This window comes from Aulostomus chinensis, chromosome 3 (assembly GCF_037954235.1).
Source record: "Aulostomus chinensis isolate RoL2024-O1b breed Wild chromosome 3, RoL_Achi_v1.0, whole genome shotgun sequence".
Lineage (NCBI taxonomy): Eukaryota > Metazoa > Chordata > Actinopteri > Syngnathiformes > Aulostomidae > Aulostomus > Aulostomus chinensis.
The window spans coordinates 30,817,430-30,888,786 of NC_141322.1; the positions used below are offsets into that span (position 1 = coordinate 30,817,430).

At 47.2% G+C, this 71,357-nt stretch overlaps 2 protein-coding genes and 1 long non-coding RNA gene across 11 annotated transcripts; 1 reads left to right on the top strand and 2 right to left on the bottom strand.

Moving 5' to 3' along the window:
• Positions 1 to 10,460: 10,460 nt before the first annotated feature.
• On the bottom strand, positions 10,461 to 31,539 carry asip1 (agouti signaling protein 1). Its single transcript, XM_086200897.1, has 4 exons — positions 30,534 to 31,539; positions 14,201 to 14,371; positions 12,705 to 12,754; positions 10,461 to 10,760 (listed from the first exon to the last, which is right to left on the bottom strand). Exons 2-4 carry the CDS (start codon positions 14,364 to 14,366, stop codon positions 10,596 to 10,598), a joined length of 381 nt encoding a protein of 126 aa, XP_086057023.1. The 5' UTR covers positions 14,367 to 14,371; positions 30,534 to 31,539; the 3' UTR covers positions 10,461 to 10,595.
• A 3,314-nt stretch (positions 31,540 to 34,853) lies between these two features.
• LOC147268608 (uncharacterized) lies at positions 34,854 to 51,570 on the bottom strand. 9 transcript variants are annotated; one of them, XR_015112197.1, is made up of 7 exons: positions 51,428 to 51,570; positions 44,202 to 44,401; positions 43,487 to 43,589; positions 42,059 to 42,245; positions 36,495 to 36,648; positions 35,377 to 35,589; positions 34,854 to 35,105 (listed from the first exon to the last, which is right to left on the bottom strand). XR_015112197.1 is itself a non-coding variant. In XM_086200327.1 (5 exons), exons 2-5 carry the CDS (start codon positions 37,676 to 37,678, stop codon positions 35,086 to 35,088), a joined length of 399 nt encoding a protein of 132 aa, XP_086056453.1. In that variant the 5' UTR covers positions 37,780 to 38,391; the 3' UTR covers positions 34,854 to 35,085. The 9 variants fall into 9 exon arrangements, 3 of the variants coding, with proteins under 3 accessions (XP_086056453.1, XP_086056452.1, XP_086056451.1); XR_015112198.1 differs by lacking the exons at positions 42,059 to 42,245; positions 43,487 to 43,589; positions 44,202 to 44,401; positions 51,428 to 51,570 and adding exons at positions 40,046 to 40,132; positions 41,117 to 41,421; XM_086200327.1 differs by lacking the exons at positions 42,059 to 42,245; positions 43,487 to 43,589; positions 44,202 to 44,401; positions 51,428 to 51,570 and adding exons at positions 37,657 to 37,678; positions 37,780 to 38,391 and having other exon boundaries at positions 36,505 to 36,648.
• LOC147268609 (uncharacterized) lies at positions 43,289 to 44,959 on the top strand. Its single transcript, XR_015112203.1, has 3 exons — positions 43,289 to 43,445; positions 43,564 to 43,683; positions 44,945 to 44,959. It is a non-coding gene; the product is annotated as an uncharacterized LOC147268609 (long non-coding RNA).
• Positions 51,571 to 71,357: the final 19,787 nt, after the last annotated feature.

The window sequence follows — 71,357 nt, forward strand, 5'->3', positions numbered from 1 at the left end:
TTTCAGAGAAGAGGGACTGACCTGCCGCTCAGGGAGAGTCGTGAGGAGAAGTGGGACAAAATATCTGCATTTCATTAAAAAACCAAGAAGACTAAGAATCATTTCAACGTTGAAAAGGCGGTGCAACCTTCATACATTTTGTTTGGAGAAATCAGCTCCATGAAAGCTGACGGCCATGTATCTGCTGCAGCAAACCCATCCACGCTGGACTCTGACACTGAAGAAGCTGGAATCTGCTGACGTGGCCACTGACTCGTAAAACGCGTGATGCGCTTTTGATGCAAATTGAATCCGTCACATGAAGCTGTTTGACTCTTGCCGATGAGGTGAGAAAAATAACAGTTTGGTGCTGATAAAAGCAGAGAGAGGGAGCGCAGCTCGGCGGTAATACGCAGCACATGCCGGCGTCGTAGCTGCAGAGCTCCACCGCCGACACCTCCGCAACGCTGGCTTAGTGAGGGAAAATCCAAGCCTCCCGACCCGCGCTGACATCCATCCTCGAGCCAAGCAGATCTGAGAAAGGTGCCAAGGTTTCAGCTGAGGAATCGAGACCAGCTGAAGGCGGATGAGAGGAGTGAAACCGATTTATGGTTGTCGTGCTTGAAAACCAGCGACGAAGCCAGAAGCGCGTCACGCTGGGCCAAGGACTGCCGTCGTACGCGTGGTCGAGAGTCGGCGATAGTTCTCACCGACACAGTAGAAGAAGAACTTCAGCGCCACGGAGCCCGGGGGGGTCGGTTCACCGAATAAATTAACAATACTTATTCCACATTCCTCCATGTAAGATTTGCTGAATATCAGCACGGCGCCACAAGAGGGCGCTCGTTGGTTTCGACCCACATTCCAGGGTCCTGGTGACAGAACCAGCGACACAGTCAACGCCAGCTGATGTTGGTTGTCTCATGGTTGTCAACCTGTCCAGCCGACTGTGGTGTTCGTGTTGTCTAGTTAACGTTCATGTTTGTCTTCTTCGTGCTCTGGTTTGACCAGACTCCATCTTTGCCCTCCGAGGATCAGACGGCCCAGAGTTTACCTTCATTGTTTGGGCCCGTTGTTATAGAAGCACTGATATCTTTATAAAACATAATTAGGCCTGATTATTTTGTCTGTAATCCACACAGACATCAGGAGTTTGCTTATTTTTACATCTGGCTGGTCAAATGTGACCCTCATCCATCATTAAACCATTGCTCAACCTGGGGGTCGTGGCCCCAGTTGGGGCCAATTACTACAGAGAAGGTGGTGAAGTTTTTAGAGCTCTAATATTTGGAATCTGCATGTGGTCGGAGGCCAGAAAGGAAAAAACAAAAGATGAAATGCTGGAATATAAATTCATGGTTTCATTACTGATGATAAACACATGTTCACAGGTCACATGGTTAATTTGTTTTCAAATGATTACTTGTGTTTTTTGAGTTCATTGCGAGTTGTGAGCACATAACACATGGAGTTTTATGACAGGAATTTAAGGAACATTGGAAAAGATCAAATGGATGAGGAAAATGTAAAACTTGGTATCCTGCAGCTTTCATACCAACGCGACCATGAGGTATATTCAGCGTGATGACCTCACTGTTCCAACTCTTTGTTTGAAACCTGAAAGTGTGATTCCGTTGTGTTGGATGATTTGTTCAGACACTGATTAAAGCATTCGCTCACTCTCTCGTCCCACCTCCGTCTTCCCTGTTGCTCTCCACCCATGTTGACAGGAAGTGCCATTAATCAGCTGTTCCTCTGAAAACAAACAGGATTTCTCAAAAGTAAAACTAGAGTGAATAAATGTGGATCCCAATCAGCTTTGTCGTTAAACTGTGTCGGGAATCTGCTTCTCTGTCCTGCTGCCGTCGACCTGCAGCCGCGTGTGTACCTGTGTGTATCAGTGTGTGCTGTGTGTACCAGTGTGTACCTGTGTGTACCGTGTGTACCAGTGTGCATCAGTGTGTACCAGTGTGTATCAGTGTGTACCTGTGTGTATCAGTGTGTGCTGTGTGTACCTGTGTGTATCAGTGTGTGCTGTGTGTACCAGTGTGTACCTGTGTGTACCGTGTGTACCAGTGTGCATCAGTGTGTACCAGTGTGCATCAGTGTGTACCTGTGTGTATCAGTGTGTGCTGTGTGTACCTGTGTGTATCAGTGTGTGCTGTGTGTACCTGTGTGTACCGTGTGTACCAGTGTGTACCTGTGTGCATCAGTGTGTACCAGTGTGTATCAGTGTGTGCTGTGTGTACCTGTGTGTACCGTGTGTACCAGTGTGTACCAGTGTGTACCTGTGTGCATCAGTGTGTACCAGTGTGTATCAGTGTGTGCTGTGTGTACCAGTGTGTATCAGTGTGTGCTGTGTGTACCGTGTGTACCAGTGTGTACCGTGTGTACCTGTGTGTATCAGTGTGTACCGTGTGTACCAGTGTGTACCTGTGTGCATCAGTGTGTACCTGTGTGCATCAGTGTGTACCTGTGTGTATCAGTGTGTGCTGTGTGTACCAGCGTGTATCAGTGTGTACCAGTGTGTACCTGTGTGCATCAGTGTGTACCAGTGTGTACCGTGTGTACCAGTGTGTACCTGTGTGCATCAGTGTGTACCAGTGTGTATCAGTGTGTGCTGTGTGTACCAGTGTGTATCAGTGTGTGCTGTGTGTACCAGTGTGTATCAGTGTGTACCGTGTGTACCAGTGTGTACAGTGTGTACCTGTGTGTATCAGTGTGTACCAGTGTGTACCTGTGTGTACCGTGTGTACCAGTGTGTACCTGTGTGCATCAGTGTGTACCTGTGTGCATCAGTGTGTACCTGTGTGCATCAGTGTGTACCTGTGTGTATCAGTGTGTGCTGTGTGTACCAGCGTGTACCAGTGTGTATCAGTGTGTACCAGTGTGTACCTGTGTGCATCAGTGTGTACCAGTGTGTACCAGTGTGTACCTGTGTGCATCAGTGTGTACCAGTGTGTATCAGTGTGTGCTGTGTGTACCAGTGTGTATCAGTGTGTGCTGTGTGTACCAGTGTGTATCAGTGTGTGCTGTGTGTACCTGTGTGTATCAGTGTGTGCTGTCTGTACCAGTGTGTACCTGTGTGTACCGTGTGTACCAGTGTGCATCAGTGTGTACCAGTGTGTATCAGTGTGTACCTGTGTGTATCAGTGTGTGCTGTGTGTACCTGTGTGTATCAGTGTGTGCTGTGTGTATCAGTGTGTGCTGTGTGTACCAGCGTGTACCAGTGTGTATCAGTGTGTACCAGTGTGTACCTGTGTGCATCAGTGTGTACCAGTGTGTACTGTGTGTACCAGTGTGTACCTGTGTGCATCAGTGTGTACCAGTGTGTATCAGTGTGTGCTGTGTGTACCAGCGTGTACCAGTGTGTATCAGTGTGTACCAGTGTGTACCTGTGTGCATCAGTGTGTACCAGTGTGTACCGTGTGTACCAGTGTGTACCTGTGTGCATCAGTGTGTACCAGTGTGTATCAGTGTGTGCTGTGTGTACCTGTGTGTACCTGTGTGCATCAGTGTGTACCAGTGTGTATCAGTGTGTGCTGTGTGTACCTGTGTGTACCAGTGTGTACCTAAGTGGGTAAAAAGGAAAAAAATGCTGCTGTCGAACCAAATAGATGCTAACGGTGGTTTAGACTCTCCCACCTGCTAACACCTGAGAATAGACAGAAGGAGACATGAGACACGTGGGACAGCCGGCCGGGGCAAGACTGTCGGGACACGGACCTGCTGCAGGGACACGGACCTGCATTAGTGACATGGACCTGCATCAGGGACACGGACCTGGATTAGCGACATGGACCTGCATCGGGGACACAAACCTGCCGAGGCGACACGGACCTGCTGCGGGGACACGGAACTGCATTAGTGACATGGACCTGCATCAGGGACACGGACCTGGATTAGCGACATGGACCTGCATCAGGGACACAGACCTGCCGAGGGGACTCTGGAGGTCTTAGGACCGGTTGGTTTCTCTGAGCCGATGTTGGTACTTTTTTCTTGAGGTGCAAATTTCTTGTTTTTCTTCTTTGTGACCTTTTTATTTTAAAAGAATAGAAAACTTTGAGTACCACAAAGCAGCTTGCAAACAAAACACGTTATTACTGATGTTTTATTATTCATTTTTAATGAACTTGACATTTTGTAAAGGAAAAAGAACATTAAGTTGGAGAGGGAAAAGCTGCTAACGTTAAAGTGACGTTCTGAAGAAGAAGAAGAAGGAAGAACAGGTTTCCTGAGGTTTTTTACACGTCAGGTCGCTCGACCACGCAGTTCAGATCCTCCTCTTCATCTCTGTTTTATTGCTTTTATGGTCTTAAAAATGTGTCAACTCAGCCGTTTGTTTCTGTTTCTTTTCTCTGGCTCCTCCCCCTCCACCTGCCAATCAGCTGATCCGGTCTCCTTCGCGCCTTCGTTGGTTTCCCGTCTCTCGTGGCACCGCTTGTCTTCTCCGCATGTGCCCTTAACTTTTTTAAGAAGCATTCAAGAGGTTTTAGTTTTGGCGTAGCCGACGTGATGGATGAGCTTGCGTGATGTCATCAAGCTCCGCGGGCAGTCTCTACTCTTTGACAGAATAATCCAGCCGATGATGCCATTAGGGTTCATTCTGCTTTGGTGTGGAAGACGGAGCCAGATGCACCGAGTTGTGACCCAGACGAACGTTCAGCAGACAGCGAGAGTCTAATAAAACCAAGCTGCTGATTTTTATCGCGGGAGAAAAAAGGACCCGAGGGGGATTTGGTTCCTCAGCCTCGGCTGCCTTGAGCTTTCCTCTCCTGAACCTGTATTTTCTTCAACTTTAGGGATGAAAGTGGAGTCGCTGGAAGACTCCTCCAACTCGTCCTGCTGCTACTTTACGTTAAAGTAGACAAAACGTGGCAGAGGCGACTGGCGACGACTCGATGCCTCAACCTTTAAATTCTCTGTTTGTCTGACGTTCGTCTCTGTGCACCACTCAAAATCAAGCTTTGAGCAGTGACACCAGCACACACTGGGTGTGTTAGACCGGTTGTGTGTGTGTGTGGGGGGGGGGGGTAGGATATGAACTTGTAACCCTGTCACCTGCTCACACTTAGCAACTGATCCTTCTACGCCGAGGACATGCAGGAGACAGCAGTGACTCCCCCGCCAGCAGCAGACGGCTGTTCACACTTAGCTTCATCTCCACCTCACCACCCCCCTCACACACACACACACTCGCTCTTTCTGGCTCACTTGTCGTGTGTGTGTGTGTGTGTGTGTGTGTGTGTGTGTGTGTGTGTGTGTGAGCGACAGAGAAAGAGAGAGAGAGAATATGTGTGTAGTCTAGACAGCCAGCGCCGTCAATCACTGTTTCCTTTAGACTTCTCGTCTAATTGACCAAATGCTCTAAACTCCACCTGATGTCACTTCCTGTCTGATTAAATAGAAAAGCTTTTAGACCGAATACAAACGTCCGTTTGTAGGAGGGTTGAAAAGTTCACCTTCACATTCTAACGAAGTGCTCAAGGCGGCGTCTTCATGAGCTCATCAGGTACCGTCATTCCCTTGACATCCTGCAGTGGGCGCTGACTAACCTCCACCGGCTTGACCTGCAGCAGCCCTCTGACCCAACAGTGACCTCAGTTAATGTTGTGACAAAAAATGGAGGACAAGGAGAGAAGCGCCGTTCTGGGTGGATGGTCATGCTACTGCTGGAGGTATCTCAGGTTCTACACGCGTGTTTGTCAACTTTGTTAAAGGCAGCGAGCTTTGAGACGTTTGAGGCGGTTCACCTGTTAACGTTTGCGTATCAGATGGAGCCGTCACACTGACCCAGCGACCAAAAGCCGCAGCTTCTTTTGTTCCCACAAATCAATATCAGAGGAAAACTCCGGCGCCGCGGCAACTTGAGAAAGGCTGGACAAATATCGTTAGCTCGACGCTAACAGAGGCGGACGAACAACAGCAGGACTGTCCTGAACGCCGTTAACAAGCTGCAACATGGTGACGAGAGACATTTCCCTTCTCTCAGGTTCAGGAAAACACGGCGGTTCAGGTTAAAATGGAAGGAGGTCTACCGATCTGATTTGGGTCAAACACAAGCAAGCCAGAGCGCTGACTGCAGTCCACGTCCCCCCGCCATGTACAAATCTTTGACCGGACTTTTACATGCTACAAACGCTGCTTAGAACCTGTGTTTGGTTTGGTTGTTCCTTCTATGAAGCCTGAAAACTCAAATCTCAACTTGCACCTCTTAAACTGCGGATTTTTAGTCTCGTTTCTGTCCCTCCGCCTTCGCTGGCCGATGGCTGCTCCTACTTTTGTTATGACAGAAGAGAAATTCGTGGCTGATTTTTGTGTCAAGTCTGCAAGGCTTGACATTAAGGCTCCGTCACGCAACCTTAAACTGGCACGTACAGTTGCAGTCGAAGTGCTTTCAAACTCTATTCACAGTCCTTCATTCTTCATGCCGGCTCTCAAAAGTAGCATAACTCCTCTAATAGAGGCAATTTTCAGTTCTCCAGTAATGACGAGGTAAGTGGACCACATGATCAAATAATGGCCGGCTCCCAGCGCGGGGCAGGTAAATGAGAGCAGGAACTCCACTTAAGGCACCGTGGGATCCGTGTTAGTGTCAACATGTGTCAGAAACAGGCAGCTGACGTGACACCGCCAACAAAACTTCCAACAACTGGACATGGACTTCCTGGCTGGGACGCTGGTGAACACGCAGCTGGAAGTGGAATCTTACACGGCAGTGGATTTCTGTTTAACCAGACGGGTTCATGCAAAACTGTTATGATTAAATTAGCAGAGAAATCTCAGCGTTATTAATGTTGACTCTTACCTGGAGTTGGTCATCAACCACAGCCACAGTGAACCTGACCAAGTGTGCAACTGGAAATAAAAATGTTTGTGTTCTGTTTGACAGCAAAAGTCAGGACATGACAGGATTAGAGCCAAAGGGTTTAGATTTTAGGAAATAAAGGCCTCTCTCTCTCTCTGTGTTTATATATTTATTTATTTTTATATATATATATATATATATATATATATATATATATATATATATATATATATATATATATATATATTGGAGCAGTGGTCCTCACTGTGGCCCACCAGCAAGAAGGTTGTGGGTGGAGCCCCGGCTGCAGCACGGGGTCTTTCTGGGTGAGTCTCCATGTTCTCCCTGTTCCTGCTGGGTTCTCTCTGGTACTCCAGCTTCCTCCACAGTCCAAAGACATCAAGAGGGACCAGGTTAATCCAGACTCTAAATTGACCGTAGGCGTGGCTGGGAGAGCCAATGGTTGTCTGTCTCTATGTGTTGGCCCTGCCATGGACTGGTGACCTGTCCAGGGGGAAGGCTGCTGGGATAGGCTCCACCCCCACCACCCTGAACAGGAGAAGAGGGAGAACATGGAGGGATGGATGATGGAGGGATGGATGGATGATGGATGAATATATATAAATATATCAGCAAATCATTTTCACAATCATCACTTTCCACACAAACCAGACGGTGATAGCCGATCCTCACCCTAACCACTACCTTATCTAACAACACTAAGATAGTCGATAAATAAGCAAATAGGATGAGACAGAAGAGGAACATTTAGGAGAGCGAAGCCATCGAAGGACTTGGCTTGGGTGGTAAATCAGCAGCTGCCGGTGTCCCAGACACCTCCAGCCTCAGAGACATGACCAATAGACTGCTGTCCTGACGACCGGCTCCATGAACAACAGGGAGGAATGATCCTTGTGTCGGTCAGCCAGCTGTACGTCCGATAGCCCACCAACACTGAACTGTTCATGCTTGTTGGCGTGTGACTCGGGCTGTAGCGGAGGATCCGTGTCAGAGTTCGTAAAGGGATCTTTGGTCTTTGTTGTCAGCCTCAGAGGGTGAGGGATCCTCCTCCCCTCCTCACCCTGAGGTTTCTCCCATTTTTCCCTGTTAAAGGTTTTCTATGGAGTTTCTCCTCAGTCGATGTGAGGCTCTGAGGGCAGAGGATGTTGTTATGATGCCATGAAGCCTGGAGACAAACTGGTGGGGAAAACAGGCCACAAAGAAAACTGCCTTGCCTCTTGCTTCAAGCTGAATGTTCAACTGCTGTTCTCTGACATCTGGAGACACCAAGAAGTCATGCAGGGGGCAAAATATCTTCTCCAGATCAAAGAAACACCGGCTGTGAGTACTTGAAATGCAGATTACCTTCTGGGTGAAGTAGTACTAAGAACCAAGAAAAATACAGGCTGAGCAGAGGAAAGCAAACAAACGCTGGCAGGTAAACCGAGCAAATGCCTGAACCGAGGCGCAAAGCCAAAACACAGCAGAGCTGAGGAGACGGTGAGAAGCAGGTTGACGACAGGAAACGGACGATGCGGCAACTGGCGGGGAGCGTTTGACCTGATCCTCAACGCTCACTGCTCCGATGTACTGCTAGGAAGTGTTGCGCTGCCCAGATGCAGCCCGAGTGTGACTAGCCAGGCTGGACTCGGTGGAAGGTGGCTGTGCCTCGGCAGCCACACTCACCTGAGCCGCGCAAACATCCAGCGCCAAACACGAGCTGCAGAGGAGCCGGGAACACGGCTGGGTTCAAGACTGCTGGGGACCCCATGAGCTTCCTCCGTAACTGCTGGTCTCGGCCGCCAGCGCCTCAGAATAAATAATTAGCAGAGCCATTTCCACCACGTTGGTGCAGATTTAGACTTTTGTGCGTCTTCTGTGGTTGTACGCAAATTTTTATTCATCATTCAGGAATTCACGAATTCAAGCTCCTAAACGTCTGATGGCCACTCAGAAAAGCTCGCCGCCTCCTGGCGTCCTTCTCTTTGCTGGGGGATTTTGAGGGATGGGAAACTTCTCTTTTATCCTCACGGATCAAATTTTTCATCCAGTTTTCATACCGGACTATCAGAAGTGTGATTTATTGGACTCGGTTCTCATCATTCCAGGGGGAATGTGAACATGCAAGTCTTCATCATAATTTGTCAGTGTCTCTGTGACTGGAGGTGTCTGGGACGCTCGCTACCTGCTCGGCCGGCAGCCGCTGATTTACAGCCTAGCAAGCAAACTCCTCTGATGGCTTTGCTCTCCTAAATGGTTTTGTGAATGCCTGAAACGCATCCAGGTCGTCCATCTTGATCTGCCGCCGACCAGAAAAAGAATTCATTAAGGTGTTAAAATCCAGTCTCCTCTCATTTGATACACGTGATACAATACAGACAATTTAAATGCCTCTGTCTCCAGCAGGCTGGGCTACAGCACCGAGCTGCTCTCTGGCCTGAGAGATGAACAGAACCAGAGACACCGCTGCCAGGGCGGAACCAGCCAGGCCCATTCAGTCACGCTCACTGGCTACAAGCTCCTGAAGGAATGAACTTCAGAATTTGATTTGTTGTCCACAAATCTTTCATCCATCCACCCCTCCATGTTCCCCCTCTTCTCCTGTTGAGGGTGGTGGGGGTGGAGCCTATCCCAGCAGCCTTCCCCCTGGACAGGTCACCAGTCCATGGCAGGGCCAACACATAGAGACAGACAACCATTGGCTCTCCCAGCCACGCCTACGGTCAATTTAGAGTCTGGATTAACCTGGTCCCTCTTGATGTCTTTGGACTGTGGAGGAAGCTGGAGTACCAGAGAGAACCCAGCAGGAACAGGGAGAACATGGAGACTCACCCAGAAAGACCCCGTGCTGCAGCCGGGGCTCCACCCACAGCCTTCTTGCTGGGGGGCCACACACCTCATTAAACCTCCTGAGCAGGTTCACAGCCTCCAGCCAGCTTCAGTCAGCTGGCTCAGGATCACGTGCCGTCAGGGTTCCAACGGAACCCGGCGTTCACTCATCGTGTTTTAGAGGACCAACACCTTTGTATTCACGACGCTGGGTTTTCTGTTGGTCACTTGTTGGAGACGTCCTGTTTCTGCTGGCATCTCTGGGCTTGTCAGCAGGATTACACACTCATGATGGGCAGATTTCCACCAAACGTGCCTGTAGTTTGGATGACGGCCGAGGAAGAACTTGATTGGTTCGGTGGGATTAGTCTGAGCGCCACCTAGTGTGTATGTATTAGAAGTGCATGAATGAGCCACACCAATGCACTGGATGACATGTCCCTTTATTACCATGAATACACACACACTGCAGTTATTGGTGTTAAATCCAATTTAATTCACTCATTTGAGGCTTCGGTTTTTGGGGGGTTCGTCTGTGTTGGAGTCCAGCAGCTTCGAACCAGCTGGGAGGGAATGAAGCGCTCCTGGGAGCTTTAAATGAAACCAAAACGCTGCCATATGGAACATAGTGAGGGAATTTTATTCTTACAAAGCATTATAAAAATATCTACAGATGATACACTTTCACATATTTCTGTGACAACATAAAGACTATAAAACATATATTCATGCATGCTTAACATAAAGTAAAAACCTTTTAAATACTGTGTGAGTTTCATAGCAGTGCTACAAGCAGTACACCCTGTAAGAGTTTAGGAAAGGTCACTGTGGTGCAGTCCTCGGTGATAAAGTGCATTCATGCAGTGAATTTATGCAAAGGTACAACTCAGGAGCTGGAAGTGATCCGCCTCGCTCAGCCTTCACCCACAGCGCGTTTGTTTTGGCATGACATCTACTTCGGTGGGCTCGGCGCTGTTCAGCAGCGGGGGTTGCCCATTCGGCAGTAACACACAGTTCTGAAGATCCGACACTGGCAGAAGGCGCAGAAATCGCAGCACACGTTGCCTGGACTTTTACAGCTTCCCATCAGGGGGATGCAGTCTGCAGGAGGAGGAGGCCGCTTCTTCAGGCTGAGCTTGTTCTGAGGAGAGAGGAGGCTGTGAGAGATCGTGACATCATCCCCTTGGACGATGTTCTGGGCTCTTCCTTGAGTTTGAATCTGCAATCTTTGAGTGTGAACGTGCAGAGATAACACACATGCAAGTGTGTTCGGTCTGTAAACTGCGTGGTTCGACTTCTCAGTGACAGCGTAGAAAGATGACGGTCACCAGCTCTCCTCACCTCTCAAGCTCCTTGCTGAAAAACACAGTTTATGACCTCGTTTGCAGTTTACGCAGATTCTAATTAACACGTAATAATGTCCAAAACAGATCATTCTTCTTAAAACGCACAATTGCTTGATGAGTCAAACATTAAACATGGACTCAAGCAGCAGCAGCAGGGGTCCAGAGCGGAACTCCAGTGGTGAATCAGTGCTTTCTGAATAAACCTGACTGGACTTTACGTGAATACATTTCCCAGGATATCTTTTAATTGTCCTGTTTCTGGAATTATTTGGTTTCCTGATCTGATCGATTTTTAACTTTCTGTACTCCCCGTTTGTTTTGAAATGGCATGGAGGGCAAAGGAAGACTTCCAGCTTTTGGAAAAACTTGATTGGCGTAGCTTCATTGATCAATGCAGGATGGAACAAATGCACTTTAGTGCTGCTCTTCATGAAATGTCGTGGTCAAGAGTTTTTACATCCAGAACAGTGACATTCTGACATTCAGGTGAAACCAGCGGTTACTGGTGACCCGTAACACCCCAACCGGAACAAGTGGCCCCAAATGTCCCCCCCAAATCTGTGTCTGATTAACTGGAGACCTGATTTGGGTGTCTGATCAGCTGGTCATGTCTGGTTGAGTCCACACACACACACACACACACACACACACACACACACACACACACACACACACTCTTGTACTGATACCTTTGTGAGGACTTTCATTGACGTAATAATTCCCTAGCCCCTCCCCCTAAACCTGACCATCTCAACTGACTGCCTGACCCTAACCTTGACCCTAAACCTGACCAGAACCTGATTCTAACCTCGATCCTAAACCTGACCAGAACCTGACCCTAACCTTGACCCTAAACCTGACCAGAACCTGACCCTAAACTTGACCCTAAACCTGACCAGAACCTGATTCTAACCTCGACCCTAAACCTGACCAGAACCTGACCCTAAACTTGACCCTAAACCTGACCAGAACCTGATTCTAACCTCGACCCTAAACCTGACCAGAACCTGACCCTAATCTCGACCCTAAACTTGATCAGAACCTGACCCTAACCTTGACCCTAAACCTGACCAGAACCTGATTCTAACCTCGACCCTAAACCTGACCAGAACCTGACCCTAACCTTGACCCTAACCCTGACCAGAACCTGACCCTAAACTTGACCCTAAACCTGACCAGAACCTGACCCTAACCTTGACCCTAAACCTGACCAGAACCTGATTCTAACCTCGACCCTAAACCTGACCAGAACCTGACCCTAACCTCGACCCTAAACTTGACCAGAACCTGACCCTAAACTTGACCCTAAACCTGACCAGAACCTGACCCTAACCTCGACCCTAAACCTGGCCAGAACCTGACCCTAACCTCGACCCTAAACCCGACCAGAACCTGATTCTAACCTCGACCCTAACACCAAGTCCTTACCTTCAAACAGCCCTTTAAAGATGTGAGGACCGGCTAAAATGTCCTCACTCTGTTGGTTAAATACGTGTTGTAGTCCTCACTATGTAGCAAGTACAAGAACAGACACACACACACACAGCTCAAGCTCAGACTGATCTCACATAGAGTCAGTATATAAACCAGAAGTTGTAGCGTGCGGCCCGGCAGGTTAACCTCCGGCGCTGCTGCTTCCCTCTCCTTCTGGGAGGAACCTTGTGAATGTCACAACCAATCGAGAACAAACAGTTATCAAATGCCATCTGACTGAAATAAAAAGCAGATTGTTCACCCACCTTTTTATGTTTCTTTGCTCTCTTGTTCTTCTTTCCAGCTTTAGGTAATTCTGGAAGACAACATGACCTCATGAGGATAATTCTGCCACTTCCACATCAGGAATAAAAAAAAGCCTATCTGGTGATAAATCAGTGGTTCTACATTCATCTCTGGTTCCGCGGCTGGCTCATCCCAGACCGAGTGCAGCGAGTGCAGAGCGTCTCAGACAAGCGCTGGCAGTGACCTTCACATTCTTTCAAGCAACAATAAATAAACTTGCAGGAGGAGCCGGGCACAAAAAAACACACTCTTCTGTTTTATTGTTGGGACATCAGTGGCCTCATGTATCAATACTTGCGTGGATCTCACACTAAAAAACTGCAGTCGCAAGAATCGCGAAAGTTGCGTACGCACACAAAAATCCGGATGTCTCAATCTGTGCGAATGCCGGAATCCACGCACGTTTCCTTGTTACATCCCAATCAGCATGGAATTGAGCGCAGATGTCGGAGGACCGGGCCCGCCTCCGTTACGCCCACCTATAAATACACAAATTCATTTAAAGAGGGTCTCCGCTGTCGGCGCTCTCAAAACAATGTCAAAGAAAAAGAGGTTCACGGCGTGGAGCTGGAGGTGCTGGGAGGAGAGGTGGAGGAGAGACAGCAGGTTCTGTTGGTCAGCCTGTCCAGTGGTGTCAGGATGAACAATGAAGGCTGAGAGTGGAGAAGAAGTGAGAGGGTGAACCAGGTGGGTTCAGAGCCACGCCGCCCGCGAGATGAAAACAGAGGTGGGACCTGTTATTGGCTGAAGTTCCCTTCTCATCAGCAGTGTTGTTGATCGTTGTGTTCATACGTCTGAACCTCTACTGACGGAAAGAACGAGTCTCTGTGTTGGCTCCTCCTTTACTGAACATCCAAGTGATACAAAGCTCAGTTTTCCACTCTAAACCTGCGCCAGCATCACCGCGTCATCAGCCTGCACCTCTGCTGGCGCTCTGAGAGATTTCCTCTCTGTTTCTACTGCAGGTCTGCAGTTCTAACTGCCTCAACAATGCCAGCTAAACGTAGGACTAAATTCAACACTGCACAATCACTAAATGAACAACTACAATCATCAACTGGCTTCAATCAACAAGCACAATTTGAGGTCGATTAATAGATTCAATTAATTCTGGAAAAGAGCCAAAACCAGCGTCTGTCTCTGTGTTCGCCCACGCTGCTCCTTGGTTTTCCTCTTTTCAACATACGAGGCCTGACGTGCTCATTGATGACTCATCAACCACACAGAAAATCGAAGTGCTGGGGTGCTGTTCTCCCGCAGCTGGAGAATTATGAACTTTGTGAGGTGGAATTTTTATATTCCGCAGTCTCCCATCCATCCAGAACTCTGTCCATTATTAAGGGAGAAGTCTCGTCCGGGAACATTACAAACCACATCAGACATGAAACCGAACCAAAATGTCCGACAGTTCATCTGCAGCTTGACGAGCGAAGGACAGCCGGAGCTGCAAACCTACCTACGATGAGAACCGGGGGGGGGCCCATGTTGATGCTTTGCGACAGAGCGTTGGACACAAAAACCCGATTGGTGGACAAGCGCTCCTCCGGGATCATGTGGGCGGAGCCGAGGAAGTACTGGGCCGTGGAGAGGATGACACAGCCCAGCAACAGGAAGGCGTGCATCTTCCCTGCAACACAAGTAACAACAGATGCTGCTAAATGGAGCTTATCGCAAGCTGGAAGGGAGAAAATGTGTTCAGAGGAGCAGGCCTCCAGTCGGCAGCTCAGACGTGCTTGACTCCGGCTACAGAATAAGTGGGTTTATTCCACCCTGGAGAACGAGACTCTCCGATTACGCCGCTACTGTTCAGGAGCGTTTAAAGCATCTCCCCAGTGGGAATAGAAATGTGGAAACCTTTCATCTGAGGTGGTTTCATCTGGACAAAGCCCAACTAACATTAATCAGACGTCACGGCTGCTGGTGAGGTCACGGCTGCTGGTGAGGTCACGGCTGCTGGCCAACGCCGAGGCATGCGAGGCCCCCGTTTGAAGAACCTCACTTCTATGACAACATCTCAGATTAAACCTCCACAGAGAAAGTCAAGCCAGCCTGACGGCCAAGGGGCTGCAGCCCCAGCTAGCCAGACATGCTAGCTGCTAGCCGCTAGCTGAACGTCTCGGTTGCTACCCTGATTTCTTTGCTTCCTACTGGTACGATGAAGAAAACCAACAAAAACAAGAATCCTGAGCTCCCATCCCCCTTTGTGTTATAGTCAAGTATAAAACAAAGGACGATGCACTTCAGTTTGAGTAGAGGTCGCGCTGGATAAAACACTTTCAGTCTGCGACCTTCGACACATGCACAACACACTGGGCTGCGTTCCCAGCGCAGGCGCGGAGTCCTCAGGTGGCCCCAGGGACAGAGGCACAGCCTGGGGCTCCTGGCGGCGTCAGCAAAGCCGGGTGACTGACAGCTACGGGACGGTTCCTCACATCAGTAAACTTTGGCCAAACATGCAAACCTATGCATCGCCTGTTCAAGTCACAGTGCCACCTTGTGGTTATGTGTAGTCATCCAGCATCGTGTGATTAGTGAGTGTGTTGTCCAGCGCCACCCCGTGGGTGTGTTCGTCTGCTCCTTCCCGTATGTCTGGATCTTGATTTCTGCTCTCGCCTGATTCCTTGTTCTGTTTTGCAGTTCTGTTCCAAGTTTGGACGCCATCGTTTGCCTTTGACTGATTTATGCTTTTGTTCTCTTTCCCTCATAAATGGAGGGCTGAGGAGAGACGCTCATAACCCCTTCAGTGATTTCTGATGAGACCAAGAAAAGACTTCTGGCAGCAACGACATATTTATCTGGGTCAAACTGATCTGTAGTCCATGACTGTTGGTTTCAGGCACAAAAGCCTAGTTAGTCACGCCAAGTTCATGTGTTACTCACCGCAGCACAACAGCCCCCCCAGCAGGCCACACCCAACACCGCACCCCCTCTGCGTCTATGGGATCATTAGTGCAGCTACTCGGCCGTATTTCAACACTCATGTTCTTCCTCGTATATCAACCGCAAGGGACGGATATTAGGACTTTTCATTTCCAATTAGGTGCTTAATTTACAGGCCTGTGAGGGATTCCAGCGCTGCGCGTCATCAAACAATAGCAAGTGTTTGGATTGGGAATAAATAGAAATGTGGGCGGCTCGCCTTGACCGCAGATGTGTTGTGAATTTTCATTTTAGTGCCCTCAGAAATTGAATTTGACACCCAGTCGCACGTAATCAATGTGCGCTCACAGATGTGAGTTGAGTACTGCACACATCGTCGATGTCCCAGCACTTAAATACTGAGCAGCTCCACAATGAACTCTTTACAATAATAATATAAATTAAATATTATGTCTGCATGGAGGTCATGCATTCCACATCATTCTTCCAGTTTCTCTGCCAAAACACACATAGTTAACGCTGGAGAAAATGGTTTCCATCTGCAACCTGCCAACAACTGTCCACCTGCAGTGTTTTACTATGAGAAACTGTGCTACCGCTCATACAGAGGCTAATTCACCGCAATAATGCTGAGCTGCGGCACTGTGGGAAATGTAGTTTTAACTGGTGCTGCATGCAGGCTACTGGTGGATCTCCACACAGTTTCATCAAAATCCTTCAAACTGCTGCCAGCGAGCCGCCGAGTTAAGACGCCGTTTATCTGATCTGCTGATCTTATTGGCTCCCATTTTGTTTTATATTATTTTATCCAACAGGAGACAAAATAAAATACCTGCTGTGATGCGACTGAAAGGCTGAACCCTAAAGATTGAATCAGCTCTTTCCCCAGTGATGCAGGACGCTGAGGGACGGTGAGACCTTCAAAACCAGTCAAAACATAAAGCACACAAGGTCAAATGTAAGAAGGCGTCGCTCTGGCTGCCGCTGCTGCTCTGGCTGCCGCTGCCGCTGCCGTTCTGAGCTGCCGGTCTGCTGAGGTTCTCAGAGTTCCGAGGGCCCGATGGGAGCATGCCCTCCTCATTAATGGGACGTGGCTGCGACACCTTGATGGAATCGGTCCAACGTTCCCTCAAGGTTGAACAGAAAAAAAACGGGGTCAAAGGTCAACGTGAGTGTGACACATGCTATTATGAGTAGTTTGGGCAAGAATTTGAAGCTTCATTAAAGTTGCTTTTTAATAAGTGAACCATGGAACTGGGACTCAGAGTTGTGAGCTACTTTTGTTTTGAAATCAATCCTGACGCCTGTAATGTTGGAATTTGATTCGCATCCATTTAAAAAACAACAAACAGCTGTAACTTTGAATCCAGGCTGCCCCGCGTCTGGGAGCAACAGGAAACCACCTCTGGAGCCTCGGGTGGAAAAACTCAGCAGCGCCTTGAAAGCGGTGCAAGTTCCCCAACCTACAAACACCTCCAACCACCTTTACAGGTCACAGCATCTGGCGAGGGGCTGCTTCTCACGAGGGGAAAGAATTTACGATTTAACAGACAGGAAGTGATGTCAGGAGTTAAGAGGATAGATGAACCAGCAGCCGAAGGTGTCGGGCCACCGGGAGCCCCGGCGGATCTGACGCCAGGTCCGGGGATGACATCACGCTCTGATCTGGATGGAAGGATCTCGACCATCTGACAATGATGAGCCGAGCAGGAAGAGGAAACGCAGCACTCTACAGAAGCTGAGAAACGCCGTGATAAAATGACTCACTTAGTGACATCATCACTGCACTATTTTGACAAGCTCGTCCTGTTTTAACGAGCTAACGAGATGCTGCTACTCTTGGTTATGGACAAGTTAGTTACGAAAAATTGAACGAATCCAAAATGATTATATTGAGGAAGACATAATGGACAAATCTCATCCTTCTCCTCGTGGGTCGACCGGATCCATCTGGTCAGAACCACCTCAAGAACCTGGTGCTAGATTTCTCGAGAGATTGAGTTCTGGTTAAACAACGTTACCATGGCAACGCAGACACGCTTGCAATCTGACCACAGAGCAGGGAGCTGGACTTCACGTGGTCAGATCTTTGATGAGAGTCCTGAAGACATTTACAAGCTGGATGTAGGCCCTAGCGCCACCTGGTGGCTACAGGAAGTGACTCTGATGGAACCAACGTCACACGACGCTGTGGTGTCTTCCCCTGACATCAGTGACATCATGTGTGGTCAGCTTGTGCCCTCTATAGGGAAGTGATACTCACACTGCAGCGTTAGCCTGCTCCTTCATGTAAAATCCAAATATGATCAGGTTTCTCCTCCTGCTCTCTCTACAGAACACACACACACACACACACACACACTCACACACTGAGGCATGCTCGGGGCTGTGAGAGTCCGCTTTTTGATGCTAGTTTGAAATCTGCCTGTACGTGGAACCCTGGAGGCGTCTGAGTCAGAGTGGATTCATCCAAACCTGCTACTTCCTCTCTACCAGCAGACCCGGTTTTTAATCTGAGCTTTCAGTGTTTCTGCTTTTAAATTGCAGGACAGCTGCTGTGAGGAGGCTGCACCCATCGTGACCACGATGGTGCTCCTGATAGGGAGGATCCTCCTGATGCAGCAACTCCTAGCTGTTCAGACACTCATCAATGAACCACAAACACATTGAGGTGCGGCTGATCTCCTGGGCCCAGACTGATCCCGTCCCTCTCGGCACGTCTCGTTTGTCCTCCACCTCAGCCACGACTCGTTGCAGCGCAGCAGCTGTAATATGGAGATTCATGTTTCCTCTGCTCATTCACGTGGGAGAGTCCAAAGACAATATTAATTCTGAGCTATTCGGGTTTTGCTTTTTATTCTTATTTTTCAAAGTGAACGGTTCAGCTCTTCCCCCCACAGCCCAGTAATTGCTGCCTTCAGCTCGTCGAGGACCTGAATCGTTTACGTCTGCCTGAACTGCAGCATCAGAATAATTTAATTCCAACACATGCCAAACTCAATCTTCAAAGTTTACAACTTGTAACAAAACAAGCAGAGATACATTAAGACAAATATGTAAGTGGGGCAGATAAATAGAGTGAAACCCACATGGGGAGCAGGAGGTGGAGTGAAAAGCATCGAGTGTGAATGGAGTCTGTTTTTTTCATAAAGATTTGGAGTCGGTGGCTGTTTTTCATGAGGCTTTGGAAAGCCGCTATCGAGCATCGTGTAAACAAGCAACAGAAACGCGTGCAGATGTCTGGGCACGGTATCAAGAGCAGGGGTGAAGAAACAAAACCGGGTGTCCCAGTGAGGTACCGGGCCACTGGGAGCTGCCAGAGAAACCAGCTGGAACAGACAGGTCTGTTGCTCAGGATGACAGTGGTGGGGGGAGACATCGCTCCCTGTCTCCCAGTGGCGTTCAAGTGGGTTGAGACCTGGTGAGCGTGAAGCGAGTGGCGGACGTGTTAAGGCGTGTGGACAAGGACAAAGGCACCAGCGGAAGTTCATCAGAATAAAAGGTGGTTTTAGTTGTTTATGTCCTTCTGCTCATCCAGGCCACATTGGCTGAGACATCCTGATCTCTGTGTGGAACTCAGTCTGGGATTGGGACGGAAGTGCAGAGAGACCGAGGCAACAACACGATGCTTCTAATCAAAGAGGGACCGGGTTTAACAGGTGCAACAATCCTGTTTGGTTTTTACGACACTGATTACAGGGTATTAAACTCCTTATACAGCGTGTGTTCTCCAACAACCTTTTATCATCACGAAGTCGTGCATGTTCTGTGGTTTATATAAATCCACTGATTAACACGCATAAGTACAAACACAAGAGACACAACTACTTTAGCAGCTGCTAATTTCTGCTCACGCTGCCCACGATGGCGCTGAGATTCAGGACGAACGTTAGCCACTGCCGACCACGTCAACTTTTCTGAGATGGCAAAGTGGCACAGCAGCTTTGCCATAACCGAGGTAACAAGCTGGCTGGTATCTGCAGCTCAGGAGAGCAACAGAGCACCGCGGAGGAGGAGTCGCTGCGGGCCAGCCCAGGAGCAGCAGCCCCCAGCCCAGCAACCCTGCAGTCTCATTCCATCCCTTGCTAGCAGCCCACGTTTCAGACACAGACAGCTTCACAATGTCAGATGTTGCCAACCTATTCTGGGTCCGAACAGGGATTCCTGTGCTGCTCTGTACAGCAGGAGAACTGTTGCATCTGGACCACCAGAGCCAATGTGGGCTCATCTCCTCCAAGGAGTCTTCACATGATTCAGGTTCAAAAGGATGGTGATGTCACAAATAAACCACTCCAGCAAATCCACCCACGACCTTCTTGCGGGGGGCCACAGCGCTGACCACTGCTCCACCGTGCCGCCTACCCAAATCATTAAAAGTGAAATAATCAAGACATTTTCTCATTCAACGTTCACGTAATATCAAATGAAAAGTTCTGCTCAGTTTTTTGTGCATAATCTGCCAGATGTTCAGCAACATGTGCAGACAAGCGTCTGAGCAGGCACGGCGCTGCGTGAAGGCCTCACACACACTTCCTGCTTGCAGACCACTCTTCTCTGCCTGCCACATCAAGAGGGTGAAGCGTATATAATCTATATAATCCCCACGGCGCTCACAGACATGAGGAGCACCAGCTGGGTGACGCCTTTCTTCAAGAATATAAAGTAATACTGAATATATGAATACGCAGACAAAAAAACCCCAAAAACAACTGCAGGAAAAGATGTTGCAGAAATCTCTCAAACATGGGAAGTGAGCAGACCAATTTTACAAAAATGACAAAATCATGTAGAACATACATCTACAACATATATAAATATAACAGAACCATCAAGTGCCTCCCTACCACTCGTCCTGAAGCCTCGTCACGCCAAGCTGTCTTACGTCACGCGAGTGCAGCTACAGCGAACGGTGAGGCTGGGCGCCGGCTAGCATCCCTCAGCTAGCAGTGAGCTGCAGAGAGGTTCTGACAGGGAAGCTTAACAAGTTAAGTTTCATAAGAGCCAGCTGAGAGCCAAAAGGCTAGAAGTGTTTCCATTTAACTCGCAGTGATTTTAAGAGAGCAAAATTGGAAAAGCAAATTAGACCCATTTCAATCAAACGGTTTGAGGATAGTAAATCAGACCACACGATGTGTTTTTTTCACCAGATGACAATGGCAATGTTATTAATTGTTGTAACAAAGAAGAAGAAGAAGGAGAAGAAGAACAGATTGGCCACAGTTGTCTTCAAAATCTACCAGTCAAGAAAGGCTTTAGACAGCCAGCCTGAGAAAACAACCACCAGCAACAAAACCGTCTTTCTGTGACAGCGACAACGACCCGCACCAAGTGGAGGACGACGGCAGGGGCGCTCCACGCTTGGAACCACGACAGGTGGAGTCTCACTGGAGTCTTTAAACCGCTCTGCGCTTGTGAGTTGATAACGTTTGTTGTGCTTTGGCACCTTAGAGATCAAACTGACTTGATATGTGACGCCTCCGCGAGCTGGTGATCATTTACAGAGATGTTACCTGTAGGTCCTCAATGTTCATATATTTTTTTCAAACTAAATATTTTTCCTCTTTCTGTGATGGATAAAACAGCAAATACCCAAATGAATATGAAATGGCTGAATATAAGCAGATGTAAGAAGCAGATGAAGTGAAAAAAAGCTGTTTTGTTGGTTTGTCTGCAGCGTTCTTTGAAAGCAACTGGAAACAACCGGCTGTTTTATCAGGCACGGCTCCTCCGTAGGCGTGGGGTGAGAAATCAGCTCTTAGATGTACAGTATCACTATTCTTTCTCCATGAGAAACAGTGAATGACTGGAAATTTAAAACTTAAATTTCTACATCATGAATGCCTGTAACAAAAGACAGAGCAGAAGGGGGTTTTTTCTTTCAGGGGGTTGTGAAATGTAACAGACGTAAACATTTTTCACAGTGCCTGAGGACGTTGAGAAACAAACTGTTGCAGTGCAGGCGGAGCCTCAAAGCTGAGCGGATATTATGTTAATGATATTTAAGATTTGCCTCCAGTGAGATATTAGAGAACATAAACTGTTGCTTCTCCAGAAACAACTGACAACCTCACCAGCAGCTCCTGCCCTGCTCTCGCAGCACGTGTTGCTTCTTTTCAGTCGAGCCAGTCTTATTTGTAGCGTTCCAAACGTTACCACATGAACCTTTTTTCAGCTACAGCAAGTGCAGAACCACTTCCTCAATTAATGTTCTTTTTAGAGACCCAGCAGTTCCCCATGAGCAAGCACATCTGTGCTGAAAGACTGCCTTTTAACAGTCAGAAACAGCACAGGCTCTGAGCAGGAAGCCATCTGCCTCGACTGGATATGGGTGAAGGAGAGCAAGAAAAAGAGAGTGAGAGAGTTTACAAGTTTCTTTTATTTATACAGAAACTTTCTAAACCGACGAGGCGCTTCACGAAGAGAACAACACATAAATACTGACAAAAAGATTTTAAAAAACCCACGAGCAACGAGTATTAAAGTGTTGGGTCAAACACAGAAACACGCGGAGAAAGACAGATCTTCAACTGGGACTTAAAAACCACCAGAGGGTTTGCTGACGCGACCCCCCAGTGGCGATGATGCCACAAGCGGGGACCCAGGACAGCACATCCACAGTCCCCTCCTGTTCTCGGTCTTGTATGAAGTACAGTCAGCAGGCCAAACTCAGAGGACCTGAGGGGGCTATCAGAGGTATAAGGCATTAGTATAAACCACAGCAGGACCATTCAGAGTCTCCTAAATGAGGAGGAGAAGGACCTTGAATGGAATCCTAAATTTGATTGGGAGCCACTGGAGACACATCGGGAACGTGGTGATGTGAGAGCGAATATGAGCTTTGGAAGAAAATGTTTTATTGGACGCCAATTAGCTGAGTTGTTGGAGGATCCTCGTGGACACTGCTGCAATTTCTTCAGATGCGAGGGACCACCAGGCTTAAGAGAAAGGTAGAATTGTGTATCATCAGCATAGCAATGATTAATGACACAGATCAAATAGCCTAAAGGGAGCCTACACAGAGAAAATCAATTGGGTCCAAAAATTGACCCCTGGGGTACCCCACAAGTGGAAGCCCTGTCACTGACGAGACAGCAAATCTTGCAATTTGAGAGACAGAAGAAAAAAAACTTTGGAGCCACAGCAGACAGTCCAACCATGGGACAGAGATGGGAAAGGAGTGAGAGAGAAAGACAGAGAGGGACAGACAGAGCGGGAGAAAGACAGCAGGATGAAGAAATTTAGATATTAACTACAAACAAGAACGACAACAGTAAATTCGCAATAAATCAAAAGGTGACTATCACAAGAAGAAGCATAATATTAACGTTTAAGTATCCGTATTGATGTAGTACTAATACTGATACATATAAAAACATGGTACGACTGACGCTAGCACAGGCAAAAGATGATTGAGAGAGTTCCATTTGTCTAATAATCGTTCAGAATTCAAATGTGTTCTCTCAAAAAGTCAAAGACAAAAAAACTAGAAGCGCAAAGAGAGCGCAACGCTTCCATCATCAAAATTTGTCCATACATGTTCTTTCCAACCACCAAAGAAAAGGGCTGTGAGATCATTAATCTAGAATGTGACTGCAATGAATGTTCGTAAAAACCACCTCACCTCCTTGACTTAAGTGATGGAAATTTAACTAAGTTTTAACGAGGTACTCACAGACCCACATCCTTGCTACTAGTAGTACAGAATGTATTTATAGCAATGGGCTAATCAACACACATACATGGCTGCATACACTCTCTGGCGGGACACGTTCTCTCCTGCAGGCTGAGGATTGGACGCGTGTGTCATACGTGCGCACAAGTAATTGTCAGCAGAGGCGCATCAGAATTCCTCATTCCTATGCTGACCAGATTCCTGACGTGATTCCTGGGTTGTTTTTTCCCTCAAGCACTTACAAGTACTTGTGACACACAGAGCACATGTATCAGGGTTTCCACTAATAAGTGTAAATAATCTGATTATTAGAGCGCTGGCGAGCGGTAGCCCTGGGTGTGAGCTGTCACTTTGAAAAGGGGAACAACAGTTTGCAGCTGTAGTTGAGGATCTGGCTCACTTTCATTTGATCACAGTCAAGAAAAGAAGGTGAACCCGGACGGTGGAAGTAGAACAGCCAAACAGACGGGAATTGACTCTTGCTAGAGTTCACACTATTGTCAATATTTTAAGTACTACGATTAATAATGGTAATACAAATAAACGTGTTAACTTACTGAACCAAATAAAACAGAACACTCAGACACAGGTTTTCTGGGGAAATGTGTAGGGGAGTGGAGGACGATAAGATCAGAGCACCTCGGGGGTCTGGTTCTCATTGTGAACTCATTCTCAGTCCTTTCAGTCTCCACGCGAGTTTCTTTTGAAATTGGTGCGCTCTGCTTGACACTCAAGCTCCAATCATCTCCTCCGCCTTTTTAATCTCATTTTAAAAAGCACATTATTAATTGTCTGAATAATCTGCAATTTGTCACACCACAAATGTGGTTTTCCCTCCTCGTTCAGACGCTGCAGGGCCAGTTTGGGATTAAATCAAACCCACCTCCTGCATTTTATAGGCTTTTCATCATTTCGGTTGTTTATGGCATTAAATTTGGCACGATTGTGAATGTTGAAGGGGATTTTGGAATTCCTGCCTTTGTTCCTTTAATTCATCGTATGAACCCCAAACTTTTGTTTATCTGATTGGAAAGTGTCAGCAGCATGACAGTGAAGCCAGGGTAACAGATTAGCACCATCTGAGGGAAAAGACTGTCGCCAGATGTGTCCTTGAAATAGAGATGGATCCTGAATGATTATTTCCTGATCTGTCTCCGCGCTCTGCTGGAGTCAGAATATTTGTCAGACAGGGATGCTGGTGACGCAGGTGTGAGGGGGCTGCAGCACCTCCTATTGGTGGAGGTACGACCCTGCAAAGACAAAAGCTTTATTGAACACATCAGTAGATACGTTTGTTGGATGCAGCAGATTAGAGCCATCAGTCCATCAGGACGGTTTTTTTTATTTTTATTTTTTTTCTGTATTTTGATTTAATTTTAGACCCTTAAATTTTTGTCTCTTCTTCATACCCCCCCCCCCACACACACACACACACACACACTTGAAGTAATACTTCCGCCTGCAAGTGATTTGCCCCAACAGTGCTAACTTGGAGGTGCCTTGAGGTCACAGAGGTTTTTTTAATCACATTTATCACTCTTTTTTCCCTCCAGAATGCAGTAAGAGCCAGCCTGGTAGATTTAGCTTGACGCTAACAGTTTGCTTTATCTCAAAGTGTTTTCTTTAATTCAGCGTACGACTGGAGAAAGAACACACTGATTTAACTGAGGGACACATTTGAGCGCTTATAAAGTCGGCTCTTTGGGAGTACTTGATTGATTGGCTCTTGGCACCATTCTAGCTAGTATTTAGTCTAGGTTCTGTGTACATTTCTGATATTTTGTGTGTTCATAAATCCCGTAGCTTGTTCCATGTCTCTTCATCTCTAGGCTCACTAGTTTCGATTCAGTACGTCACGTCTGGATCTGGACCTGCAACCCAGTTTGAAGAACAGCAGGAGGATGTCACTGTCGTGTGTTACCGAGTTCTACTTGTGTGAATATATTTTCAACAGCAGGTTACAGAGACTCTTGAACATTGAGCTTGCGTACCTCGGTAGCCCGCTCAGGACGTCATGTTCCGTAGGTCCTGCTACGCTGTCCACACAACCAGCAGCTCAGGGGGTTCAGTTTTCGTTAAACTAACAGTCCTTCCACTCTCTCACCGCTCAGTCCGCGCCAGCTGACCGGTGTCACTGGGCAGTGACATCAGAGGCTGTGACTCCCTCCCTGGCAGCGGCCATCGGCTGCTATGGAAGCCCGGTCAAACTCAATAATGAAGGGAAACGAGGCTACGCCATCACCTCGAACAAACACGCATCTCAGAAATGCCTTCAAATATAAATACTATAATCCACTTGGATTAAAGGATGAACTGGGAAAAACCCCAAGGTCACTGTGACCGCTACACGCTGGGGAGGCGACAAAGACCAGAGACCATGAGCTCAAACCCAGATGTGTCACGTGAGGCAACCACATTTTGCACCTCTATGTGACACAAGCTGCAAGAACTCCTCAGCCGACACTTTTAAGTAAACATTATCGAGCAATTCAGCCTTCCTCGTGTTCAAAGGCCATAATTTTCACCATGTGTGCCAATGCCTCTCCATATTTAGACCCTCAAAAATGTGATTCTTTTGGAAGAAAAAGAATCCATTGCACCATTCTGTGCTCAGGCCAGTATAAACTAATAATTCCCCACAGACCACAGAGTCGTCCTCCAGATTAACTACTTTACGCTACAAGAAAGAACTGGTGAGGAAGTCAAACGGTCACATCTGGAGAGTAATCCTGTGCGGTTTAACGTTCTCCTTGTGGACACAGACCTCAGAAGATCAGACCTCGCAAGCTGAGAACAGAGGATGTTTTCTCTGTTGATCAGTGAGGCCGATATATTAGGCGAAAAGACTCGCTGGATCTTTTACTTTCTTTTAGGGGGCTGGGGGGCTCAATGCTGCCGACTATCAAATATCAGCCGCTATTTTCCTTGTAATCTAAATATTTAGGTAAACGGGCTTTGAGATGTCAGTTAACCTCCACGTCAATCACAGCAGGCCTCGGCGGATTTTCTTTCATGCCACCCATCATAAGACAACGGGCCTTCTGCTCTGCAAACAGATAATATTTCATGTTTCACATGTCGGGATTCTCAGGTCTCTCTCCAGGGTGTTTCCAAGTCGTGCCGGAATTTAAATATAGAACAGAAAGTTATGGAGGTTTATCTGATCAGCAGGGTAAAGACAATATTCTTGCTCTTTGACGCGCAGCCAGAACCTGCCAATGGGGAGTTTCCTCAGCACACAACATTTCTGCTTTTTTATTTCTAGAATCAACAACGTGGGATGAAATGAATGAACGACTCCCAGCGGCGAGAAGAACACTATAAAAAATTATCCTTCTGCTGCCGAATCTGAGCTTAAACATTGGAGTCCAATTGCAAAAACGGATGAACAATGAGTTCAGGAACATCTGCGACACTGACATGAGGTCATGCTTGATTACATGTAAGATCTGGGGTTGCTGATCATCAGTGACCCCCCCGGGAGTTTCATGAACATTGGTGAACTGACACATTGTAACTGCTCCCTCAGCTTTAACTATTATTGATGTAACCTTCGGGTTTACTATATTTGATCTCTGATGTCAACATTCAGCTGTCATCCGTTTGCCTATCAGAGCAGCATCTGCCACGTTTATCAATGAAGCAGCTTCCATGAGCTCGTCAACCGTCGTCTCCGTCACCTGCTCCACGACGGTGGAGCCGAGCGTCTTCACCGGACGCCAGTAAGACCCGTCAGAACCACCGCACTGACGGGAAATGACACACTGTTTAAGATACATTCATATATAAATAAAAAATCACTTCAGACGCATTCCTGCTCAACTCAATGACAGGACATGCTGCTGGAATCAGCCTCGCCGGAGCCAGCAGGCGTCAGCGGGCGGCGCCAGCCACCTTCTTACTTCGAGTTTACTGACCCGTGTCTCCAAAGCAGCTCGTTCAGGAGGAATCAAGAGTGAAGGAGCAGTGCGAGACAAATGACCCAGCCCAGCTTGAGAATAACCATGGAAACACGAGAAGTATGTTTGCTGTACTGGCAGGCTTCTCCCAGACGGAATACAGAGCCCAGACATGAATTTGATCACTGAGACAAATTTCTGATACTGTGCAGGCTCATTTACAAGCCACTTGGGTTTTTCTTTTGGATCTTGTTGTTATCTCAAGAGCTGATTAATCCGGACAAATAAAGGTCCGTACAGAGACTGTAGGAAGGAGTTAGAGAGGAAAACAAGCTGAGCAAAGACGCAATCCTATTTTGAAATTTCTCCTCCATTTGGACAAAATTTGCTTGAGAATAATGTTTTTAATTCATTCCCAGCAGATGTGGAGGACATGTGAGGACTTGGAGAAAGAGACCGGACGGTGAGGGGATTGGATTTTAAATGCATAACTGACGCCTGCAAGGTTCCAGTCCCGCAGCATCCGAGGAGGCTCCTTCCTGCTTCCTTCCTTTTTTTTATCTGCATTCAACACTCACAACGTCCCTGGAGTTCGTCTCCAAGGGAACAAACGCTTGTAGCTTCAGTTGTGAACTCTCCAGTTCACCGTGGACGTCTTCTGATTGAGGACCACTATTCTTCCTCTGAGGTTACAAACGTTCCTTTGAGGTTCCTCAAAAGTGAACCTGTCTGAGGACAGAACTGTTCTCATCTGGAACCCCCATGTATTTAGTGTATATAAAAAAAAGAGCTCATTCATAACCCTATGCGTTAATATTCTTGCAGAGGGGCTGTAGCTCTCTCACCTGACTCAGAATCGTGAATATCAAACATTTTGAGGACAGTGGTGAATTCATGAAATCCTGATTTGATTTATTCACCGAGTGCCTGGTGTATATTTGCACGTTGTTTCGTTTTATTTGGGTTTTTTTGTTGTTTCTTTGAAATAAAAAGCTGAAACAGAATTCATGGAGGATGGACGTAAAAATGTGAAACTCCAGCCTTCATGGTAAGGAAGGACATGGATGCTTAACTCAAGGCTGCCTCTGAAGGCTCGCTGCTGTTTGCTGTCCACCAGACTTCCTGAAGCAGGTGGAAGCTTCCAGGAGACTGGAAACCTCCAGAGAGCAACAATTTCACGGCCAGATTTACCTGCCATGGCTTTCCTAATTGGCTTTTTACAATCATCTGTCTTTGCTTACACATAAACGGCGAGAACGTCAAACAGGGAACGTGCCGCTGCGAGGGCAGAGGAATGTCAGGAAAGGACAGATTACACAAAGTACCGTGTCCTTGTACTTGAAAGTCCCCAGAGACTAAAACCGAAATCAGCTCGAGCTCACTGCTGAAGGTCGGAATGAGTCAGGAGTTTATGCAGTTTCACTGGGGGGGGCACGCACACATACGCACAAACACACGCATGCACACACACACACACACACACACACATGCACACACGCACACAGACATGCACACACACACTTCCACGCTCTGAAAAGACAACAAAGAAAAACATTGCAAAAGAGGTCCAGTTTGTTGCATAACCTGGTCTCTCCGTCGTTTATGAGAACCAAGGAACAATAGATTCACTATGAATTGCAGTAATAAGAATTAATTGAGCGTATTGTGACAGCACAACTCCATTCTTGGGTTTTTTAGGGGGGGGTTGAACTAACGGGACGGCTCCGCGCAGCGAACGTCCCTGCGTGAGGAGACGTGAGAGGAAGGTCTGCTAAGAGCATCAGGAGCCTCCTGCAGTCCAGCTCGCTTCACGCTGGAGAGAGAAAATCCCAGCACAAGTCCCACCGGCCGTAAAGCACCGGCCTCGTGCGGTACTGCTGGTGATAACTGTAATCACAGGAAAGCACCATTAAATCTGGTTTATACAGCAGGAGAGCGCGTATGAGACGGGCTCGCTGGAGAGAAAAACAAAAACACATATGTTTGGATCGTCTGAGCGATGAAGCGCTCGAGTGGCTGGATGAGATTACGGCGGCCGGCTGAGCAAGCAGAGGAGAGGAGGCGCTCGGGTTTCTGCAGGACGACTTCAATCAACCATCAAGTTAATTAGAGTGAATGACTCTTGCTGGCCCAAATTTCCCATTGACCACATAGGTCACCACACACAGGTGCACGCCAGGCAACAGCAAATCCTCATCAAGCAGAGCTTCTTCAGGAACCAGGAACTTCAGGGACAAACATGAAAGATTCTCCTGCTCGCAGGGCGAGTTCCACTCTCAGTTTGCAGCTTTGATGAAGTGCGTGTGCACGTATGAGTCAGGCTGGAATGCCCGACCGTCACATTTCCCTTTATAATGAATGAAAGGTGAGCCAAGCTCATAAATGTACATTTCTAACACACGGTTCTCACTCAAGTTGAAGTTATACAGCTTGTATTATATGGTATTGATCGTTAAAACCCTTAACTCAAGAGCAGCTAGTCTGCAGAGGGAAGATCAGCGCCACAGAATCACAGTGAAAGCGTGTAAAACCTCAGCTCCAACGTTAGCGCCACCCTAGATGTCCCCAGCGCGATGGCCGTCTCCAGCAGGTTAAACTGAACTGTCTCGACTGAGTGGATCTGAATCTTTGACTGAAACTATTAAACCACAGACTTTGACCGCTGCTGCTTTCGAAGAGCACTCTTCTTTTATCCATCGTGATCCGACTCTTGGAAAACGAATCCTGAAGTTGAAAATCGGAGATCATCTAATGGACAGATGGTGCCCTGCCTCGCTGCGAGCGGCACCAGGGGAGAGCGGAACGCTGGTGTTTTCTAATATTATAACTGCACGTTCCAGTAAACACACATAGATGCAAGTGAATCAGCTTCAGGTCAGCTGAGGTTTACGCAAACGGCGACGTTAACAACCTGCTGGACGCTGTTCCTGCTCTCTCTCAGCAGTCGAGCATAAACATGTCGTAACACTCGAGTCCCATCACAGAAAGAACAGAAGAAATTGTGATATTTTCACCTTCATTATCAGGCCTACATTTTTTATGTGTTGCACCCACCACACTTTACAGGCCACATCTGGGGAAATCCTCTCAAAGCAGCTGGCACATTTTTTTAAACGAGCTTAGGGAGGATGATTTCCACTGAATTACCCCCCCCCCCCCCCCCCCCCCCCCCCGGCGAGATCAGGGCATTCATATATTTAGATGGTTCTGCTCCAGGAGACTCAGACGTCTCCACACTACTCCGTACTCCTTCCTTGTCAAGCCTCTCCATCGCCTCAACAATTTACTGGGAACGTTTCAACAAGACACGATGGAATCAAAATTCCTGTTTATCTTACCTGTGTTTCCTGTGTTAGTTGTCTCTCGGTCTGTCACGCTCTCTCTCTTCCTGGCTTTCTCCTATTTCTGTGCTGTGCCGCTCTGCTTCTCCCCGGGTTTTCTTCCTTGCTCTTTATTTCTCTGCCTCTTTGGTCCGCAAGTCTTCTTTCCTCTCCTCCTTCTCTTTTTCCCCACTTCACCTCTGGTTTGTTCAAGGGTCTTTTATTCAATACGTACCTTCTTCTTCTATGCCTAGTTCGCTCTCTCTCTCTCTTTTTCTCTCTCTCGCTGTCTTTGTTCGTCTGTCTCAGTTTCTCCCTCTTCGTTGTTTTGTTTTTTTTATCTTTCTCCAAACCTCCTCGTATCCCCCTCTCCTCCCATTCTACTTTTATCTCTGCTTAAGTAGCAGTACCTTGCCCTGCTGGTGATAATGAAGACGTACTGGGAGGTTATGAACCAGAGGCGGAGCCAGTGCTGCAGTGGGGGGGGGGGGGGGTGGGAAAGGTCACATTATGCAGAGGATGGACAGATAAATGTGAACCAGACCCTCCAGCAAAGTGTTTCTGGTTAATGTTAGCACTTCAGTTGTGTGCAGATATGAAAGGCCGTGATTGGCCTCCTAGGAGAGCCGGGTTCTTGTCCTCCAGATACCGTATCAATCCCCGAGGGGGAATCACTCCATCTGTAAGTCATGAACACACACTGAGCCTAACACAACGTACACTGCTCCTCTGACCTTCAGGTCACGCTGGCCCCTAATCTTCAACCTGGTAGTTCTCCCTCACACCTCCAGACAACCTGCCTCCTTATACTCCCATTTCCACTTGGATACTGTAAAACAAGCCTGAGAGGAGAGAGAACCGGCACCGCGTGGCCCACAGCAGGGTCGGGTCGTCCTCTCCGCAGGTCCACGTGGAAAATCCCCTGATGGATTGTAGTCTGGACTCAAGTGGCAGACCAGAGACTGATGGACCGCCAGACCAGGAGCCACTGACAGTATGTAGACGACAAACCTCTGCAAGTACAAAGGAACTTTAGCAGCTGGAAAATTTGAAAGTGGTTCTGAAGGAAACAAACAGATAAAACTTGGAAGGATCAGATTAGATTAGATCAGATTGGATTAGATCAGATTAGATTAGATCAGATTAGATTAGATCAGATTGGATTAGATCAGATTAGATTAGATCAGATTAGATTAGATCAGATCAGATTAGACACAACTGTGTTTGTCGGAGGGAGGCTGGGTGGGGGAATGAGTCCAGGTCGCTGCACTAATACCTCCTCTGGTTGGTTTGGGGTACTGGGGGGGGGGGGGGGGGGGCACGATCCTCCCCTCTCATGGAGGGTTGATTCATGCGTCTGGTCCTTGCAGCTTTGGGTCATAAAGCACAAAGCAAAGATGGCCATTAAGTTGCCGTAAGTGCGTGTTGTTATCGAACTTTCCTGGTGCTTCCTCCGTTTGTCCTCTGGTGCTGTGGCGCATTTGCGCCTCTCGGCCATTCAAGTTTTCTCCTCTGACAAACATTCTGAAAAGAAAAGCTCCTTCCCACCATCGCACCGCCTGCTGGAATATTCATCAACACCTTTCAGACAGAAGGTCCGATTTAAGGTGGCCTTTAGGGTGACAAAGTGCTGTCGGGCGTTGCTGAATCACGCATGCGGCTGCTATGCAGCAGAAATTTTTAGGATCAGACACATCAGAGTGAATCTGACCTATTACAGGAAGCGCTCTGTCACGTCTCTTCCAGGGGGATTCAGGCTGATCATCAGGATCTTCTTCTCCTCCACCACCAGTGTTGGGATCTGGGATTCCCTCCTGCCAGTGAGCTGCTGGTGGAGCTGGACCGGTGCAGTGGGTCACCTGGTCTCCCAGTCCTGGGTGTTTGTGCTGGGTGCTAAGTGCTAAGCACTAGGTTTTAAGTGCTAGGTGCACTGCATTCTGACTGCGCGTGATGTGAATGGACACAACATAAAATATGACAAGATAAAACTTTTTGTGAATTAAAATCTAGTTACAAATATCTGGATGATCTTCTGACGTGGAGCTGTTTGTCATGGCTGTTTAACTTTCTCCATACACGGTTCACGCTAGCTGACCAGGATCATAGTACCAACAGTGACGTGTGTGTGAGAGAGAGAGAGAGAGAGAGAGAGAGAGAGAGAGAGCTGGGGAGGGAATGCTGTATATGTATTTGAATGGAGAATGTATGTAATGGTTGAGGCTTTAAAACCCCTCACGGAGACCAGAGAGGATTAATTACTCATCAGTGGCTCTCACATGATCTGCTTGGCTTGGTCACTGGTGAATGTTTACAGCCAAATGAAACTCAGCCTTCTCTACTGATTCAAATGCCAGTAAGTGAATTAGGAGTAGACAGTGACAGGGCAAGGGGAGCCAAGCCGTGAGTCAGGGACGGATGGTTGCAGCAGGCAGCCAGAAACGCCTGCTCCCAAGAGCTGGGCTGCAGAGACTTCAATCGCTGTTTATGGTTTGATTTTGAAGGAGTAATAATTTTTCTTTAAAAAAGAAATTCACAACAGTCTTGGTGTAATGCTCAATATGTCCACGTTACAGCGTCAGCTTGTCCCCAGCGTGCTGGAGTGACTTGGTCACAGGTGCCGTCCCCGAGCGCTGCGTCATTTTGAGATTTTCATCCTGATTGACTGTCATCCTCCCGGGGGCAGCAGCCGGAGTCGGGCTTCCATCAACACATTTCAATGCACATTTCTAAGCACTGCAGGCGAAAAGGTTGAATAAAACAGCTTAATATTTTTTTTATTTTCTAACAACCCAGCAGAAACAGAAAAAAAAGGTTTTGTTCCGGGCTTTTGTTTCCAGGGAGTAATTGCGCAAAATGAGAGATGCGAGTGAGCAGGAAGTGAATCTTTTGTGGCTTTTTGCTGCTGGCGACTTCTCCACCTGAACCAGACGCCATCTTAGTCTAAAGCAGCAAGATGGTGGAAGGTGGAGGGGCACCCTCCTCTTCTCCTCTCTCAGCCATACGTAAGGTGCCTATCCTGCCATCTTCTGGTCGCACTCCATCGCTTATTTTAGTTGCTCCAAACAGAAACACACCCTTTGTGCGTTTTAACTTGTTGCATCGTTTCCAAAGTTCACTTCAAAATCGTTTGACAGTTTAATGGGAGCACGACCACTTACAGGGAACCATTCTGTGAGAGGGAAAGTTTCCAGTCCTGACAGGGGGAATTCGGGTTGTCCTAGACAAAATGTCTCTTCTATCTTGTTATCCCACACCTTGAACTAACAAATTAGCACTGTAAGAAGCCAGAGGACCAGAGGAACGTTGATATCATACCCAGAGGACACATACCACACCTAGTTATGTTCTTTACGCCAAAAAATGATTCCGCCTGAACTTGACAGTCTGGGACAGGTCACTTGCCAATGTGGCACACTTAAAAACCAAAACAGAAAGAGACTACATTTACTTTAAGCAAGGTTATTAGCACAAATGTTTTAAAGACTTTGACAATTACATCCATCCGTCCATCGTCATCTTCCGCTTATTCCTACACATTAAGGGTCGCGGGGGGGCTGGAGCCTATCCCAGCGTCAACGGGCGAGAGGTGGGGTTCACCCTGGACAGGTCGCCAGCTGACAATTACATGTTTACATTTAAATTTAGTTTACATGAGAAGTCATAACAATTTTCTCCTTCGGGCCATATTCAAGTTTCTACCAGGAAAAGCAACTAGATTCTTTGCTGCACGTCACTAACAAATCAATTTGTTTTGATTCTTTTCAAGCACCCTATTAAAGTTTTAAGATGTGCATATACTGGTTATTACACAAAATGATTTGACGCAATGTTCTCCTCCCTCCGCGCTGGCCCGTTCAGTCTGGCAAAAACACGTCGCCTAATGTGATAGAATTCAAAAATCCCTGTCGAGGTACCGAAGACTTAAACGACTACAATCCACGAGGCATTTGTCACACATTTGTCATGCATTTCCACAGCTCTCATGTCATGCATTACAGTTTTGAATTACACAGAGTTGTCCAAGTGAAAACTCTCCCTCGGTAAAGACTTTAATAAGCAGCCTGTGAGTGATTATTGTGACTGAGAGCAGAAGAGCAGCAGCGGCAGAGTTTTGTGGAGCTTCTTTCAATGTAAATGCCTGCAGGACGTCTTGTGGCTGCAGAACGATGCCTCTCAGGACCGAACCTGGTAGCAGGCTTCAGCCTCGGCAGCCTCTCTACCGTCCATTAGGTAGGAACTGTCTCGCTCGACTCTCTTCAGTCTGACGGGTTAACCTCCTCCGCCCATCTGGCTGGTGGGCCTCCACCTACAACTGACCAGACGGAGTCCTGCACCGTCCCATCTTGACCTTGAATTTATTAACTCCTCAGGGTCAGGTTACTTTACAGTTTACAATTAAATTGTAGGTAGAGAGACACAGTCTTAAATATAAAAAGGATAATACATAAAAACATGAAATACAACAAACGTTGCGGCGGCGTCCTGGCACAAGAATCCTCGGTAACTGCTGAAGATGAGTGAGAACATCTGAATCTGTACCTGCGCAAACACCAAAACTATCTGTCTTTGCTCAGAGGGGCGGGGATTCACCTGGAAGTGGGAGGTTTCAAGAAATTAAAAGGAATTGATCAGAAGTAGCCACATGGTATATATCAGTTAATGTGATAATTATTTTAAAAAGCCTCTGATTGAGCTTCAAACCAATGTTGTTGATGAGAAGATTCAACCAACGATTGAAAGAACAGCCTCAGACAGAGCTTCTACTGTGTGTGTGTGTGTGTGGGGGGGGGGGGGGGGGGGGCAATACTAGGTGAAATAAGTAGCCATGTGCAGTAATATAGAAATATATGCAGATTCTCACCCCTCAATCGTTGACACACCTTCCATGTACGTGGATCTGTAACGGCTGAACTCGTGAGTCCGATCCTTCGGAGACTACGGCGTCTGGAGGCGGTACCACTGCAGCCGGTACTACTGCAGGCGGTCCTGAGCACCGCTACAATAAAAGCAGCGGCACAACCCTCCGATTCTCCTCTGCTTTCTCTGGCACTCTGGTTGTTGAAGACGATATCTTCTGCACGGAAACGCAAGCAGAAGAAGAAACAAAAGCTCAATTTGCTTTGTCTTTTTCTGTTTTACGGGCTAACAAACGAGGCCACAGCTCAGCCTGCTTCATTTTAATGGCAGATATAAATCGCAACAGCACGGCGAGCTGCTTTGTCCTCCTGACAGCTCCATACTGGCCCTGGCATTTCAAACATCGCTATTGTTTAACTAAATGTGTAAGGCTCACACAGGTATAAAATATATGCGTTTTAAAAACATTACCTGTAAGGTTAGGAAGTTCTCAGTGAGAAATACTCCCATTATGCCTTGAATTGTACTCACCCCATTAAAAAAAAAAAATCCTGTTAAATGAGGTAAGTTTTTGCAATGCTCTCCTCCTGCCAGCGATTCTAACGATGGATTCTGGAGGGATTAGGTATTCACCACCTGTTAATTGTTGGCTATCAAGCCCCACCGGGCCTTTGAAGATTTTGGCTGTCATGCAACCAACATGTAGACGAATGAAACATGAAGACTGTCTAGAACTGTGAACATGTTTCCTCACCTGTTTCCTCACCTTGTTCTTGATGAGAGGAGGTAGGGTGCAAAAAACATGCACTGATGTGAAAATGGACATTTTAGAGTTTAAGGAACACGCCAACTTCTTGGGAAACACACTTATTGTCCACCCCTGTCCGGACAGAGAATCTTCTCTTCCCCCTGGAGCATGACTGACCTCCAGAGCTCCACCGTTAGCTTAGCTGATATGTTTGCTAGTAGTGGGCTATGGGAGCACAACCTCTAAAAACGAATCAAATACGTTGAAATCCAAAATGATCGTCGTCTGCATAAATAGAACAAGGGTTGTGATTTATATTTGCTGTGGAAAAAGCTTGAAGATGATGAGATGATGTTGATTTATCAGATACACACCTGGAACTACCTGGACTGTCTTGCTGGCTCAATTTCCAAAGCCTGCAGTCCCTCCTCTGTATGTGTTCTGGTTTGGACAGATCAGGATCAGGATCAGGGTCTTGGCTTGTCCAGAAGTAACGCTCCTCATCCTCTCTCACAAGGTCGGCCAAGACTATAAGAACAGTTTTATGAGGTCGTTAGTAGAGTCTTGTACCTGGAACCAACCTTCCTGACCAGGTGGTTTGATGTAGAAGAGCCACTGCTGCTGCACGAAGCAGATTAGACAACGACATCCGGTCACTTTCTTTCCATGTAACAAGTGTTACTGTAGTTCTACTGATGTAGACAGACATGTTTACTCCTGTACCCCATCTGCTTGCCAAGTTAAATTCATATTGCTTGATATTTTTTTAATCCTTTTTTTTTCTCAAATCTTTTTCTTTCCCACACCTGCTGTTTGTGTTGTTGCTTAAAAACACCTTTGGTGATGCCCGACAGCAGCGTTGCATCCTGGATGTCCAAACCTGAATACTGCATACTGATAGATACTTAAGAGAAATCAGTTAAATGCCTGAATTGCATTTGCAGTATTAAGATGTTTTTCATGACTGCAAAAAAAAACCATTATTTTAAGTCTTTTTTCCATGTGAACTCATCACTAAAGCAAATAGATCTGAGTTTACAACCCAGCGTAATTATACCTAACAATGCAAATTTTTTTCTTCACGTGTAGTCCAACAGCAAATACTCCATTTGATGGGAAGAAAGTGAAAATAGAAACCATATTGAAGACTGGGTAAGTTAGTCACTTGGAGAGAGGAGACAATAAACAGAAAAATTTATCAAGAGTGTTTCCTGAAAGCAGCAAAGATTCAGCCAGAGTACAACTACGAGTGTATTGAGCCTATCCAGAGGAAGGACGTAGAGGCAATTACTTTATAGACTGGGTAAGATAAATATATATATTATGTTCTCATATTACATTGGCTGTTCATATATATATATATATATATATATATATATATATATATACACATTCAAAATTATTAACAAACATTACATCAGAACACCCATTTTTCTGTAAAATAATAAAAAACTGTACCAGGGAATTGTGATCATAGATATTGATATAACTGTTAGGATCTATAAAAGATAAAAAAGTGAAATGATGTTGTTGTACCTCGTTTAGGAGATGCAGCCATCTTGAAGTAACAGGGTCATAAAAAAAACAAGTATAACTACATCTGTTAATGTGTTTTATCCTGTTGAATAAATGAATGAAAGCGTTCTCAGATATTCCCACTGTTTTAAATGGACGTGTGTCTCAGGAGGTCAGTCACCAGGCTCACGCCTCCAGACCTCAGACGCCACAGACATCGGGGGCAGCGCACCAAACCACCGTGAGACGGGTCAGAACTTGAAAACATATAATTTTGTTTATGTGATTTACATAAATGCTTTCAGTGCGTATGATTATTTCTATTCATGCCATTTATTCATTCGTCCACCCTTGACGGCGTTGGTGTGAAGACGAAAGTCTTCTACTGGCCGACCAGAACTGCAAACGCATTGACTTCTACGGAACGCCAGCCACCAGAGACACTCGGACAGCAGCACATAGCAGAGAAAACGTAACTTAATCCTGTCAAATGTAGACAAATAAAGTAAATTCTTAATTATCAAAGTGCCAAAATTCACTGGAAGGATTCCCCTGCTGTTTCTTGACATCTTTTGGTATCAGAATAAATTACATGCTGTATTTGTTGTGAAATTTGAAGGAGACGACAATTTAAATTAAAGGAAGTTAACGTTCCCCTCCAGATGAAAAAGGTCTGTCCTAGCAATCCTAACAATTCATCAAAAGACTGAGGGAATCCCGCTGCGCCAGATTAAGGATCTCAGATTACGGGACTTGTCACTGCAATTGAAGGCACCAAACTCTTCTGAAAACACTGGCAGAGTAAACAAACATGGAGGCGACCGAGCGAGCAGCTGGTTTTTACATACGTGTCACCCAGCGATGTGGGTGTTCAGGTTATGCGTGACACTGCTGCCACAATCTGTGCTGATCAAGAACGACAGAAACAACCCATTTCCCAGAGTATTATGACAGAGGGAGCTGGAGGTGAATGAATTAAACACCCTCTGGTGTCTGTACATACTGGAGGCTAGGCTAGGTGTGCTAACGGTCATGGTATGCTAACAATCGGGCACGTTGGGCCCAGACAAGGACAGAAACAGTCTCCACTGTGGTTCAGTGTATTTCCAGCTTTAGTTCCAACAGTCAACGCCACCATCAGCCTCCCCACGACTCTGTCATATCATTTGGCAGCTCACAAGAAGTCGACTCTTTACCATAAAGCAATAACCTCATTATGAGGTTACTTCACTTTGGCCTGTTTCTCCAAGCTCCACCACTTAGGAGAAATAAAAACGCAAAAAAATAAATCCATCCAAAACCAAATTATGCTGCACAGTGATAGTGTGCAGGCCCGTTTCTAATAATAGTAAATGTCAGAGCAGTGACAGAAAGAAGTACCAGTTTAACACGTCTCTACAGTTGTTTGTGTCAAAATGCTTCTGGGTTTTGCGAGAAAAAAATGAAAAAACATGTGGATCGAGTTTCAGCTCCAGCGAGCTACAGAAGCAATAACCGATTCATCATCGGAACTCGGATCATCTCGACTTTCAGTTTGGAAGTTTGACACCGAGGGCAGCGCTCTATCCGGGTGGCTGACGGCTGTGGCTCAACTTCATGTTCGCATGAATGAGCGTCTCCTCTGTCCTCCGTCTGCTCGCTCAGGTAACCCAGTTTTATCAACTGATTGTAACGGTAGAATCGTATCATCAGTGACAGAGTATCTTGGCTGTGGTGGGTAAGAAGCCACAGAAGTGTCACTATATGATGAGCGGCTAACGGTTGCGATGAGTCGGCAGGATGGACATCATTCCACAGCCGATTCATTCATCTCATTTGCACGAGGAACTGGTTTAGACACTTCGGTAAGTTGAGGAAGGGAATAAAATGACAGGATTTATGTGGAAATCTCTGAAAACCACGAGTGCAAATATGCCTCAGATACTCAGTCAGTGCATTTTGCGTCATCCCAGCAGCTGGCAACCCTTCGCACAGGTGTAGCCCAGATGGGTGCGGTGCAGGACCACATGTGTTTCTGCTCCATTTCACCCTCCAACAAAGCAGGTCCTGCTGCTATATGGGCTCCCCAGTCCTTGATGGTCTCTAAACATTCCACCCCTCAGTGACTTTCTTTCGATGGGCCGTATCTATTCAGTAATGAAATGCAACAGCGTGGCTTCACGTCTGGAACAGGGAATTTTTTGGCCTGTCGTGGCAAAGGCGCTCCAGATGCCGCGAGATGGATCACTCAAACGTACCGCTGGTGGATTAATGAATCATGGGGAAGAAATCTCTGATTCTCAGCAGTTGTTTCATGCCTTATTTGAGGATCAGACACCAAAGAAGCTTTCAATCTTGGACAAACGCACCAAGCAGTTACTGTCTGACCTTTGACAATGCAGGTGTTAGTAAAGGTTTCCTCTTTAGTCACCTGATTTATTGCGCCGCGTGTGCTCCACCAAGCAAGAACTGGTGTGCCAGTGCCACCATGCACTAACCCTCGACCCTCAGCTGAGGCCTGCGGAGAAGAGGAAGGTAGAAATCTGTAAATCCCGCTACTACGGAACAACAGCCCAGACGGTGGCGATGGCGTCTACACTGACACCATCCAGGAACTCATTGGGACACTCGCACAGTTGAGGCCTTCACTGTGTTGGGAGGAAGAGCCTCCTCAGGCCTGGAGATGATGAGTTGTGCGTCCTCATGAGAATATCAGATTGCTTCCATCCCTAATACACTGGCACATGGACATTCCAGAGCAAATATGGGTCAGTATTTCACCACAATGAACATGTGAATGCAGACTACAGGCCTTCAGATGATAAATGATTCGATTAGTATGGCACTGTTCGCAGAGTCACTGTTTTTGGTTCTTTGAGTGATCTGATATTTGGACGCTATTTCTCTTGAAAAGCATTTCCACATGAAACAAGTTTGCTCCTAATTGTATTAGGAACAAATCTGTTATTGCATTGAACCTGTCAGAATGACAAATAGCTGCAGAAATAATTACGATGAGCAACGTTAGTGTCATTGTAGGACTCTTTATGGTCTTGGTGGAGTAATAAATACGATATATAAGAGACAATTATTAAGTGCACTTGATTTTATTTGACTCTGGTCAGAAAATAATCAACCATAAATAGCAAAGCTTCTGCTGACGGTTGACAAATCCCAGGCTATAATAACCCAATAATAAGTCCACTTAGCATTTGATGCTAACGTGCAACGGTGTCCTGACCGAGGGTGGACGGGGAGGGAGGGAGCCGCTCTCAGTAGGGATCGCAGAGACTTTCGTCATAATCCGATTTGTGATTACGATCTAATTTATTGATGATGGAAAAAAAAGATTTGACATTTAAATTAATTGAATTTGTGTGTCTGTGTGTTGCACTCCCTCATTTATGGCTTGATACCGAACAGTGTGAGGTTCGTGTGGCGTCATGTGAGTGTAACATATTACTGAAACATCTCATGCTGTTAGTTTTTGAAAATCACTCACCATGTAGTTTTTTTTTATTGATTATTGCATTTTTCTTTTAAACATTGCCATCTTGACCATAAAGACCTTTGCGCTTGAAGAGTCAAAACTTAAACTTAATGAATATTTGGCACCAGCGCTGATGTTGGTTAACAACATTAACTCAGTGGAAGTAAAGAAAATATTAATGTATGCTATATTTTTTCATGATTTTGAGAGGTTTTTTTAATGAGGACAGCTGGGATGTGTGTAAATGGGAAAGGTGTGTGCGTTCTCTCCTCTCTGGAATTGACTTTAATCACAACAACACGGATGGAGGTTGTTAAAATGTGTCCATCATATTTAATAAGACTTGAACAAAGACTGAGAGGCAGTTAACTTGTTATAGACGTGTTTACTGAGGGACTATGGTAGGTGAGAAGTCATTTTCCTGCAGGCACAAGTCCATCTGACTCTCTTTGCAACCACAGATGTCGCCCCCTGCTGGCTGTTTTCAAGGAATGCAACTTTGAGGGTGTTTTGTCCTTTGAAAGTGCAGTCACAGTGGTTAGATTTATTTAAAGTAAACTTCTGTGACAACTGGTTGCAGCCAAGAGACTCAAAGGAAGTTCATGAATGAACAACTAAAGGTTCAAAAGAGTAAAACCAACAAACAGTGAGAGCAAAGAGAAAATCTGGAACGCGAGGCAGTGAGGAGGAGGCGGTTTGGAGCCCGGGGCAAAACAACCCCAAACGGATTTTCTGCTTCCCAAATGACATGTAACAAAAACATGACATCACGTCCCTAGATTCAGAACGCCAACCACCGCCACCTTCTTCTACTCCTCCATTTTTATGAGTCTTAAATAAAGTGCTTGGTAGATTGAATAAGACTTGAAGAGAGACTGAGAGGCAGCTAACAGCTAACCAGCTCTTCTCTCGCTGTGTCACTCATGCTAATCAGAGGTTGATCAGCTGACCCACCTGCTGCCGCCCTCGTCCCCGCCCATCATCCTCCGCCGCCGCCGCTAGTCGCTGCCCTGTCATATCCCTCCTGCTCTCGGGTCTGCTGCTCTGTTCAGATGACGACTCATGCTAACCACTGGTCATCCTGGATTTGCCTCCACGCACGACGAAGCGCTCGGTCCCGTCTTCGCTTGCAGTGGAGGGTCTGAAATGAGAGGAGAGGGTGTTAATCGAAATAAATAAAAGCGCACAGAACAAAGGGATATCACCAGCAGATACGAGCTTGACCCTCTGACACACATGACCATATACACGTAACGTCCTAAGACATATAAAACTACCCCCAAAAGGTCATCTGCCATTTTGAATTCATTTCCAGGCTGCTCCTGTGTGCCCCTCTGTGGCCTCCCTGCTTTCCCTGATGTGGATCTCGACTCACGTGGGCTACTCACCGTTTGATATACGCTAATGAGAGTTAGCAGTTTAGCGTTCTCTCCTCCTAATCATGACCCTGGCACCTTCCTGGAGGGGAACGGCGTGCTGCACGGTTCAGAGGTTACATCCTCATCAGTGTCCAGCGTTTGTGCCATGCAGGAACCGGATGTGAGGATAGACGCTCTAATTCTTCTGGACGGATATCGGATGACACTTTCACTGCCGCCGGGTTTCACAACATCTTGACGACCACCAGGCTTGTGATTGGCTGCTTTTTGTGGACTTCGGCTTGACATTTAAACCTCCTTTAAATCAGGAACTTCAGTCGCTGGATGTCAGCGGATCGAGGTTTGAGTTCACGGTCGGGCGAGTTTGGTTCATGAACTTCCCCCCACAGGCCCTCTTGCTAGACTTCATCACTGCTCGGGGTTGGGTTTTGCGTTCAGGAGCTGATATTTTATCTCGCTACTTTCTTGTCCGTTTCATCGAACCCACGCGACCGTGTGAGCGAACAGGAACCGACTGACGTGCTGCGTGTCACCTGTCAAGCACGACGAGCGGAGAGCTGACGTTCATGTTGGTGTTGAAGTCAGATGGTTAAGTATTTCTATTGATACCTTTGAAATACTAATAATTAGTGCTGGATTTGAGGTACTAGTATTGGTACTGGTACCAGTTAAACCAGCGTCCCTGGCTGAGGTATCAGGTGGAGGAGGATTTAGAGCCGAGCCGTGTTACACTCAGCTCCTTTGATCCGACCTTGTCATGGCCCTGGGTCAGAGTTAGGGTTGTGTAGTGGCAGGCCCTCAGTGGGTGGGGGTGGGGGGGCTGTCCAGGGGAACCCTCCACATAACAGCGTGACTCCCACCATCCCTCCCCAGGGGGGCCGCCTGAGCCATGAATCCAACGCTCAGTAGCAGCTTCATGACCTCAGAGAGGAGCGGCGGCCGAACCAACGGTAACGCGTGAGGTAAGCTGAGTCCCTCCCACAGAGAAAAAAAGGATTCTCACCTTCACTTAGAAACCAGAGAGCAGGAAACAAAGTTCTCACTCCGAACCGACCAAGTACTCCACCGCGTCACCCTCAGGTCCGGCGCCGATCCAGCAGTTGGTCCTGCAGGTCATCAGGAACACGAGGGTTAAAGGACCTGTCACCCAGGTGATTTCCTGGCCCAGGACTCCTTCCTGGAGCAATCAGAGCTTCTCAGGTAGGAGGCCGATGTTTTTGTAGCCAAACAGTCTTCAGTTGTATTTTTCTGCCCAAAGATGCAGTTGAAAGCGTCGCTCCTCCATTTCAACACAAAGTATTATGACTTTTTTAAAAATATAATAGGAAGTTTTACTCTGAGTATCTTCTAGTAACTGCTCCCATGATTTTATTTCTAAGAAACCCAACAATTTAGTTTTTACTTACACCAAGAAAAGAGTGGAACAACCAGCTGCAGGACTCTCTGTCCTCTTATTGGTCCACACAGGATTCGCTTTTCTTTATCAAAATTTAAAAAAAAAAAAAAAAACATTTGGAAGAGGATTTTAATTTCATTATTCTTATGTTAAAAATGTATATAATTTATTAATCTTGATTAATTGAATTATTCTTCTTATTGTTGTCAGCGGCGCAGTTTTGTCTGAACAATGTGAGCAAAGTGCTGATAATCTCCCCCGGACATCAAACCAAAATATGAAGATATTGCTGTTCATGTCTGCTGCCACTATGATGGTTGACCTTGAAGTACCGCGTGACCTTGAGGAGGAGAGCTGTCCGTCCGGGGCGGCCCTTCCTCCCTCGGCCGTTCTAGAACACCAGCTGGAGAGAGAAGCAGCTCCTTGGTCTGCGGCGTGAATCGAGACTTCACCTGGCTCTCCGTCTCCACCGCGGCCTCCCGCCCGCCCGCCGCCCGTGTGGCAGGGCGCTCGCTCAGATGTCTGGAATAGAGAAGCAGACATCAGTAACAGCACTGTGTTGCAGGGAAGGTTCTAAGCTGTCTGTCCGAGGGCCGGTTCTACACCTCGCGGCGTCTTATGGGACCACAGGTCCCAGACATCCTCTCACCCTTTTTACCTCTTTTGGATCAACCGCGATCGCCAATATTGCGGTGGTTATGAGGCTGTGCGTGCGTGAGTGGAGGGAACCATCAAAGTACATCCATAATTGTTAACTACACCACTGACACCTCCCATAATTTGCAATGAGCTCTGAGCAGTTGGCCTACAGTCGCATCTCCGATCCTTTTATCTTCTGGACCAACTGTCCGTTTGATTGATGAACAGCATCTGAGGGTGTTTTTCTGCTTTTGAAGGGCTTCAATTGAATGATGTGTGAAATCTAACAGAACATTAGTCAGATATGTTTTGATAGAAGCCTCCAAAAACGTCCCGTGATGGAAACCAGGACTCATTCAAAAAAAAAAAATCTTGCAACATGAGTTTTGTGGCTTGTCTGCCCTGCCATTTCCTCTTTGCCCTCAGCATTGCAGTGCAGCTCTCAAACTGAGGGAGCAGGAATCTCTGTGGGCGGGACGTGGACTTTGGTCGCTCCTTGTCAGTCATTGCAGTCACACCATCAGACAGAGACCCCGCCCTCCTCCCTGGTGCACCAAGGAGCCCCAGACCTGCACCTGACGGCCGGCAGCTAGCCAGCCTCTAGCTTCCCTGAGCTAACCCTTCATCCACAGCCATCTTTGCCTTCGTAGAACCAGGTCACCTGATTCTATGAGATGCTTAGGTCAAGTTATTAACACACACACACACACACACACACACACACACACACACACACACACACACCAACTGTGTCATTTCTCTGTGTTACTGTCGAGTTCTTTCAGCTGGAATCATCCAGCCGTTCCACCGAGGGGACTCACTCATCCTGGAAACTCTCCTGAATATAATTAAGACCAAGCCGTGGCTGAGCCGATGTACAAACAAACACTTGAACCTCCATCTCCTGCCTGACCTTGAGTCGTTCCAGAGCCGTGCTGTGACGTACACCAGAGAACTCCTCCCGTCAAGGAGGCCGAAGTTCTGCTCGGACACAACTTGTACAAGGATGGAAGATGATGTGCGTTTCATTAGCGCACAAGGACGTAACTATTAGATCCCAGAAATCAGAGTCTGATTTGGACGCACACGATTTCAATATCCTTATTTGATGTAAGGATGTGACCTTACACGCAGACTAGCAGGTATTAAAGTTGCTTGCACATAAATCTCCTTCATACACAACAGCCAAACTGTTGGAATGCTGTGATTTGAGCTCAAAAGGCTGCACACAGTAAAGGCCAGATGGTGGGGGAGTGTGTACGCTGTTAGCATTCCCCAAACATATGAGCGGCGGGCCAGACCCGTCTCGAGGTGTGAGGACGCTAAATACCAGATGACCTCGGCGGCGTGGACCACTCCCACTCATTTGACTGCTTCAGCTACCAGAGAGATTAGATGTTCGCAGTTAGTACTGTCACTCAAAATGAGAGATGCTTTGGTAGGTGCGAGTCAAATGACGCGCTGACAGCAGGAGGACGTACAAGCCCTCTGTCACCTCCCCTCGCCAGAGGCTCCGGCATAGAACCAGCATCAGTGCATTGGGACATTGCAGCTCAACTCTGGTGACAGAAAAAGTAATTTTGTTCATTCCTATAAATCCTGGGTTTTTATGTTGATGAGCACCGAGGTTGCTCGAGGTAGAGCGCTGGTCTCTGAGCCGGCAGGAGCGCTGAGAGGAGTCAGTGGTAATAGAAGACACCCCATGAAACGCAAACTACATCACGGCAACCCGATGAGAGGCAGGGACTCAGGTCCAGTTCTGGAGGGGATTTGGGCGTGGCGATGTCGTGCCCTCATTAGGCGGGCGTCCTGATTGTCAACATGTCTGGGGAGAGGAAGCTGCAGGGGTGCTGATGGACAGACGGTGGAACCTCATCCCCGATCAACTGCCTCCATTTTCCTTCAATGATCTGCAGATGTCTGGTGCTCATGACGTGTCACCGCGGAACGGCGCCAGCATCACCAGCCACAACGACCTGTCACAGCACGACTAACGCCGCCACACCTGAAAATGGCTGCAGCAACGAGTCCTGGTGTTTGAGGTGTTCTGAGTTGAGACTTCGTTCTCTTCTCTGAGTCGATGTGTTTGTGTTTGTGCCCATCGAGCCACCGCTCACGCTTGCGACTGTCAGAGCTGCTGAACAGATTTTTTTATTGTAACAACTTCCCTCTGGTCCACATTTTCATTCCGTCTTTATGTTTCGGCTGTCTGCGTTTTCTTACAATAAACTTGACATGACTTATTGTGTTTATATTAGCCCTTTTCCATAATGTCTGTGTTTCCTCTCGTGTAGATGAAGTGAAATGTAAACCACAACAGATTTGACCCACTTTGTATAAACTGTTCCTTGTTGTTATACAACTTTTCCATTTGTACAAAGACATTACTGCGTGCATCAGTGATGTTCCAAAATTTGTTATTAATTTCATTTTCTGTTGCAGGAATGATGGCTTGCTTATAAAGGTTCCAGGGTTTTGGATGCCGTGATGATGCATGCACTGTTACTCCTGGCAGTTGTTTTAATTTAATCTTAATCTTGATTTATGGTCTGGTTTTGGGTGGAAAGAAGCATGTGATGCACTCAGAACTGAGCGTGCTTACGCACTGGTGTGGACGTGCTGCAGTTACACCACCGGGACACTAGTTGGTGCTGGAGTTTCATAGTTTTTTTTCTTTGTGCTCTCACAATGGCGGTCAACCTGGCCCTGGTTCTGGTTCCGCTCCAGGTGTCTTCCTGTTTTGAGGCTTTCTCGCCGCCGTCACTTTGTTTCTGCTTCGAGGGGAACTCCGTACTGGTGGGAGTCCGATGCTCGCCTCCGTCTGCCCTGCTGTCAGCGGCGGCGGCTGCTACCTAGCCAAATATAGATTGCAACTTCACACAGTTGTCTACCAAAGAGGCAGCAGCCCCCGTACAGCTGGTGATCTTCAGCAGCCGGTGGCGAGCTCCAACATATTTTAACAATCACAGACCATCTGCTACCTGTCTCAATAATCTTAAATCTGTCAGTGCTCAACTGTTTAATCTGACTTCACTTGTGCACCAGCCAGACTGTCAGACAAAGCCTTTAGCACGCCGACCTCAGCTTTACCGAGTGATAATATCAGCGCTCTGGTTAGCAAGTCAGTAGGAGTTCATGGAGTTATTTAATTTACCTTTTTTAAACTGAAGATGGCCGATTTTCAGCATGATTCAAAGTGAAGCTGGAACAGTCGTGAAAGGGCTGGAGAAGTTTCTTTATTCAGGTCCAGCCAGTTTGCCATATGGACTTTGGGCCTTTTACATTGTTGCGCTTCAGTTGAATCCTGGTCTCAAACCCACATTATTATTGTATAACGTTATACAGGCCTCCGACAGATAGAGCCCACTTTTGATGTCTCTGCCAAACTGCTGTCAGCCTCGTGTGTTGATTTTGACTCTGTGGCTCTAGTGAGTGATTTTAATATTCATGTGCATCTTAAAGATGGCAAAATGTTTCGACATCCTGCGTATAAAAGATTCCAGACATAATTGGACACAGATGTCAGGTTAAGGTACAAACAAACCAAGTCTGTCTTCAGCTGCTGTCAACGCCCACGTCAACAGCCTCACATCCGAGGTTGCAAATGTTACTGATGCCAGAGAGCACAGCAGGCATATTGGAGTCCCACAGGAAGCTAGCATGTCCGAGATGGTGTGTTTGTAGTCCAACAGCAAGCTAGCATGTCCGAGATGAGGTGTGTTTGTAGTCCAACAGCAAGTTAGCATGTCCGAGATGAGGTGTGTTTGTAGTCCAACAGCAAGTTAGCATGTCCGAGATGACGTGTGTTTGTAGTCCAACAGCAAGTTAGCATGTCCGAGATGAGGTGTGTTTGTAGTCCAACAGCAAGTTAGCATGTCCGAGATGACGTGTGTTTGTAGTCCAACAGCAAGTTAGCATGTCCGAGATGAGGTGTGTTTGTAGTCCAACAGCAAGTTAGCATGTCCGAGATGACGTGTGTTTGTAGTCCAACAGCAAGTTAGCATGTCCGAGATGAGGTGTGTTTGTAGTCCAACAGCAAGTTAGCATGTCCGAGATGAGGTGTGTTTGTAGTCCAACAGCAAGTTAGCATGTCCGAGATGAGGTGTGTTTGTAGTCCAACAGCAAGTTAGCATGTCCGAGATGACGTGTGTTTGTAGTCCAACAGCAAGTTAGCATGTCCGAGATGAGGTGTGTTTGCGCTCCAACAGGAAGTTAGCATGTCCATGATGAGATGTGGTTGTAGTCCAACAGCTGACAACATTATCATCAGTCTGTCATTTATGACTGCTTCTCTGTCCCTGAATGCGCTCCTGCTTGTTTATCGACTGGCTAGTTTTTATTTCAGTGTTGTCTCGTGTTTCATTTACAGCCCCTGACCAGGGATGAGGACTGGACATCAGCCATGGCTACAAGTCCCATATACATGACATTTACATAACAGTCTAATTAGATGTCCATCCATCATCCCTCCATCCCTCCATGTTCCCCCTCTCCTCCTGTTCAGGGTGGTGGGGGTGGAGCCTATCCCAGCAGCCTTCCCCCTGGACAGGTCACCAGTCCATGGCAGGGCCAACACATAGAGACAGACAACCATTGGCTCTCCCAGCCACGCCTACGGTCAATTTAGAGTCTGGATTAACCTGGTCCCTCTTGATGTCTTTGGACTGTGGAGGAAGCTGGAGTACCAGAGAGAACCCAGCAGGAACAGGGAGAACATGGAGACTCACCCAGAAAGACCCCGTGCTGCAGCCGGGGCTCCACCCACAACCTTCTTGATGGGGGCCACAGGGAGGACTACCAATTAGATGTCATTATGCCTAAATGTATAACAAACAAACGGATAAATTAACAATGCAATCATTAGAGGTACCAAGCCAACGTTAGCGCTACGCTGCAGATGCACGATATCGCAAGTAGCCTCAAGCTTCTTTAGCAGGAAATAGTAAAAGGTACGTAAATAATTAATGCTTCATCAATCAATTAACTTAATGGTTTACAGCAAAGACTGATGGACAAATTGGAGAGTTGCTCAAGGGAAACAGTACAACAAGGAGCATCAATCAAGCTTCAGAAATATGTGTTCAACACTCTTCGATAACCAAGCATTACCTAACAATCCTAATACACCTCAATCGTGAAATGTTACCGTCCACTATTTCATCATCGGACGCACCGGCGTGTGTTGTTCCAATTTGATGAAGAAATCAGACAGCTGAAGAAAATCTGGGTGATTTCCTCGCTTTTCACACAGCTGGTGGGACTTCTGCCCTCATCATGATCCACCCCCCGGGCCTGAGTTTCTTCCAGTGTACGATTCTATACATAGGACAACAGAGACATGAGCGGCAGCACTGGTTTGGCTGCAGGTGCAAAGCTGGTGGCCGTCCATCCTCGGAGCGACGAGCCGTCCGAGAACGGTGTCCAGACCCGAATGACTCCAGCCCCTCATGCATTCTCACAGGTGTGGCCTCACAGAGACCATTTCTAATTGTGCTCTCAGGCATCCAACAGCTCATAAATCAAACGTACCCTGGGAGCGTGTTAATCCACATATGATGATATCCTGGATAACAGCACGGTCAATTTAAGGGGAACAGATCGAGTAAGTCTGACTCCAATCTCTAACAATTTGAGTTCGAAACCTGCCAAAATTAAAATTACTGAAACAACTAAAGGCATGTGTTACGTAACTGAGGCTAGCGTTTCAAGACTGCTAGTGAAATGAGCCTTGTTTCTTGCGAAACCACTTTTTATCGATCGCGTTGGCAGTCCACCGCGTGGGTCTGATGCTGCATCCATGTGATGTCGGACTGAGCAGAATGATGAACTTCAAACTCACCCGAAATGGCCCTTCATACAGGAAAAACCCAGCAAGTCCCAACATACCTCATCCCTGACATGACCAGCAAGTCAAAGTTTTAGTTAATTCAGTTGCACAAGTTGACGAACTTGCAAAAACATGGAGGACACAAATCAAGATTTTGCTAATAGTAAGTAAATTCCTTAAATTGAATGAATTCAATATATTTGTGTTAAAATGTGACGTGGAATACAGCATCAATGTCACCTGCTGTCCGTGGGGAGGGAGTTAGATTAGCTATCAAAGTGGTTCATCAGCATCAACTCTGATAACGAGTCTTTTTGAGGAACCGAACATCTTCATCGGCTCAAAAGCTCAGGAATGAAACTGGAAGATGGACTGTCCAACAACACTTGAACGCCACGTACGCTCTTCCCTCAGGGTTCATCCTGCAGTTTTTTTAAGTTGTGTATTTACTCTGCTGCACATCTTTCACTGATGTCATTGGCTTCTGTAGCGCAGTCTCAAGATAGATGCAAAAACTGATGCAAGCAAATGTTTGTGCTGGTTTTGCGTTTGGAACTTAAGGCCCAGGAACCAGGAGAGCGATGGAGCTGGCAGGCGCTCGTTAGCCTCGTTGAAGCTCTCCACAGAGTTGCTTTGGCTGTAGAGAGCTTGTTCACCGCTATCTGAATTCTGATTTTTCCCCTCAGCAACTTACGTTGCTGCAAAAGGGTGGACAAATTGTTTCACGTCACACAGCCACTTAGTCTGATAACAAGTGAGAATTCTGCACACCACATAAATAAATACATCCACACGAATCATCAGTGAACAGAACCAACTTTTTGGGAAACACAATAAACTTAGCAACCATCATCTGAATTCTTGCTTGTGTTGTACGTCGCTTTGGACAAAAGCGTCTGCTAAATGAAATTGTAGAATTGTAGAATCATGTTTAGAGCCAGACCGGCATGGCTGGCAGCTAGTTAGCTTAGCCGATGCTGCATCAATAGACCTAGAGTTGCGTTTAACGTTTGTCATGAAAAACTGTTGAAAATTAGGAGTTTGTTGTAGATGTACAGTCGCAGGTGTTTATAGATACATACCTGGAGCTACCTGGAACGCCTCGGCCTCTCGTCATGTTGTTCCTCCTTTGATTATTAGCTGGTTGAACTCGATCAGGTCCAGGACGCAGGTGCGTCCAGCAGCAATCCTCCTCACCCTCTCCAACAAAGTCAGCCATGCCATGATGAGTAGCAGCTGTTGCTCTTCTAGTCGTTATGACGCGGCTTCAGATGTGCAGCACCAAATCACTGCGCCCAGTCAGGAAAGTAGTTCCAGGAATGTCTCTAACTATAAAAATAAAACATCTTGAAATTTAACAGTACTTTTCACAGCAAATGTTAAACACAACTCTTGTTCTATTAAGGCAAGATGAAGACTGTTTTGGATAAAAGTGTACTTGATGTCTTCCTGTCTTCACCGCTGCTAGTGTTCATTGCAGCTACGCTAACTAGCAGTCAGCCGTTGGGTGGAGGTCTGGAGAAGAGACGGGTCTCTATCTGCTGGTCTGGTTCCAAGAATCATGGACAACATGCATGAAATACGCGTGGGTCCTCTGGGACGTGTGGGGTTAGCTAGCTTAGCAAGCTTAGAAATGCCCACAGGGCCGCATCGTCACACGCTGCTGGTCATGTCGAGCATCGACCATCCTGACGCTCACATTACGTATCATAGATGGTGGGGGAAGTCTCTGGTCATGTAGCGGGTGTTATGGCATATTTTGTTCGGTGTTTATATTCACCAGTACCAGCAAATGTGTACAAGTTCCTCCGTTGCTTGATGAGTTTACCTGAAACACACAACATTAGCAGCCCTTAAAACCGAAGCACATCCCTTCATTTAGCGCCTAGCGTCTTCACAATTGATGACCTAAGGACTCCTGCTAATGTAGTTTACAGTATTACTGTGGTGTACAGTATTATTGTAGTTTACAGTATTAAGCTGGTGTATACTGAGTTCTACTGGGTGGTTTGGGGTTGATTTTCCCTCCACTGTCAACGGATGTTTTAGCTGTCAGAGCTCCAGGATCGTCTTCACAGGCTCGAGTCCATCAGGAGTCTGACATTAGAAAATAAACTTCTCACTTTACTGGTTTTAAACTTTAAACTCTCCCACTGGGACGCGGGGGGGGTGGTGGTGGTGGGGGGATGGGACACTGCTGCTGCAAATCATAAACTTGGAGCCCCAGTGAGCCTCCTGTCAACGAGCCAGACCACGAGCTGATTTGGTTCATTCTAGTAGAAGAATCCCAGAATTACTTGGCACCTGGGATTTCAAAACAAATACTCCTGCGATATCAGCAGTGGTGAACACGATTTAGAGGCAGAACTCATTTTCAGAAGAAGCTACATTTATGTAAAAGGGCCCGGTTTATTTTCTCGTCTCGGTCCGGTGTGGCTCTGGTACCAGGTAGAACCCTGAACCTAATACCTGCAAACACCACGAGCCCCTCATCACAAACAGACTCTCAGCTCTGGATTTCCGGAGTTGCTTAGCAAATGAAAAGCTGCCCTCCTTGCAAGGGAACTGAACCCCTTGGTTACATTAAAAGCCTCATAATAATTTACATTTTCATTCAGGAAGTGGAGACAAAAACAAACAGTTTCACTCCAAGACTCGGCCTTAGTTGCTATATTTTTGATTGTGGGCATCAAATAAGCCATTTAAAGGTTTCAATTCTAAGAAAATGTAAACAATGCAAGGTTTGTGCATCAAATTCACATGTGCAATAGATGTTTACTTTTTATTAGGAGGTATCTGTGGGCTTTATGGGGCAATGGAGACATTTTGAAGCTTTTTAAAAGGGTACTTAATGATTAGGGTTTTATGTTTCCTTGCCATCATTAAAAAACAGCAACATTATATTGTTATAGTTCTGTTAGCAAGAAGATTAAATGGAGTTAATTAAGATTCCGTTGTATTCTTTGATAAATTTCTTTCAAAAACAGACGTGCACACAAAGTTTCATTAAATCAATCATCAGAGGCGGTTTAACCGAGGTCTCGTTTCTCAGGTGTTTTTTTGCATCTTTTTTCCAGTGAACATGGGAAAACTTTCAAGAGCGATACTAAAAAAATATTTGCTCTCAAATTTTAATGTGCAGAGGGAAACAGGACCTCAGTCAGTCTTGAGAACCCACCGTTGGCTCTTCCCACAGTCATCATCCTACTCAGAGACATGGCGGCGGCGGCGATCTGAAGGCGTTGGCTCAGGGGGTTGATGTGAATCCAGCAATCTGTAAAATACAGTTGATTTTTCAACCACAGCCTTCATCCACTGATGGTTCCAACTGATTCCTTCTCTTAACGCTGCTGAGTTGGCAGCAGGGGAATGTTTCTCACGAGCGACATGAAAATGCTGAATTGAAAAAAAAAAAACAAGAAACGGAATCGTCTGGGGCGGCACAGGAGTGCAGTGGTTAGCACTGTCACCTCACAGTGTCCAGACCCGAATGACTCCAGCCCCTCACGCAGTTCACAGTTGTTGCCTCACAGAGACCATTTCTGATTGTGCTCCCAGGCAGTCAACAGCTCATAAATCAAACCTGGGAGCGTGTTATTCCACATATGATGATATCCTGGGTAACAGCACGGTCAATTTAAGGTTCCGGGTTCAAGTCCCGGCTGAAGCACGGGGTCTTTCTGGGTGAGTCTCCATGTTCTCCCTGTTCCTGCTGGGTTCTCTCTGGTACTCCAGCTTCCTCCACAGTCCAAAGACATCAAGAGGGACCAGGTTAATCCAGACTCTAAATTGACCGTAGGCGTGGCTGGGAGAGCCAATGGTTGTCTGTCTCTATGTGTTGGCCCTGATGGACTGATGACCTGTCCAGGGGGAAGGCTGCTGGGATAGGCTCCACCCCCACCACCCTGAACAGGAGGAGAGGGGGAACATGGGTGGATGGAATCATCTGAAGCCCTGCAGCACCGAGGCCGCGCTCCGTGCTGCAGGTGCATCTCCTCAAAAAACCTGATGGGAGAACAGGAAGGGCTCAGCCTCTCGAGCTGCTGGGTCACGAGGACGTGGTGACAGTTCAAGATGGTAAGAAGATCCGAATGGACAACAAGTCTCTCTGGTTTCGAAGATCTGCAGAACGGGCCTATCACAGCAACCAAAATCTCTTCAGTTCTTCCTCTGGTAGTTTTGGGTAAATTGCCTCCAGGAGTTCCTGGGTAACATGTCACTGAGAACGGAACAGATGTTTAATACATGTGAGGTCACAGGGACTAGGACCCTCGAGTCCATGAGAAAGTTTTTGCCAAATTTTGAGGAATTTCCCTAAGGATCTCCTGAGATATGACCTAAAGAAGAATAAGACCCTCGAGGACGGGCTTCGACCCCTGGGCCTACATGGAGGTTCATTCCAGCTCAGACATGTGGATCCCTCATCTGAAGGACCTGGCCGGGACCCCTCCACAAACCTCCCCCAGCAACCATCGCCACCAGACTCTCCCAGCAGCCACCGCCTGGTCCTGTGCATGATGCCAGAGAGTGGTGGATGAGAGAGGACCACAGACCTAACATTGTGGTCTGATTCCCCAGGAGCTGGGCGTGGAGGACCTCTGAGGTCACGTCGCTTCATGATGACGCACCAGAACCCAAAAGTGCTGTTTCTGCAATGGCACCATTCCACCTGCTGTGTGGAGTTCGGTCATAGACGCCAGAGTGGAGTGAGTGATTGTAGACCGCTTTCATTAGCTGAGACGTTTATTCTGGATCCAAACCCAAACAAAAAATAAATAGTGGCATGATCTCTCTCTCTCTACCTCTTCTCCTGTTGAGGGTGGTGGGGGTGGAGCCTATCCCAGCAGCCTTCCCCCTGGACAGGTCACCAGTCCATGGCAGGGCCAACACATAGAGACAGACAACCATTGGCTCTCCCAGCCACGCCTACGGTCAATTTAGAGTCTGGATTAACCTGGTCCCTCTTGATGTCTTTGGACTGTGGAGGAAGCTGGAGTACCAGAGAGAACCCAGCAGGAACAGGGAGAACATGGAGACTCACCCAGAAAGACCCGTGCTGCAGCCGGGGCTCCACCCACAACCTCCTTGCTGGGAGATCATGGTGCTGACCCCTGCTCCACTGCTCCACCTGATATCAATATCATTAAAGTCTCGTCATGTGAACTAAACCATGTTTATTTTTGTAGCCTTTGTTGGGTGACCCACCCTGTTTAACTGATCTTTGTTCATCAGTCCTCTCTTTTTCCATCATCACCTGATTGAGGGTTGATTTAATCAAAAATTGACATTTTTAGACAAAAAGCAAAGACATTTAAATTTTTGTGGAATGATTTTTATGCATATAATTAATCAAATATCTACATTGAATTGTTGTTACTTCCTCACTTACACACGGTGACAAATGAGTTTGTTGTCATGCACCTGGAAGCAGTCACAGACATTTGCGCACCACCGCGTGTCCAGTATGGAGGTGATGCCTCACCTGCTGGTAGCGGTGCTGACTGGACCCGGTTGGCTCCAGGCACAGAGACCCGTCTGGACCATTGACGGGGGTTGAGCTGGGACAGGAGGAGTTGATCCTGCTGATGACGGAATCACTGGCCGCTAGATTGTCGCTGGACAGGAACGTTTCCAGTACATCCAGTTTACCATGGAGAAGCCACCCCACGCCCCACCCCAGGAGCCCCTGCAAGCCTGCATGGAGGCTGTCAGGCAAACCCCACTTCACCACCAGAGGAAGTTAAACGTCTCCACCCTGGAACAGACAGCGCGCATGTTTCCACACTGAACTGTCAGAAGGGTAACAGAGGAAACTTATCTGATAGCAAGCAGTTTAACTTCACATTATTACCAGATTAATCTGACTATCCAAAGTCTTTTGATTATAATTAAAAGTAAATGGATAAACACAAGATTAAGACTTTGAAACTGAGTCCAGGCTGAGACAGAAACCAGGCCTTTGTGTGGTGCCATTAGCAGACAAGAACCAGCCACACCAATTAGATGAGCTCTAACACTGTTCACACAGATCTCCCTTGAAGCTGGAGAACCATCACAACGAAAAATCAAAAGAAGAAAACGAGAGAAGTCTTTCAATAAATGAGTGATGGAAGTTATGTGGGGTATTGACGGAGACGTGGCTACGCGAGACTAAATCGACTCTCAAACTCATGTTAAGGACCGCGGAGGCACCAGCGAGTCCCAGCCAGAAACTGTTCGACAGAGCAAACCCACTGAATTCTGTCAGGTTTCATTGGCTCTGAGTCACCAACGATGAGGCGGTGAAGTCTTCATCCTCGTCACCTGCTGAGGGGCCGTGGTGATGCAGCTTCCCTGCGGCGCCAAGACTTAATGTGTTCATGGGAAATGACATAAAACAGAGAATGCTGAAAATGTCCATGACGGGATGAAGTGTTTATATTCTATGTCAACTGCTTTAATGGCACAACCGCTGCCATGGACACGCTGGGAGTTGAACTGGCGCGAGGGTTTGGAGGAAGGAGACCACCTGGTGTGTCGGCGCTGAGCGGATGGCTGACCTCCAATCTTATTACATCTGGGCTTCTCCGGCCAGAACCACAGGTTCCGTTCCAAAAACTACAGAACTGGATGCATCCAGTGGAGAAAAAAAAAGTGTTTAATGGGTGGGGTGAGGGGGGGAGTAAGGAATACAGACGTTTGCCATAAAAAGCCAACAGGTGGCTTTAAATGAATTGAGTTTTTTCTGTTAATGTCAGCTAACGAGAGCAAGAAGGAGAGTGAAGGAGGATGGAGTTCAGGTGTCGAGTTCTCCAGGCTGACACGTTCAGAATCCCTGGTGGGAACCCTGATGGTAACAGAAACTCATGCTGATCATACTCAGGAATGTTCTCTGTATGGTTAATGCTCCTGATTGGTTTTCCAACTTTCTCTTATGCAAACGCAGGACTCAAGAGATGATTCGTTTAAAGTATCACCAAAGTGAGGAATCTGGGATCTAGCGGAACCCGAAAAACAATAAAAACACAATCTGGCCAACACTCAGTTCTCCTTCCTTTGTTGTGCTGTTTATAGAGTGCAACTACAGCAGAGACATATGGGAAACGTATATGTTGGAGAACTGGAAATAGATGTTTTAATTTTCTTTTTTTTTTAAAAGCCGAGAGAACAGATCGCAAACCAGATGTGGCATCTGTTGCGAGGGTTCTTTTCATCCTTTAACACGACTTTCACTTCATATTGGTAAGCTGTGGAGGTCGTGCTCCAGGCCTGGTCCTCGAGAGATTCACACAACCCAAGTCTGGAGTGTGAACAAAGCCTTGCTGTTGTCAGCCGGCTCGCGCCGCCGTGTAGGAGGAGGACACGGTGGACGCAGAGCAAGCCAGGACGCGGAGCAGGATTCAGTCTGGACACTGAGTGGAGGCGGACAGCGGAGGAAGATCGGTCGGGATCACACCGGTGGCATCACCGGTCTATCGGCCGAGACAGGACCAGAACGTGCATCGCAGTAAGACATGGTGGTATTGTGTCGTCGGCCCAGCCGGGACTGGACGCACACAGGTGAAGATTTTGGACTCCTCGTCAACACCCGAGCACAAGCCCACACCCAAACATGGTGCCTTACTGGCGCTTGCACCTTAATAGAGACGTTGACCAGGTGAGTTCCGGCGACCCTCGCTGCTCTACGCACACTAGAACGCCTCTGCTTTAAAGACGACGCACTCAAACCAGTGTAAGTTAAAAAAAAAGCACATAAACGTGCAGAAGTGTTTCTGTCGTTTGGCTACCACGAGCTGGACGACTCAGAACCTTCAACCGACATTTGCAAAAGCTTTTTCACAACATTCTGATCCCGAAATGACAGGAAGAGTTCAGAGGGGTGAAACGGGTCAGTCTGCCTGCCACTGTCTCCCCCAGATCACTTCAGTTAAAACAAATTATTTGCCTTTTGATAAGGAATTTTACCTGGTATCCTCTGTTTGACCTTCCTCATGCCTCAGCCTCATAAATTGTCTGTAAGGTTAAAAGCTGCTCTGACCCCAGGGCCTCGGCCCGAGTCTGGGAGGGAACCTGCGGTGGCTTTCCGTAATCGGAAATTTGGAGTCAGAGCACTTACTGACGGTGAAGCTGACACTCACGGCACCAGCGTAGCTGTGTTTGGACTACAGGAAGGTCACATCTGTGGAGGATGTTCTAGTTTAGTGTTACTGGTAGCGCCCGACATCACCAGTATGACTCTTCACGGGGATCAGACACAGATGCCGACTCACCCTCAACTCACAGCGAACTTTGTACAAGAGTCCGGTGTAAGCCGCCTCTGAGTCTCCAGCCTGGTCCTGGTGTCTGACGAATTCCTTCATCACACAAAATTCCTCCCCACTTTTACTGAAGATATTCAATAACTCTGCTCTCACGGTGCTCAGCCGTCAAGTCTTTACTTGTACTTGAACCAACTGATTCCCCTGAACTAAAGCCCATGTGTGAAACAGCCTTCATTGAATAAACACGGGTTTGTTAAATTGAGCTTGTCAGCTGTCTTTCCTTCCTTTTGCATGCAGACTTGGAATAAACCTTCCAACAGAAACAGGACGAATAAATTCAGACATGTGCGGCGACCGCTCATCATCTCATGCCATCCTGGGGCGACTGGATGCATTGAAAGGGTTAAATCTTTAGAGGAGACTGCACAATACAAAGAGACATAAATGCAGTATGGCTTTATCAGTGTCCTCGTAGGGCGGCTGCTGCTGGAGACAGAGCTGATTGAGAGTGGACGGTTATCTTTCCTCTGACGCAGGCGACCAACATATCTGCCTGGTCCCCGGAAGTTCTGCTGCTCTTGATTCTGTAATGCTGTGATGTGATTTTATTAAGGCCAGCGTGTGTCCAGATCTCCCATTTGTTAGTGTTGCAAAGGAAACGCTCCAAGAGTGATAAACATCTCAAATCAAATTAATATTCTACGTCTCCTGACGCACGTCTTGACTGTGGCGTCACAGGTTGGAACTGCAGCTCGGCTACAGGGCCCATCCATGGCGTCCGGGTGAGTAGAAACGCACAACGAGGTTCCTCAGAGGGAAAGTGTTACATGAATGTGAAGCTGCAAACAAAGACCTTAAAAAAAAATAGAATGAATATTTTAAAAAGCAGAACAAGCAGAAGGGAGGTCAGTCAGGCCTCTGGTGAGGACCCTCGAAAACCCAGAACCACCAGGAACAGAGCAGCATCTTATTCATGTATGACTGTCGATGAGGGCTGCACACGGACCAAGAGGGGACGCTTGATTCTCCTAGACTGACGAGTGATGTCACACACGTTCAGATTAAAGAGGCTAAAGTTCTGGAACGGAATCATAACGTTTCTTCGTTGACCTTCATTTTAAAAAGCAGAAAAGATAGAGAAGGAATCACTACGACGTTGAAAAGGAGCACGCCAACTTTTAGGGAAATACAGCGGTCCCTCGTTTATCACGGGGGATGCGTTCTAAAAATAACCCGCAATAGACGAAATTCGCAAAGTAATCCGCTTTATTTTTTACAAGTATTATCCATGTTTTAAGGCCGTAAAACCCCTAACCACATACTTTTATACACTTTTCTCAGACAGGCATTAACATTTTCTCACAGTTCTCTCCTATTTAAACACTCAAAGTTCAAACTTTTGCAGATTTAAAAAAATAAGTTCAATATTAGTAAATGAAACCAAAGATCAAAACCTGTTCTCAAGCCCAAACATTTTTAACAAATTTAATTTTAATGATCTACGAGGTTTGACACACCAGAAATCATTACCAGTCACTCCCGCGATTTTCCCAGTTGCTCTGACGGTGCCTCTTTGTCCTGGCGCTGCTCTGCTGTCACGTCTTTTTCCTCTGAAGGCCTTGGTGCAAGTTTTCTACCCAAAACCAAGTTTGAAGCTTTTAAGTTTGAAGTAGAAAACTTGCAAACATACAGCACTTCAAAGTCACACTACTAGCGATTGAACATTCATGTAAATCTGGCTAGCCGAACACATTCTGTACTCCCTTAGCCAATCAGGACGCAGAACACATGTGCGGTTCTCCCTTAGCCAATCAGGATGGCGTTCATACTGTACGCTGTAAAAAAAAAAGCATGCAAAATTACACTAAAAAAATCCGCGAAACAGTGAGGCCGCAATAGGTGAACTGCGTTATAGCGAGGGACCACTGTACACTTGTGGTTCATGTTTAGAGTCAGACCAGAAGCTAGACCAGCAGTTAGGACAGCAGCTAGACCAGCAGTCAGACCAGCAGTTAGGCCAGCAGCTAGACCAGCAGTTAGGCCAGCAGCTAGACCAGCAGCTAGACCAGCAGTTAGGCCAGCAGCTAGACCAGCAGTCAGACCAGCAGTTAGGCCAGCAGCTAGACCAGCAGTTAGGCCAGCAGCTAGAACAGCAGTCAGACCAGCAGCTAGACCAGCAGTCAGACCAGCAGTCAGACCAGCAGTTAGGCCAGCAGCTAGACCAGCAGTTAGACCAGCAGCTAGACCAGCAGTCAGACCAGCAGTCAGACCAGCAGTTAGACCAGCAGTCAGACCAGCAGTCAGACCAGCAGTTAGACCAGCAGCTATAGCCTCTCTGCTCCAGACCTCCTCCAGACAGTTGACTACTAGTTAGCTTAGCTGCGATGAAGGCTAGCAGGCGCGAAGAAATCTCAACTGTTTGATACCTGAAAGGTTTCTGTATTTGAGGGAACTTTTAATTTGACACTACTGACCAGGTCTGTGTCTTACCTGGTGTGTGTGTGTGTGTGTGTGTGTGTGTGTGTGTGTGTGTGTGTGTGTGTGTGTGTGTGTGGGGTGTCTGGTCTGCGTTGATGCAGCCTTGGTTTGTCTTGCTTGCTTCCTGTCTACCTCTGACTTTGTTTACAAGATCTCAAACTTCAAAAGCTAAAGAAAGGAAGAACCATAAAGTGTGACTGTCTGTTGATGTGCTGTACGTGAAATATTCAGCTCAACATATTTTCTTCAAAGAAGTCAAACAATGAGAAATTCTTTGATGTTGCCTCTTCCTGACATGTCTGCCCGTAAACCCCAACACACTTAGCCGCTAACAAACCTACACATCCTTCAACACATCTTCATTGTAGATGCTGATTTCCCTCGTGGATTTTACAAGTCTGAGATTAAAGACAAAACTTCAGAGCTCAATGTTCTGCCAAAATACTTCAGGATCCTCTGAAAAAAAAAGAATTAAGAGTAAACAATGAATACGTCATTCTCAATCAGTTTGATTTTCTATCATCCTGACTTGTTTGCCCAGAGAAAAAAAAAACAAAGCTTGGAGAACATAGAAACACGCAGCATTTAGGGCAGATGCACATATGTTGGGGAGCGAAGTGCAAACAGGAACTTGGCCAGGCTGCGCCAAACTCACGCTGCGCCACTGCATTTTATGTCAAACTCACAAAAGCCGATCGGCGATTCAGCGCACGTCACAGACCCACACACGAATGGAACGATTCATTCAGTGGCACAACCGATTGGAACCGCTGACCAACATGAAAAGGAATCAAAAGTCTGACGACTGGAAAAACCTGAACGTGCCAGTAACACGTCAACCAGAGTGGCAACAGCCTGCAGGGCAGCAAGTCCCCATCAGTGGAAAAGGCAGTTTGTGCAGCTGTAAGAAAACTCAACTGTGTGGCAGGAATCTGGAGTGACAGGCGAGTCAGGTTCAGGCTGAGCCGCAGAAGTGATGTTTGGGAACGGCCTCTTCATCTTCCTTTCTACTTGACGTCTTCAAGTGCGTTTGGAGAAGAAGTCGCTGGAAATCACACAGAAACACGTCCGACCTGCTGGGTTGTTCAGACTGTGTGACACAAAGGTTCTGCACGGTTGTTTGTCCCGTTTCAGGAGAGCAACGCGCCAATGATGATGATGATGATGAGGATGATGTTGTCTGTAGTCCAGCAGGATGTTGGCTGTCCAGATGCTCCCTCCGCCAACACAGATCTTTACATTGGAGTTCAGGTTATTGCCAACAATAAAAGCCTTTTTAGGATTTTTGGAGCGTAAAGACGAAGGCGGTACAAAACCAAACACGTGACAAAAGGCCTCCACTCTGATCTCACCGCTGTGTTTCAGCAGGTCTCCTTCGCTTTGTCATCTGAGTTTTCACATCCAGTGAAATCCTGCTGAGAATTCCGGACTCTTTAATGTTCACTTTCAGGAGCTCTCAAATTAACGTGTTCATTTTCACTGGTAAGTCCGCCTCACTGAATGCAGTCAGTTTGTTGTTTGTATATCGTTCATTAAAAACACAACCTTCCATTGAACACGTCTCTGCATGTGTCTGTTCTTGGCCTCCTTGACCGGCTGGTAATCAGCACCAGCCCTGGAACCGCGTATCAGTGGATCTACCGCGACCTCGCTAGTCCCGATAACCACTGGCTAGCAACCACGGTTTCCAAATCCATAGACGCTGTGTGGTATTTACTGATCCATCTCACACTGCAGAACAAAACTACATGTAAAACATATTCAGCTCATGTTAACCGCAGACTTCGGGTGTTTAACCAAAAACACACCGACTTGGAGACGAGGGAACAGGTTTATTCCCGGCGTTCCTGCGCCGCTCTGTTCCTTTCTACTTGTCACAACATCTACATTTCTATGCTCGGTTTTAAGAGGCAGAGAAATTTCCTCACTAAGTAGACGCTGGCTCATCAACCCCGTTGTCATGCTGGGACGCGTCATCAGCCACCTCCCTCGTGGTTTCATGAGACTTCCTCCCTCAGCCCTCTCGAGAGCGCAGCAGTAGGGCCAAGGGCCACAGCGAGGCTCCACACATTTCATTAGCTGACGGCTGGGTTCCTCAAAAGCTCTGAAACCTGCTCGAGCGTCGGACTCTCACTGGCTGTCGAGCCGCACCTTTCCCATCCTCCATGTCGGCAGCAGGCTCCGACTCAGCAGCAGTTTGTCTGCTCCTGCAGGCGCGGGAGCCGAGCCACGTGATGATCCTCCTCTGATTCTTGGTCAGAGCTCCCAGCTACTGACATCCAACTTGCAGAGGCTTTTGTAATTTGTCTCCATCATATTGATTCCCCTTGAGCGGGCTGTTCGCCATCCAGCCAAACATGAGCCTCGCGTATGAATGTTTCTCTTTGTTCTCACATGAAGCAACAGCAGTAATTCCATCTTCACTTTGGTCCACCTGGGGAGTTCCTTGTGAGCAGCCTTGTAGGCTCTTATCAGACCATGTTACAAACTTGCAAAGCTCAGACCTTTGCTGTCCAAGATGTTTGTGTACTGTGCTGCTGTTCTCTGTGGCCCGCGGGTCCCTAGTGTGCGCGTCTTCTGTCAGAAACACAAGGCGTGCATCAACTGAGGAGGATTTTTAATATCGCTCATGTCATGACTTTGTTTCTCGCTCGACTGTTGTGAATACTTCTGTGGTGAGACACTGCACGTCCTGGTTTTGGTTTCTGCTGGCCCAGGTCCCTTGAGCTTGTGGAGGACTCTTTCATGTGTCCAAGTCTGTGCGTGTGTGTGTGTGTATTCAGACATGAACCTGATCAGGACAGTACCGGGTCACTCGTGCTGGGGTGGAAAGGTTCTGCGAGCCCAGGTTCCGTTTGTCTCCCAGTTTCCGGGGAGTTTCTGAGGATAAACCCTCTTCTTCTGCCTTGTTACTACCTGGTGTGACGTTGCCTCTCACGCCGCGGTCTGGCTGTGTTGATGTAAAACACGTTTCATACTTTGTGGCATTTCAAACGTTTGCTTGAAATTCACTCGACAGTGAGACTGAAACAAATTGCGTTTTGAATTATACACAAGTCGTTTCTCAGAATATGCTCTTGAGCACAGACGTTAAATGGGATTTCATAAAAGTGGCTCGTATAAACACTTTGGAGTAATTCTTCTCCCACAAAGTGTGATTCCCATTTGAGGTTAACAACAGTAAAACTACACAAACATGGGTTTCCAGCCTCTGCAACGCATCATCCGCTATAATCCAGCTCATCCACTGGAGTCCAGACAAACTTGTAGCATAGCGGTAAATAGACATCATACTTGAAATACCCTGAATATTCATTCCACCTCAGTGAGCTGTCTACGTTTTTACTGAGGATGCACACGACTATAATTAGTCAAACATCAACAAACAGCCTTCCGACGTAGACGGTACTTCCTCTGCGCGTACGCTGGCGTGATCCTGGCGGTCCCTCTGATGCCCAGAGGTCCACCTGACATGACGCGCTTGAACTTGAACAAGTAAATCGTCCTTACTTGATGGAGTGTCTTACATTTCAGCAGGAGCGTCTCTGCGTCAGCCTCACCTGTCAAACAGGGATCACATCCTCTGTTTTTGTTTTGTTGCCATGTTTTTTTTTGCCGTGGGTTTCCATGACCAAGCTGTGGTCCCCGAGCCTGCATTTACTTAAGATCCGTCTCTGTTTTCCATCTCAGACTGCAGAGAAAGATTCTGCCAATTCATAATCTCTTTTTAGGGCCAGATAACATTCTAATCCACTTTGCCTCTTGTCCTTCGGTCACATGATTCATATTGTTTGTTTTCGGGGTTTTTTGTTACGTTGCATCGTGTCTTTTCCTCTGATTGGCAGGCCCAGTTGGGGTAGACTGGACTGCGGGTGTCTGAGGGGAAAGTCGAGTCTCAACGGCGTCGGTTCCCCGGGCTTGGAGGTCATGAATGGGAGACGTTGCGGGGTTTCAAGTCGTTCTACTGCACTGTTCCCTCTTTTCATGGAGGCAGATTAACAGGAATCCTGCCCCACTGTGACAGTTTGGTTGGTTGCTAAGCGACCACTCAGTGAGTTTGCCGTTATAGCGGGAGACTGATGGGGGGGAAAGCGGCGAATGGTCGCAACTGCAGGGTAACGCTAACGACCATCTGAAGCCATCGGGACAAGTAAGCGGCAGAAGGACTGGAGGTTCTTCCTCCCTCCAAGCGTCTCATGAAGACCTGAAGAAAAGTGGCAGAAAGTTGAAGGCCAATGTTAGCCTTCGCGCTCCTGACATACGTGCCTTCATGCCACCCTGAAGCCTGGAGCGAGTCCTCGCGCGGCCACGGGTTTGTAGTCGTTGGTTCTAACCAGACAGCTGCCAGGTCCCAGCTCACACACACTGAGACCCGCGTAGCCAGCACATGCAGCAGCTGCTCAGAGAGGACCAGCCGGGGCTCAACGCTGGGATCGTCAGGTCTTTCACGTTCAACTCACATTCTTCAGAATTTGGGCTGTAAAAGTTTTCAAGACTCAAAATTGTGTGTCAACACCAGCAACCACGCCTTCAGGAGCATTTTCCATTCAGGAAAGATTGCGTTATCATCAGAGACAACTCATAACAGCTAACTGTTCAACTTGGCTAATGGTCATGTGACCAGGGGGGCTCTTCCTGCTCTGACAAACCCACTTCACCCACTCTGCCAACCTTTCAGTCCTCTGATTTACTCCTGTCCACCTGCTTTGTGAAAGGGTTTGTTGTTTTCCTAAAATGTGTTGAAATGTCATTGTTTATGGTTGAGAAATATTTCAGGGCTGTCAGAAATGTTGCGTTCTGGAATTCACAACCTCAATAAAAAACAGAACCCCCTGAAACGCGACTGAGCCTGATTAAAGGAAAGAAAACGGAACAAGCACAACACAGAAGGAGACAACGTAGAAAAAGTGGAATAAACACGAAAAAAGAAAAATCCTACGAGGAAGCAGGGAAGAATCAGTGATTGGTTTGTGACAGAAAAGGTTTAAAGTGATGTCACAACCAATAAGAGTTGTTCCTTTGACGTTCTCACAGATGCACAACCTGAGCTAGCAAGCTTCCCTCCACCGCTTCTTTGTGATGTCACTGACCCACAATCACTTTGACTTGAGCTTAAAACCAAGACACGACAACACTTCTGCTTCAGGGGCTGCGAATTAGCGAGTCACCGAGTCTCGTGGTGGTAGAAAACATCGTGCGCCACATCTGAGGTCTGATGCACGGCAGTTCTGGTCTCTGCTCTGCACTACGCCACAGTCCTCAGCACTGTTACAGCGACGGTCCTCGTGGGTTCCTGAGACCTGCGTACATCCGCTAATGAAAGCTGACTCATCCTGCACCTGCTGGGAGGCGACGAGGGGTTGCGCCTCTCCCTGGCGCATCACGTGTGACATCACAATCAAAAGCGATCAAGCGGCAGCTGAGCGCAGCGTCTTGCGCCTGTATACGATCTTTGGTAGCTGTAGCAACAGCCGCACGGTGGACAGTGACGGTGCTCCTCATGCAGTTTTTGCTTCGGCCCGTTTTTCAAACTCGGTGCCGACTGAATGATGCCAGCTGGAACAGACGGTGGAATGTGTGGAAGTTACCGCCGGCGGCGAAAAGCCTCCATCTGCAGGGGTCTCAAGCTGGTCCAGTAGAGGGCCGCTGTGGCTGCAGGTTTTCATTCCAACCCAGCAAAAGCAACACCTGATCCAACCAATGAGCTGTGAGGACGCACCTTAGTTGATTTAAGTAGAATCAGGTGTTGCTTCTCCTGGGCTGGAATGAAAACCTGCAGCCACAGCGGCCCTGACTGGACCAGCTTGAGACCCCTGATCTACAGTGTTGATGGCCCAGCTCTGACGTACGTGTGTCTGAGACTTGAAGCACCTGCAGGGTCACGTGACCCAGGACTGATCCTCAACGACAGCTTTTCGCCCTGCAGAAAAACCTCAGCGTCGGCAGGTTGGCCGGCCGGAGGGAACGAGTAGAAATCCTTTCAAATGTGACATTTCTACGCGTCTCCCTGACACTCAGGCCCAGTCGTGGCACTTTTACTGACCTAATTGTTTCTTTCTCAGCTGTGTAAGTCTCTCCATCTGTTTTCAATTATTTGCCTCGCTTTCAATGAGAGAGAAGCCTGACGGCGCTTCGTGTAGTCGCGTATAACGACTAATAAAGATCATTCATTCATTTACTTGACTCCACCGCTGCTTCTCTGGGGTTTTGCACCGCAACATTTGACTTTTAACGCCGTCTGAGCCGCAAGATTTCCTCAGCTGGAAAGATTTTATCTGTGTGGTCAATTCCTGCCATGTAAATGGGAAATCAAAGAGCTTTGGGTTGTCTTTAATTTTTCTAATGTTGTGGAGGGGTTTTATAAGACATTGATGTGAATGAATTATTGGTATGTCTCTGAACAGATGTCTCAATGTGCTCCCCAGATGTTGGATGGCTAATGTGTGTAGCTGCTGTGTGATGACGGCCCACATATCCCAGAATTGATTTTGATTCATTGTGCGCTCGATGTTGTTAAGTTTCACGCAGGTGAAAGTCGAGGCCTCCTTCAGCGCCACCTTTAGCATGTTGCTGTGCTAAGCTAGGCGCGCGGTGGACTGAGATAAACACATAAATGTGTCCAAATGATGTATTATTGTTTGATAAAACTGCAATAATGATGTACTGAATCAGGGAGCTGAAGTTCACCGACTCGTCTTTCTCCCACGCACTCGTGAGTGTTGGTGTGGGAGCCATCAGGGCCGCAAATGTGGCAATGTTACAACTCCAACCACGCAGAGATGGCGGTTTACAATGCGATCAGCAACCAACCCGGTTTGAGAAAAGCCCACGAGCCCGCGGCGACCACCAGAGTCTGTCAGCACCAACCATAAACACGGAACAAGCCACCAATTATGTGTTCATCCAGCAGCTGAAGAACCCTCCACACACACCAAATTACATGGAATCCATTACACCGACATGAAAGGGCCAATATTCCAAATATCAATATCTTCATTTATCTGGTGCACTTCCTGGTTGTTCCCACATATTGACCCCAGCTGGGGGCGTGAAGCCAGCTGTGTGCTCCTCGTTTGGAGCGCGTTAGCGGTGGGATATGGATGGTTGACTTGCTGAGAGACTAGAGACGTTTGTGAGCGGAGCACATGAGGACACAAGATTTCTCCTCTGCTCTTCATTTTCAGCTCACTTCCCAAACTGCTGCTTCCATAACAAGAGATATTTTCCATGACAGGATTGTCAGCTCCGACCAGAAGGACCAGGGAGTTGCTCCGTCTGCTCGCCGCCCTCGCGTCTTACCAGGGTCCGTATTCACGAACACACAGAGAGGATTTAACAAAGCGTTTAATGCTAAAAGCAGCTCCTAAATCAGTGAAGACTCCAAACATGGCTGCTGCTGATGCGCCTCCTCGAGCCGTCCAGGGTTCAGATGGGTGATCCTGAGCTGTGGGACTGTTCCTGAGAATATTTCAATGAAGTCTGCTTCCTCCTTCAAAGGGATCCTCACTTCCTTTCAACCTGGACCAGATTTTCTTAATTTCTTTAGTCTCGGTGAGTTATGGAAGCAGCAGGTTTGGAAATCAATGCGGGAGCAGCGCTGCCTGAAGCCCCGGAGCGGTGGCTCTCGTCAAATTCCACACACTAAAAGCTTTGGGTTGTCAGCAGCGTGGCTGAGAGTTGAACGCTGTGGTGAGTTGAGTCACACGTGGACGGCAACACTCTCGTAGCTACACGCCACCCTTGGGTCTGCAATGACTGACCGCTTAAGACCGGATCACATTTACCCAAAGCCAGATGTAGTTCCGGGTGGGGGGGGGGGGGGGGGGGACACACACCTGCTGCAGACTTTTATTCCTTCTTCCCATAAAGTTATCAGATAATTCCAGTGATGATGTCAGTGTGAAAAAAGCACTTTTAGGGGGTGTAATTTGACGAGAGCCAGTTGCCCCACCGGCTCAGGCTGTGGCGGCTCCGGGGCTGCCGGCAGCGCTGTCCCGGCTCCAAACTGGAGCGATTTCAAAAGTTACATCGCTCACACCAACTAAAGTAGTGAGGAAAAGAGAATTCAGGTTGAAAAAGTTGAAGCTCCCTGCTACTTGGATCTATTTTGAGCCACTGGCTGATGGTTGATGTGGGAAACCTGCCTGTGGCCCCGAGGCTCCGCGGCATCAGGTTCAATTCCTGTTCAGATCTTCATTGAGACACCGCATGTTTCCTCCAGCGCGGAAAAAGGTCGGTCTGCGGATGGAGATGTTCAAAAATGTCTTCTTCAACTGGGACTGCATCGATAGCTCAGAGATGTAGATCTGTTCCGTTATGCTCAGGGTTTAGTCTAATCTGTACCAGGATCTGCCCCCCTTGAAGTCCAGGCCCTGCATGTGGTTTTGATTTTGCAGAGCACACCGTGACTTCATTACATCCTGGAGGACAGCGAGCGAGCAGATTGACATCATGCTTCTGTCAACACGGTTCACTCTTTTCATTTCTTATTCTCCGTTTCTGTGACTATTTTTCAAGGGATTTGTCGCATTATGGTTGAGTGAAAGGTTTTACTTTATGAGGCAACGGATATTTTACATTTTACCTCAGGCTGCTCAGAAGTTGCTTTCATAAACTGAAAACACTGTCAGTTTTTTTTTAGATGAACTTCCTCACTTTGCACTGCGGGATGAGTCGACGCACAGATTTACTTCAGGAGTCCAATTCTGTGGACGCATGAACGACTTTGGATGTCCTCCCTCCAGCCGAGCAGGCAGGTGAAAGCTGACACAAACTCTTCTTCAAGCTTTATATTCCGACGTCGGTGCCAGAGTGTTTTTTAAGGGGATGTCGTCTCCCATCCACTGGCTTCTCTGTGAGGAGTTTTCTTTGGAATTTCCAACAGGAAATTGTTCCTGTGAGGACTGTCATATTAAATTCTCCTCTGTGGAAGCAGCTGCAGGATGTCTTGGAAATGTAAGAGCAGCATGTTAACAGTAGTCTGAGCACACACACCTGCTAACTGACACCCGTTGTTTCCAAATCCTGCTTATGTTGCCTGACACCACAGGATTTGCGAGGGGGTTAGGGCACCTATGTAACCCCCCCCCCCAGCAGCTCAGCATGCACTGACGGGATCGTACAGGTCATTTTGAACCACAAATCCCACAGAGAGCATCCCAGCAGGTGGAGGAGAGACCCGATGAGGCACGAGGGCGCAAGTTAACACTAATATCACTTCCTGCCTCCACGAGGTGGCGCTGGAGAACACACACTTTTCCTACGTGTGATGGCGCTGCACATCAGAAGAAAACACAGGTTTGTGACATCGTTACACACTTGCTGTAACCAAAACTATCAAACATGGCTCTCAACCACCTGATGAAAACTCACAGTAACCAACAAGTTGTTAAAGTGATACTTCACCCAAAAGTGTATTTTGCCTTTCAAGTACTCACTCATACTGAGCTCAGAGTTTTTCTCCTCCTGCGTTACTTCTTAGTGACTATAATCACTGATGGAAAGTTACAAGGCGCCGTTACTCAAATACTGCACTTGAGTACACGTTGAGGTATCTGTACTTTACTCGTGAAGTGATAGTAGTTGTACTTGTTACTCCCCCACTCATCGACCCCTCAGGTACTCGGAAGGGAAATCTTTTGCACAGGAAACTCGATGAAGATGATAAACTTTCAAATGTGAGGCTCGTCACCTTTAAGAGGACACGACCTTCAGAGGTCAACCACTGGAACACTGAGACATCCCCTGGAATGTGTACTCTCAGTTTTGACACTAAAGCAAAAGTATTTGAAGGAGCCAGCCAAACATTTACCTTAAAGCTAATGGAGGCTGATGGCTAACGGCAGCTAAACTGTCCATTTACAAACACAAGGTCCTCGTCATCCAGATACAAACCAACACTCGCAGTTTGGTGACGGAGCCAGAGGCCTGAGCCAGAGGCCTGAGCCAGAGACGGACCTGGTCCACCCACCGGGGGGAGGACATCGATGAGACCTTTCCAGGTGACGCGAAGATTCACGAACATTACCAGCCAGTGAACGCATCACTCCTGAAACCACCAGGTAACCGTCCAGCATGCAGACATGTAGAGGATGATGATGGATTTAGCGGACCAGGAGGTTTTGGCTTTGGAATTACCAGAGCTGGAATCCCGCTGAGACGTTCATGTGCTGCTGGTACTTTAGTGTCACCATGCCCCCTGCTGGCCATCAGAGATACAGTCAGTCAACATCGTTTTAATCCACAAACGGGAGAGCTGTGTTACCCCCAACATCATGTGACTTTATCCTCTGGG

Coding starts and splice junctions, on each gene's coding strand:
- asip1 (XM_086200897.1), bottom strand. CDS start 14,366: ATGCACGCCTTCCTGTTGCTGGGCTGTGTCATCCTCTCCACGGCCCAG. Junction 12,755..14,200: donor CCCCCCGGTTCTCATCGTAG/GTAGGTTTGCAG, acceptor GTTGTCTTCCAG/AATTACCTAAAGCTGGAAAG. Junction 10,761..12,704: donor GAGCAAAGAAACATAAAAAG/GTGGGTGAACAA, acceptor CTCTCTCCTCAG/AACAAGCTCAGCCTGAAGAA.
- LOC147268608 (XM_086200325.1), bottom strand. CDS start 37,013: ATGCAGTATTCAGGTTTGGACATCCAGGATGCAACGCTGCTGTCGGGC. Junction 36,649..36,955: donor GCTGTCGGGCATCACCAAAG/GTGTTTTTAAGC, acceptor CTGTTCTTATAG/TCTTGGCCGACCTTGTGAGA. Junction 35,106..35,376: donor GGTGTGTCAACGATTGAGGG/GTGAGAATCTGC, acceptor TCCCACTTCCAG/GTGAATCCCCGCCCCTCTGA.